This window comes from Pteropus medius, unplaced genomic scaffold, assembly GCF_902729225.1.
Source record: "Pteropus medius unplaced genomic scaffold, Ma_sr-lr_union100, whole genome shotgun sequence".
Lineage (NCBI taxonomy): Eukaryota > Metazoa > Chordata > Mammalia > Chiroptera > Pteropodidae > Pteropus > Pteropus medius.
In genome coordinates, this window is record NW_024354875.1 from 31914432 (window position 1) to 31986520 (window position 72089).

General features: G+C 37.9%; 1 protein-coding gene across 1 annotated transcript; it reads left to right on the top strand.

Annotated features, from left to right (window-relative positions):
* The first annotated feature begins 13766 nt into the window (after positions 1-13766).
* CYBRD1 (cytochrome b reductase 1) lies at positions 13767-41748 on the top strand. The gene is made up of 4 exons (XM_039855266.1): positions 13767-14068; positions 26958-27166; positions 37709-37863; positions 38415-41748. Exons 1-4 carry the CDS (start codon positions 13876-13878, stop codon positions 38704-38706), a joined length of 849 nt encoding a protein of 282 aa, XP_039711200.1. The 5' UTR covers positions 13767-13875; the 3' UTR covers positions 38707-41748.
* The last annotated feature ends 30341 nt before the right edge of the window (positions 41749-72089 follow it).

A 72089-nucleotide genomic window follows, 5' to 3' on the forward strand; every position in this document is an offset into this window, starting at 1 on the left:
TCTTAATAAGGTAAATATAAGCTAGAATTTTTCCATAAAAGATTTCACTAAATACAAAACATGAACAAAAAAGTATTTAAGGGAACACAAAAATGAATGATCTCTACCCAGCTTTCGCACTTATAGGAATTTATTCAAAAGAAATACTTATGAACGTGTGTAAAGTGGGGCTTGATCAGAGAAGGAGAACCACTATGAGTGATATAGAGGGAGTTGTATAGAGATTAGAGTGTACACAGTGGTGGGAAGTAGTTGTGCAGTTTATTTGAGTCTGTGGCCTTTTGCCTGGTGCTAGGCCTAAAGTCAGCAAGGCAGCAGTTAGAAAGATTTGTGTGAAGTGGGAGAGTGTGGGGACAAACTGGAACCCACAGGATGAGCTGAAACTAGTTGTATCTGCCTCTCACTGCTTCCAAACACCCAACTTTGATGATCTGGAAGACTTCAATGATCAAGAAGATCTAGCACATTTCACCACAGAGCCACACATGCACCTGGGCCAAGATTTGGAAAGGTCAAAAGAGGAGATCCAGTAGGAACTGGATCTGTTAGGCCCAGAAACCCTCCCATGAAGAACCAGCTGGAATCACTACAGGCCTGGCCACTGGCCCCTCTGACAAGATGAACCAGCAGATCCATGACAATATGCATGAGCTGCAACATTGTCAGACCCTATACCAGTCTTCCAAGTATGAGCATGACTGCTGCTTTGTTTCCACCTTCAAAATCTCATGCAAAAAAAAAAAAAAATTGTGGCTCTCATTAACTCAGAAACATGCAGGGAAGGGGGTCTGGGAAATGTAAGTCCAGCTTACTTAAATTGACACAATACAAAGTCACCAAGGAATGCCAAAAATTAACTAGAGATTTCATTGCAGTGTTATTTATAATGATAAAGACTAGGATACGACCTAACTGTCCAACGATACATAAATGATTAAAAATGTATGGTATATCCACACATTAAAATATACTATATTACAAAAGATGTAAGAATGTTTATGTCCATGAACCTATGTTCACAGCACAAATATTATTGTACCTGGTTGTGTAAATACAAAGATTTGATTGAGACATTGTGGTAGGCAGACTAACAACCTCTCCAAAATATCCACATCCTAATCTCCGGAACTTGTGAATATGTTACCTTCAATAGCAATGGAGAATTAAGTTTGCTGACAGAGTTAAGGTTGATAATCAGCTGACTTTAAAATGGGGAGATGATTATGGATTATACAGGTGAGACATTTAAGGATACTTAAAAGCGGAAGAGGGAGGCAAAAGAAGAGAGTTAGAGAAAGATATGATGAAAGAAAGGCACAGAGAGATGCACTGTTTCTTGAAGATGGAGGAGGGGGCCATGAGACGAGGCATGTGGGTGGCCTGTAGAAGCTAGAAAAGGAAGGGAAATGAATTCTCCCCTAGAACCTCCAGAAAGAAATGCAGTGCTGCAGCTCCTTGATTTTAGCTGAGCAAGACCAATGTCAGACTTCTTTCCCACAGAACTATAAGATAATAAATTTGTGTTTGCTTAGTGACTAAGTGTGTGGTAATTTGGTACAGCAGCTATCGGAAATGAATACCAGCACGATAATATAATGTGAGAATCCAAAGGGTAATGCCAGAGATATCAAAGTGTATGACCTAGAATATATTATGTACTCTACAACCCACAAGGAAGACATAAAAAAAGTTTGTGGAAATGGAGATAGACTATTCTGTGATGAGGTCTTCTTTGGGCAGAGCTGTGCAGAGTTTGCTGCATACTTTTCCAGGGAGAAAGGATAGCAGGTAACTGCCCCTTCACTTCAACCTAATTAGAGGGTCTTGAAGAGCTTGATTTATGCCGCCCCCCCACCTTGAATTTGGGTCCACAAAGGACTGAGTCTACAAAGGACTGCTGCTCAGAAAACCTAAAGGGCAAAGAGGGATGAGCTGGTAATCTGCTTTGGTTTCAGAGGATAAAGAGCCACAGCTGCACTAGTATCAGTCTGTCCTCCCAGGCTTTGTCAAGACAGAGTGAATAGGTCATTTCTGTAGGATGTGGGTCATGCCTCAGGGAAGAGGAGGCAGATGATAAAGCTTCAAAAAAAAAAAAAGTCTGAATGAAAACTGAATGAGATGAGGGGGTAAGAGTAGCCAAGGAATGGACTGCATTGCAATAACATGGGAATTACAGCTAGAGAGGCTCAACAGAGGACCCCCTAAAGAATCCAGGAAAGCACCCATGACAGATTCAGCTCTCCATGTCTGCCAGCTTCTCGTCAAGTAAGAACTTTCCTCTCCTTGATTCTTCTGATCCCCCATGATTAGAAAGGAAAGAGAAGTTAACCATTTTTCTCCTTAGAAGTCAGGCATCAACTAATCTCAGGTCCACAACTATGAAGGGTAAAGTATTACCTTTGAATGAAGGTTGAAGTATTGATTCTTATATAGGTTTAAACATTTCTAAATACCAAATTGAGACTGTGGATTTGCCATTTAAAGTGATCATAGGACACTGTATTATCTGAAAGGAACCAGAAAAGTCATGGTACCTCTTGGAAATTTTATTTAGGGGCAGGGAAAATACCCTCCCGCAGAATAACTTCTAAAGGTAACCCTTCTGAAGGATACAAAACAAAACGTATTTTAGTTCTACATACTGGTCGTGCTCATTCAATGTACATTTGTAATGAATGGAAATTGTCAGGTAATGGAGATTTTATTTTGAGGAAATGTACATATCACATGTACAAACACACACATCAGAAAGTGTCTGGGAGGATATATGGCAAAATGATAGTAGTTATCAATGAAAGGTGGGATTATAGGTAAATGTTTTATTTGTTGATTATCTGTATTTCCCAGGTTATTTTTTTTTCAAACTAAACAAATGCTACTCATGTAATATTTAAAAATCAAAAATACCTAAAGCAAGCAAGAAAAAAATCACCCAGGTTTATACAATAATGATCCTACCTATTTTATCATCTGGATTCCTAAGACTTGTCCCATATCACATTCTGTTGGAAAGCCTGAGCCCAAAAGAATGGGTGTAACTTACTGGAGACCTGGCCCAGATTTCTCACTCTCTAGCCTCTAGTCTGTCTCTGTATGGAGGGTGCTATCTGGTGACCTGCTGAATGGGAGCTTGACTCCACTGAATATTTGTGCTGCTTGGGACTGCCTTGGGTTCCATCCTGAGAGACTGACCTCTTCTCCAGGTATTTGGCAGGAATCTGGAGATTAACATATTAACTTTACTCTTTTGCTGAAGCCTGCATTCCCTTAATCCCCACCACTAGGATGTAACCTTTAAGAGGGCACTGGTCTTTGTTTTGTTCACTCTTGAGTCCCAAGAGCCTAAAAGAATGCTTTGCAGATAATATACTCTCAATACAATGAACTAATTTCATCTGTACAACATAACAATTCTTTGTTTTTAAACTCTAGGACAAGGAAATCTATCCTTTCTCCCTCAAGTTCCACCCTTATCTCGTCCCTAAGGAGAGGAATGTTGATTGGTTAGTCAGAAACTCAGATAATGATTGGGCTGGGTTTTCCAGGGAGAGAGCTTTCAAAGAAGTTAAGAGCTCAGCAAAAGGTCAGTTCTTGAGGAAATCCTATTGATTTGAGATACAGAGCCTTGGAAACATACAGACCCCTGTCCTTGGCACTAGCTAAGCATCTGAAAGGGCCACAGTTGGCCAGGCTATAGTTGTTAGATGGTGATTGTCGGGTTCCTCGCGATTGCTAGGCTCCTTGAGGTGGTGATTTTGCCCTCGAATAGAGCTTCTCAAACTTTAATGTGCTTACTAATCCCCTAGAAACATTAAAATGCAGATTCTGATTCAGTAGAACTACAGTGGAGCCTGAAGTTCTGCATTTCTAACAAGCTGGTCGAAGGACCACACTGAGTAGCAAGGACCTAGAGCAGTTGACTCCCTCTTCTTTACACATACAGGAGTCACTTTTGCCTCATTCTTGTGGAGCAAAAGTAGTTTTTGAAAGTGGTAAGCTATTTAAACATTCAGTGCCTCTATTGAATCACTGCTTTGATAAAAGTAATATTACGACTACAATTCTTTTCTTCCAGAGGAAATGAGCCTTCTAAATGTCTCAATAGCTTATCTACATAAGGCGTGTCTCTCAACCCTATGTGGTAACTTATTGTGGTAATCATTTTACAATAAATACATGTATCAAAGCATTATATCGTACACCTAAAACTAATGCGATATATAACAATTATATCTCAATTTAAAAAATAAAAACAAGTTCAAATTCTACATGTTCGAAATAAGGCGGAGAAATCGAAAAATAAAAAAGGATTAGTTCTTTACTAAATAATTTGAAGATTCTTTATTATAGTATCCATACCCACTACTGGCCTTCTCAATCTACTAATAGCTCAATTTCATTGGCTCATGCCCATTTCATGCAGAGCTTAAACTCTTGAAATTCTCTACTCTCCCAAAATTCTGGGGGTCCCAAGGAAGTGTCTCACTTGTACCTGCACACAAATCTCACCTGCCAGACACTTGACAGCCACGAGTCTTCCACTGGACTGCCTGCCACTGGTGCCCATAGCCTTCACCTCACCAAAGCCGCCTGAACAACAGTATGGAGCTATCCATGTGGCCTGCTAAGTGCCCTGGGATGACAGCGCTTACTCACTTTTCATTACACACTGCAGGCATGCAGAAAAGTTTTTAAGCAAAATAATTACTGTATTGTGATGAAGTGACCTTTTTCACATTTATATTTCCCCTCTATCGATCTGAAAATGCATAGGTTGCATTTGACTGGCCAAAATATGACCAAAAATCTAACTCAGAAATGTTCAACTCTCTATATGTTAAGCAACCACCTGGAACAGAGCGATTTGGAAAAAATCATCTGTCCCTTCTGCAGATGCTTGATATTGAAATCTTAATCTACTTAAATATCTCATATTTCCATCAGGGTAAGCAGAATCCAAACCCAGGAGGAGCTGCAATGTTATTTCTGTTCCCAGCATAGCTGGGGTGAGCACATTGCATATGTAAAGCAAGAAATATGATATGGGATTAAAGGACTCCTTTTTTCTCTCTTTGTACTGTTTTTACCATTCTTCTTTTTTTCCCCCTCAACATTACTTCATTATTGTTATATATATATATATATATATTTTTTGCTATATCAAATTAACTGTTATTTGGCCAAAAAAACTTACCATTCATTTTCCAGTTATTTTCTTAATTATTTTAATATAGACCTGAGAACTGTATGTCTGTTCAGAGTGACGATAAACATGATTATATTTGCAAAGGACTCATGAATCTATTTTAGTTGCTTTTTCTGATTTGTAACTACTTAATCGGACTAGAATAAGTCATCAGGCAGAAGGATCATGTGGCTACCAAATTCTGGACTGCAGCAACAGTGTGTGCCAAGAGAGGTCAAAAGATAGGAGACCCTGTTTGGGGAAGGCATCCTAGGAACTTGTTTGGGAAACAAGGATTTTTGAGGAATGCACTAATCATTCTGCCCCTAGACTGAGAGTCCAGCCTGATCTACCCTACATATCCTAGACTTGAGCTGCAACATCCAACTGGATTTCTAGCCTTCAGCCAGCCCTGCTTACTTCAGACTGGACAACCACACAACCCAAATTGTCATGAGCCAATTCCTTAACTTACCCTGGTGTTCTCCTGACTAATAGGGATTTTGTTCAATGAAGTGTTTTTTGCATACTGACAAAGACTCTGTTTGAAGTCTGAAGACAAAGGGAGATTCTATCAGCAACCAAGGACCTGTCAGTTCAGTCCTGAATGGGCTTTTCCTTCAATTGTAACCCCAAATTTTACATATGCCTTCCTATCTCTAGATTTTACTTGTGCCACTAAATGTGTAAATGTGTATAGACAGAATTTTACCACCCCCTAGATTCTCTAATTGTTTAATATATCCTACAATGTCTAATATATCACTTCCTTGAAGCTATTCATCCATTTATCTTTACATCTCAACAATCTGGACATAGGCCAACATATACTTATGCTCAGTATTTAATGGTGAAATTTAAATAAGTGCAAAAAAACTTTAAAACTGTATACCTTTTTAAAAAGAGGTAAGAGAGCATGGCATTGGGGGGACATAATAAATTAGTTCAGGATGGTGGCAGCAGAGACTGATGGAAGAAAGTGGAGAGAGATGAGGCTGGGGTGATAAGCAAAGATTTGATCAGAATGGCCTTGCATGTCATGTCAAGGAAGTTTTCTTTAAACCTGGTGCCATTGAAAGACTTAATTGGGAATGTGCTCAGCTTTGTATTTTTGGGTTATCTTTAAAAAAAAAATTTTTTTTCTTTACAGTTAATATACAATATATCAATTTCAGATATAGGACAGTGATTAGAAATTTATGTAACTTACGAAGTGATCATCCTAATAAGTCTAAGATTATCTTTTGATGTATGCAGGAAATACATTGCCCGAGGGAAGTAAAAGCAAGAAAACCAATTGGATGGTTGTTTGCTGATCTAGGCTTGATATGAAAGTTGCTGGAACCAAAGTAGCAGCGGTAAAGATGGAGAGAAACGAATGGATTTGTAAGGGGGTAGAATGGACCCATTAACTGAATGTAGGGGCTAATAAGAGGGATACAAATGACAAATTGGTATCCCTCTCCCCAGTGGTTTCTGAAAAAACATGGAAAATAGACCCTCATAGTGTACAAATTTGATGTGCTGTGGAAAAGAGTAATTTAAGGTTAGAAGGGCATTAGTAATCAGTATGTGTGCTAAAAAGTAACATCGAAAAAAGATTGAGAAGAGAAATGTGCTTAGTATGGAGTTGCTTTTCCTTTTTTTCTCATCGCAGTAGGATTGCAGTCAGAAGAAAAGCAGCTTGAGAATCTCAAAAAGATACAGGAACAGAAAGAGTTCCCCTGCTCAAACCAAGATGTATTCAAAAAAGAGCTGAGAATATTGTTGATGACTTTAAGTAACCCAAATAATTCCCTAAGTCTCAAGACACTAAAATATAGTCAGACATTGTGGAATCTCAGTCTTCTCATGCTCAGTTATCTAAATTAAAAAAAAAAAAATGTGATACAATAGTATACATTTTTCATTATTAATGCATTAAGATCTAGCTGCAGGTCTACTAACTGCTGTTACTCTGGAGTACCGCGCATAAATGGTAAGTCCATAGATCTGCAACAACGCTTAATGGACATGAAAATATCAAATATCAGTGATTTCTACTGGTGACAAAGTCACAGCCACTGCAATACTAGTGGGGTTTGCATTTATCATTAAAGAAACTGCTAAATTTCAGTTATAAGTTAATGAAAATAAAGGTGCAATTTTTCTCCCATTCAGGTCTACCCAAAGACACCAAGTTAAGAACCCTGACCTAGTCTGAAGCTGTTCCTATAACAGTTTGGCAAACTGCAGCCCACTTTTTTGGCCCCCGTGGATTGTCCGATTCCACAGCAAGCTAATGGCAGATTGAAGGCCTAAAAGAAAGTGTATTCCCTTATTCCAAACTGCTTCCTGTTGATTGGAATCTTGAGGATCTAGGCTTGGAGGTGACATGTAAATGACAGAAACCAAGCTAAGTTACTTTGGAACAAGAGTAAAATTTGGATGTACACCATTTGGTTTTCTCTTTAAAAAGAGCTTTACTTGCTAACAGAAATTATAATCAGGGCTTCTTCAGATCCAGCAAGGTCTGTCTAAACTGTTTGCAGATAAAGTTTATATAGCCAAATAGTTAGCCAACTAAGAGAGCCTCTCTGATTTACTTTCAGAGTTCTTTTTTTTTTTTTTTTTGGAAATGCATGATTCCTTCATGCTTCAATAAGATATTGAGATTTATGAGCCAAAATTCTGGAAATATATTTCTGAGACACTCTGTGAACGCCCTTTAAAAAAATGCATCAGTGACAGGGAGAACTGTAATTAGTGCACTTACTTCTATTATTACAAAGCCAAATAAAGAAGCATCCAATAAAAGTTCTCCAAAGGTAAAACGATGTTTTTAGCTACTTGTTAATAATAGTATAAACCACTTCTTCACATACTATAATGTCTAACCCAAATCCAATGTACATAACAAATTTGATTTATGTGGAAGAAAGCTTGGTTATAAGAAAAGTGTTCCAGACCATTCCTTCCCTTGCTAATTCTCTAACTTGGTTTAAGGCTCTCTAATCTAAACTTCTAGTCAGTCAGTCAGTCAGTCAGTCAGTCAGTCAGTCAGTCATTCATTCATTCAGTGAGTCCACAAATGTTTTCTAAAGGCCTTTTCTCTGTCATCAATTGTAGTAACTATGTTTTCTTTTCAGTATTCTCAATGCTCTGGCATTTTAGGGCCTGTGGACTAGAAAATTGCCCCTCTCAGAGTTAGTTAATTCCTAAAGATAACAATTTGCCTGCCAGAATGCTTTTGGTACGCAGACCATCCAATTCTGAGTCCATTCTCTCACCTGTGTCCTTTTATGAGACTTCCAGGACACCATCCCCTGCCTCAGTCACTAAAGGGCCAGGTACCAGGAAACTGGGGACCACCTCTATAACCCAGAGCCCACCGAAATTATCCAAACTATCCAATCATAAGTTTGTTCCATTTGTTTACTTTGCTTCTCCCATTCCTTTTCTCAAAAAACACAATAAAGTCTCCTGTCCACAGTTCCCTCTCGCCCTGCCGGCTCATCTTGCTTTGGAGCTTCCCTGTGTGGCCGTGCATGGTGTGTCATGCCTCCTGTTTCTAGGGGATGGTGAATATTAAAAAGTAACTTCTTTCTTCATGGCAAGCATTTCTGTGTCTGTGTGTCATCCTATACCTACTAGAAACAAATCCCAGCACATTTTTAGAACACAGACCCTGGAAGAACAGCACCAAATAAAACAGACCAAATCCTTGTCTTGAAGGAGCTTATATTTTAATCGAGAATCTTAACCTAAAAATGAAAAGCCAAACTGAGAGGCGATAAATGTTTATTTGAGATCACAGAATTGCAATTCTAGAGCACAGATTCTGGCAGAAACCCAAATTGTGACCCAATTACAGGGTGAAGGCAAGGGGTTTTTACAAGAAAAGAAGGAGAAATAAACAAGTAGAAGAAAGGAATTTCCATTGGTGCTAACAAACTGATTTATTCTTTAGCTATACATGGCTGATTACCGATTTTATCTTTAGAAAGAGTATACACAGTCATAAGTCCTTGTGGTTGGGTTGTCCGCCTTCCTGTTAGTTTTACAAACAGTTGTTTGTAAGGCAATGTTGGTTTGGCCCCTTCCAAAGTTTATTTTGCCCAGTTCAAGCATTCTAAAAATTCAAGGAGCAAGATGTGCAAGCAGTTCTTCTGGAATGGCTACTCTGGCTCTATCTTAAAATGGCTCCACTTGTGTCAACTTTTCACAAGAGTTTATAAGTTTGCATAGGGAGGAGGGCTCTAAAATAAATAGAACCTAGGTGCAACCAAGCCCCATTCTTTTCTTCCTTGCTTGTTTATTTCCTGATACCTATGGACAAGGATAGTAGATGAGAATTAGGGAATCATGGAACTTAATCCTTTTTCTCTTCTGCCTGGATGAAGACCAGACTCTTTGCCTGATCTAGACCCTACCTAGTTTGAGTTAGAAGAGTTATCAACCTCTTTCCTAAGTGCTTCCTGCCTCATCAGTTATCCCCAAACCAAATTCAAACAAGATGATGATGGAAGCAATTTTAAAAATTAAATGAAGGGTCAGGTAGATCTTACAAAGCAGCGTAGTGTGGAAGGAATGAAAGTAATGCCTTGTTCTGACTATTCTCACCCCCAACCCCTCCACACTTTATGTAGCATGGGGAAGAGTTAGGCGTTTGCTTGGGCACCTCTGAAGGTGCTCTCTTCACTTGCCATGTTCTCCTCAGACATATTCCTCTTCTATCTGTGTCTGCTTCCCAGATGGTGTGCTCTTTTGCTCCCTCAGGAAGAGTTACTTCCTGCCTCCTCCCAAACTGGACTTTCTCAGGCTGTGGCCAGATATGAATGAAATCTTTCCTTGCTTCCGTCCTGCCCTCTTGGGGTGGGTGGGCTCAGAAGAGAAATACTTCAACAGAGCAGACGTTTGGTTTTCTCCCCCAAAACAACACAGTCTAGCCTCACATGAGAGACGTGTATTCCTCCCGTTAACATCGGCTTGACTGTGTTCATTTCAAGACTGTAACCCTCACTTTATGTCACTAAGTAGCATTTGCCCACTGCCTAGGCTTGGCTTACATCATGAGTTACAGTGTCAGCTGTGAGTCGTTTTATATTAGTCATCCAGGACATCTTTCTGATCCTCAAATTTCCTGTCTAGTAGACAGGAAAGATTAAATGAAGAGTCAGGTAGATCTTACAAAGCAGCATAATGTGGAAGGAACAAAAGTAACAGGAAGATGTGTGATTTTATTCCTCCTGCTTGTGATTTTCTCACTTCATAAATTCCTCCTTCCATAATGTGTCCTAAGAAGGCGCAGACAATTAGGTGGAACTAGGGAAACAGTAGTATTAGGTGAGAGTAGTTTTCTACTTGTCTCTGTCAGGGCCCTGCTGGTTCGCACAAAGCATGTAATGGAAGAGAGTTTAATAAAGAGACTATTTACAGAAGTGCAAACAGACTTAAGAGAACCCAATAAGGAATAGCAAAGACCCAGGACAAGAAAGAGCAGGCAGCCACTACTACATGTAGACCTGTAGAAGGAAGGGGGCATGGTGTTACTGAACCCAGGGAGAGCAGTAGCTCTGGAAGAAGTGACACTTGAAAGTTGTCATGGCAAAAGGGACTCAACCAGTACAAAAACCATGACATGGCAAGGGGCCACACTGGTCGACCTCTCTTTCTTCCTGCTCTCTGATCTCATTCCAGCACCATTCATTGGCCAAAACTAATTGGAATTCAGTTGGCAAGAAGCCTGCCAGGGTGCAAGGCAAGGCAAAGAGATGGAGAGAATGGAGGAGCAACCTATACACAGTCAACATTTGAAAGTTTAAAAAACGGTCCACTTATCCCACAAAGCAAACCACTATATACAACTTATTATACTTTACATTAGAATACTGAACTTCTGTATGCACCAAAAGAAATGCAGTATTACCTCATGGAAGTTCAATAGATAGATGGCAATAGATACTGGGCAATAGATGATGAGTGGGGTCTGGATTTTCCTTCTCCACACCTTCACACCCTATCTGATCCTCAAATTTCCTGTCTAGTAGACAGGAAATTCTTAGTCTATATCAGGAACAATAAAAATCTATGTCAACATGTACACATTTCTAGAATCATAGATTTTGAGGAAGGCTATATTGTTCAATGCCCCACACCCATCCCCCATCCTTCCACACACACATCAGGAATTCCGTAGCTAGCATTGCTGATAGGTTAGTCTGAGAAAGTCTGAGAAAGTACTTTGATGACAAATTGTTTACCATCTCCTGAAGGGAACTTTTTAAATTAAACTACTCTGTTAAAAAAAATCGTTAACATTACAATATTTAGTGAAAATTTTCTTATTTCAAGTGACACGTTTTATCAAAGTTAAATCCTAAAAGGACAACTTAAAGGTTGAAATTCTCTCAGTTGAGCTTGTAATTTCAAGATGATTCAACATCATCCATACCATTTGGCCATGTTTTTATTCTCCTGAGATGGTTTGTTAAATGGGGTCTGGAATCCCGGAGATTCTCATTTGCTGCTGCAGTGGAGCAAAATCAACACAAGAGTGGAGTGAAGGTGTTGGGTCAAGGGAGTGAAGTTAACTGAGGACAAAGACTAGATACTTTCAGAGAAAAGAATAGGAACACAATGGCATTGTTGTTAAAAATTACTAGTTAAAGGTCTCAAAAAAACAGCATAAAATCAAACTGAATATTTGCAGTAGTCAGGAACCAAAAATGTCTGAAAAAAATCAAACTAGAAGGTTCAGTGATAGTTTCTTTTTATTCCTACGGATCTACTCTTACCTTTTTCCCCTCTGCTGTGTGCCCTGGGAGACTGGCCTATTGGACTACATCAGATGCCCTCTGGCTTCTTAAGTTAAGCCATTCGGACTGGGCAGGAGATTGGAAGGGAGGAGAGTAATGCTGCAATATTCTTCCCACCTCTCCTTCTCCCCATGGGGGTCCCTGCAGACTGGCTGTATCCCTCAAGTTAAGGCCATGGCCCCAGTCAGACTATCCTCTCTACACAGTTCTTTTTATCTCTCTGGATTTCAGTAACCTTCCCCCCTTCAGGCCTGGGTGCTACAAAACCCTTGTGGTTTCCTACATCCCTATAAATACTTTGTAAATAGTCTTGTTCATTATTAAATCGCCCAATTGGAACGTGCCATCAATTTCCTGCTGGTACCCTAACTGACACACTCAGTTCCATTAATCTCCCAACAAACATTTATAGCGTAACCACTATATGCCAAGGAGAATAAATGATATATTAGACAGCTAATACCCTCACGGGGGCAGTCCGGGGAGTGGAGATAGCCACAGGAACAGATGGTTATATCACATGTTGATAAGTGATGCCGACAAGCATTGGATAGAGAGGTGAGTGGAGGTATAAAATGGAGGCATAGGCAGGCTCAGGGGAGGTTTCTGGGTGGAAATGGGGTTGGACAAATTTAGAGACAGGGATGTGGTAGGGAGTGGTCAGGACCTGACAGAGAAGTTTACAGTCACGGGCATCCGGGCCAGTCCGGTTGTGCTAAAGGATCAGAGTGGAGGACTAGGCTGGCTCAGACCGCAGAAAACCTTGTAATGCAGCAAGGGTCCTTTTTCATGTGCTTACTCTCCCTCTCTTTTCTCTCCACTGAGGGAAAAATAATGATACCGGTGAAGCCTACAGTCTCTCACTCTTAATCCTGCCCACTATCCTAAAGTAGGCTTGACGTTCCTACTTTCTTGGCCCCAAACCCTTCTTTTTTTGGAAAATCACTCCCATACACTTCCTGCATATTCAGGCCTTTCAAAATGGTTAACTAGACAATATGTAAACTAGTCCTTGGAGATGAGCAGCAGGAGCGGGCTAGAAATGAACGTTCCCAAATGTATCCTAGAAGTCCTAACAGCCAGTTCCCCGTTTTATTTAATAGCAATAGATCATACCGATGCTTTTTTGACCAGTAGAGAATGGGTGATAATAATGTTGAGAAAGAGGGCAGCGAGTGAGCTTCACTTCATCAAGGCGGGGCTTTGGTCCAAATTGGTTTGGGCAGGTAGGCACTTTTAAGACCCATCTTTATCACATTACATTGGCAAGTCCAGAGTTCAGGAGGCCTCTGTCTTCCCTCTCTAAAGCGCAAACTGCAAGTAGTTTCCTTGCTAGGTAGGGCGAAGCCCGAACCATCTCACAGGTTTTTCCTTGGAACACTCTTGGCATCAAAGATAGCCAGTCCTCTAGGACTGGGGCTCATTGGCTTCGTTAATCGAAGTCACGTACACAATCTCACCCAACTAACCCTTCTTTTCTGTTAATTTGGAGTGCGCGACACTGCCTTATGTAGCCTCCCCACAAATAAGAGACACGAGAAGAGTTAAAAAAAAAAAGTGGTGGGTATGGAATCCTCTGCTGTGGCTCTGAACGATTAACTGGATCCGTTGCTCGCGCCCTCTGCAAACCGGGATGCCGGGCCAGGCGTGGCCACAGCGCAGCTAGAGCCCTAGGGCTGCCACTAGATCCCTGATTCAGGGCGGGTTTCGGAGCGAGGGCCAGCTGCCCACCCCGTCTGGACATCCTCGGCAGGCCGGGAGAAAGCCCCTCCTCCCGGGCGGAGACAGCTCCAAGAAGTAGACGCCCGCGACCCGCTGTGAGGGCAGTACCCAGAGGCAGCCACCGCCTCCCCGAGTTCCTGCGGCTGCTGCGACGCGGAGTATAGAGCGCTGATGGCCATGGACGGCTACAGGGGATTTCTGGGGCTGCTGGTGTCGGCGCTGCTCGTCGGCTTCCTATCCGTGATCTTCGTCCTCGTCTGGGTCCTCCACTACCGGGGGGGACTCGCCTGGGACGGGAGCTTGCTCGAGTTTAACTGGCACCCTGTGCTCGTGGTCACCGGCTTCGTTTTCATCCAGGGCATCGGTACTGGGCACTTCTTGGGAGGCGGCGGGGCGCGGGGCTGGGGGTCCCCGACTGAGTCTCCACGGAGGGGGACCGACGTGGGCGAGCGGAATGGGTGAGGGCGGGGCGCGGGGGTGCGGAGGAACAGGGTGCGGAGCTCGCCCCGGGGCCGCAGCGGCAGGACGGAGGCGGGTGGGCTCCGGCCCGGCCGGGGACCTGCGGGGCGGGGCTGTGGCTGATGTGGGCGAGCGCGGGAGTGGCGGCGCTGGGGCCGGGCGCGCGCGGCCGGGGCTTAGCGGCGAGCTGCGTTGCGCGGGGACGCTGGGCGCCGCGGCGCCAGAACGAGCTGGCCGGGGCGGTCCGGCCCCACCTGGTTAACTCTTTGCAGCAAGTGGCTGGGACGCACTTGAGACATTGCAGCGACATCGGAAATGGGAGCCCATGAGAGATGCCGTGGGGCCCGGCCCGGGGCAGCTCACACGCCGGGGCTAGATCGCTCCCTGAGGACGGAGCCTGCGCTATCAGGGGCGCGCAGACGCTCTTTAGGCGAGGCCTTTCGCCGTTATTTGCTTCTAGACTGCTTCTTAGAAGAGCAAGGCACGGGGCGGGGAATGGAGAGGCGAGACTTTGCCTCTTGTAACTTGCTCAGTCCGGAGTGAAGGGGCTGGTAAGCCGTAGACCCGGGGAGTGAAGCATCCGCTCTGGTTTCACTCCTACTAGAGCGTTAAACTCAGTCGAGCCGCGTAATCTGCCAGGACTCAGAAGGGTGTTTCCCGGCCCTGCTTGGTCATGCATGGACAGTATTGAACGCAACTTGTTTTTGTGGCTGCCGTTGGCCAAGTTCCCCTTCCCGGCTTCCTCTTGGCTCTGGGCGCTGGACACTAACTCTGGATGAGAGATGCCCGCAGGGGTGAGGGACTGCTTGGCTTCGCCCAGGACGCCCTAGGGGTTTGTGGCGTTCCAGTTTAGCTAGTGGTGAGCCAGCTCAGGGCCTGCGTTCTCTTGGATGAGGCTGACATGGAAGGAGTGCTGGGTCAATGGCAGTTTATTTATTTTTGGACGTATAATTGACATATAACATTACATTAGTTTTAAGTGTATAAATAACAATGATTTGATATATGTACATATAGTGAAATGATCACCACGGTAAATCTAATTAACGTCCATTATCACACATAGTTATGATTTCTTTACTTGTAATGAGAACTTTTAAGATCTAATCTTAGCAACTTTCAAATTCATAATACGTCGTTAACTTTAGCCACCATGCTGTACATCACATCCCAGGATTTATTTATTTTAGAACTGGAAGTTTGTACTTTTGACCCCCTTTACCCATTCTGCTTGCCGACCCCCCTCTCCACCCTCTTCTGGCGACCAACAACAAATGTCAGTTTTATTCTCGTGTTTTTCCCCTAACAATATCGGAGCTGTTTCCTTCGCTGCTTTTTTTTTTTTTTTTTTTTTGCCAGAGAAACCTCTAGCTAGTGGTGCAAGTGCCATTTATTTATAACCATTTTCCAAAAAATACTTTCCAGAGAAAGTATTTTGATAAAGGTAGAAACATACTGGGGTTATAAGGAGCGGAAAGGGTTTGGAAAGAGGTGCCCACTGTCTAAAACCTCTAGCTTTGCCTCTGTACAGGCTGCCTTTTCTCCACCAATATTTAACTCTCCATAAACAAGTTAACAAAAGAGCTCTCACCTCATTCCTAAAGAAAAGATTTTTGTTTCTGTTTAAAACTCATGCTGCAGCACTTGACAGGTGTGGCTGGCATTCTCCCACTTTAGGGTGCAATGGCAGACTTTGCTAATGCCCAGCCATGGGCCGCAGGCTTCCCTGGTGTGAGATTGGCACTGGGGTGTGAGTGATTTCATTGTATAAGTCCCAGTTATTTCGCCACTAAACTAAAATTAGCAAGACATATTCAAGTTCCACAGCTGCTGTCATCAGAAGCACTCTTTCCTTCATGGTGGAGCCCTTAAGTTTGTCCAGAGCTGTCAACACCTTCTGTTTGCTCAAAGTAGTAGGAACAGTTTCTTCACCTCTTCTAACGAAATCTTCAGAGCAGCTCTTAATACCAAGAAACTTTCCAGAGCTTCTGGAATATCTTCTCATAATTGAGGGTGAGGGAAACACAGGTGATATTATTTGTTTCCTGACTTAACAAAGAAGAGACAAAGTCAAAACAATAGCTATCACTTATTGAGTATTTTCTGTGTGCCCTAAGTGCACTAAGTGCATTATTTCATATGTATATTTGTATATTTGTATATATATATACACACACACACACACAAATATACATATATATTTGTATAAGAGTAAACTGAGGCATAGAGCAGTTAAGTTACTTACCCACAGAAGCAGTGTCTTTTCAGTGGCCTTATTTTCAAGGCTGATTTATCTGTTTTTATGGGACTGTGCTTATTTTCTGCAAAACATTCTTTTTAGAGAAGCAAAATCTTCATCTAAAATATACTTTGAAACTCTTCATTCATATTAGAGTTCATTACAGTTTTCCTAAAAGGATTTCTAAATTTTCTAAAACTTGGACTTTCTTAATTTTTATACTCACTTTTGGGCAAAAATGTATGAATGGATATTTCGAAAAATTTCATCTGCTGCTTTTATATAAACTCTTTTTAAAAAAAATCTTAGTTACTGTATTTGTATTAGTTTTGGAATGTTTGCCCTGTCAACATTACCCATCCTTGTTCACATATTTGGATTCCAGATTTGCAAAACACTTTAACCACATAATACATCTAATTGACATGAACATAAACTTTTTCATACATATAAGTACATGCATAGTACTCCTGAGTTCTTACAAATCATGGCCCACCTGCACCCCCTCACATCCAACAGTAGGAAGGCTCCAGTGGAAGGACTAGGCATAAATAGTTGACTTTATAAGCCAGGAGGGAAACACATGTTACAGACTAGCTTTGTTATAACAGATTTTTTTACTATGTGTCATTACTTCAGGGAGAAAATTTTTAGGCTATGCTTTTTCAGATCTTTAATAATGAACATTACGTAATTGAGTTCATTGGTGATACACAAATATTTAGAGATGTGGAAGAGAAATATAAAGTATTTACAGTTATTATTCTAAGCATAAAATGCTTTACAAATGCAATATACAAACAGTAAACAATGTTTGAAGCTATGTGAAAACAAGTATGAATCCTTTGAAATACATTTAAGAAGTAAGCTCTGAAAAAGTAAGGCTAACAGAAGTTACAAAATAAGTGTTTCTATTCACACACACTCTTTCCAAGAATATTTTGGAAAATGTATGTAGTCTAAAATAAAGTATGACAGACTGAAATAAAATTTTAAACAGGTAGGAAATTTAGTGAACATGAATGAGAAAGAGTTTCAAAGAGAATTTTAGAAGAGGCTTTGTGCTTCTCTGAAAGGAATGTTTCCCATGAAATAGGTATACTGCCAGGAAATCAGAGAAACAAACCTTAAAATGGGCCACAGAAAGCTGAAACAAATGAACGCTCTCAGAGTGGCAGCTGACCTTTTAAAAGGTTCAACAAGGTGGAATGTGTTCTTTAGTAAACAGTAGAAAATTCAAGTTTATAAATTTAATGAAAAGAAGTCTCAGCAATTCTATACTCCTTACTTTTTCACATGTAGAACTCTTTTTCCTGTATAAACTGAAGGAAGAGAAATTGAATAGTATCATGATCTCAAGTTGGTTTTGAGAGAGAATGTAACTACATTTAAGTAACATTTAAAAGACTAACAAAAAGAAATTAAGACTAGTTCTTATAAGGCAATTGGAGTATCCTATTAATGTATCTAAAAGTGACCAAATTCCAAGACCATTTAAATATATTTGAAAGTGCTCTTGGGTAAAATCTGGCAAAGAAGATAATTGAGAAAGTGCCCCAAATACCTGCTCCAAAACCAACCTGGGCACACCATTGATAATAAAACCTCTCAATTTTAGGGAAACAAGGATTTTTACAAAGTGCAAAGAAACAATCCAAGGCAACTCAAAACATGTTTTTGTTGTTGTTGTTGTTGTTATAAATAAATGCATGCAGATTTCTTTATGACATAACTGATAAAAATGTTTTAGACATGATTGTTTGGCTCACTGTTGTATCCCCAGCACCTAGAATAACACCTAGAACTAGTATATGGTAGGCTGATAAGTAGTCATTGAGTGAATGAGTGATTATTTCTCTACTATCGTTAAATTGTTACTTACAAAATGCAATTAGTAGCATTTAATGATAATAGTAGCATTTAAGGTAAAAGTGCCCTTCCTTCCCCTCAGTGATTCTCCTTTGGAGCCAGTTTGGAAGCACTGGTTTGTTTACAACCTCAGGGAAGAATGGGCATCATAGGACATATCGGATGTGCATCTTTATTCTAAAGGCCTCAAGCTCATTAGAATGTTACTGTCAAAGTACATTCTGTGCCTCCTCTGCCTACCTGAGGATATCACTTCATCAATTCTCCCCCTTTCCTTCTGCACCATTGGATTATTTCCAACATGTTACAATTTCTATCATCTTAAAAACAACCACACTCATGACCCTGTACTCCTCCTATTCTCCCACGAACCCACCCTAATCAGGCTTTCGCTCTACTGCTCCGCCAAAATCTCTTTTAATGTAGTAACCAATGGCCTTCACATTGCTAAATCCTATGGTCAGTTCTCAGTCTTTGTCTTGCTTGACCAGAAGGCAGCATCTGGCGTAACTAACCCTTTACTTCTGCTTGGGACACTTTCTTCATTTTGCTCCCAAGACACTCGACTCTCTTGACCCCTTTACCCTCACCGGCTACTCTTTTCAGTGTCCTTTGCTGGTTCATCCTCATCTCCCTGATAGCATAAGGTTAGAGTGTCCAAGCCTCAGTCTTCTGACCACTTCTCCTTTCTTGATACACCCACTCTCTTGGTGACCTCATACAGTCTCGTGGCTTTAAACACTATCTATCTATTCACTGAAACCTCCTATATTTTTATCTTCAGCCTGGACCTTTCCCCTGAACTCCAGACCCAAATATTCATCTGGCTACTCAGACTGTACTTGGATGTCAAGTAGACATCCAAATCTCAACTCTCAATCTTCCTTATGTCCTCAAAACCACTCTCCCCATAGTTTTCCCCATCTTAGTAAATGGCAACTTCATCCTGCTAGATGTTCATGACAAAGCTGTACAGTCATCCTTGATTCCTCTTTTTCTTCCATAATTCTTAGCCAATCCATCAGAAAATAGTATAGACTCTACATTTAAACTAAAGCATTATCCAAATTCTGACCACAGTCCATGTAACTGTCCACATAGTTAATCCATAAGTTAATCTCTTGCCAGGTGACAGCTTAGCCACCCAGAGATGAGATTTGCATTAGTGGGATCAAGACATAAGGTCCTCATTCCCCACAGAGTCAATATCTCTTTTAATACTCTAAGGCCTGGTTTCCAGTGCCTCTGCAAGGGATATATAGTGAGTTCAATAGTGACTCTTCAAAGTCCAAATTCTGATCTTATGGACCTGTGACTGTGACCTTAGTGTCTTTGCAGATGTGGTTAAGGATCTCAAGATGAGATCATCCTAGGGTTAGGGTAGGCCCTAAATCCAGTGAAGGAGATTTGAGACACAGACACACAGAGGGAAAGGCCATGGGAAGATGGAGGCAGATGCTGAGACAATGTGTCTACAAGCCAAGGAATACCAAGAATTGCTAGCAGCCACCAGAAGCTAGGAGAGAGGTATGGAATAGATTCTCCCTTAGAGCCTCTAGGGGAGGGCCCAGTCCTGCCAACGCCTTGATTTTGGACTTCTGGCCTCCAGAACTGCTAGGGAATACAGTCTGTTGTTTTAAGCTTCTCAGTTATTGGTAATTTGATATGGTAGCCCTAGGAAATAAATATAGGATATAACAGCTAACACTGCACTCCAAAGTATGACATTCCCATCAGGTATTTATAATTTTTTCATTATTCCTCCAAGTCAGATATAATTTACCAGTCAGAGGTCATTTTTGTTGTAAGCAATGTTTGCTTAATAAGATTTGGGACAAACCACTTTATCTGCTTATGAAGACAGTTAACCATAGGTCAGATCCTTATGTAGCAAGGTGAAGGTATATGCCTTGTTGGAGGGGTGGGAACTGCAGGGAATTGGAGCGTGCCTTCTCTGGCAAGATAGGAAACCTCTACTTAGCTCCAGTGGATTGCGGCTCTATGGAGATGCCAGCCAAAGGTTGCTAGAACTTCTTATTTTCCAGGGGAATCCAGATTTTTAAAAACTAATTCAAACTAAAACAAGCCACAAAAGCAAAACATCGTGCCGATCAAACAAAACACATCTATGGACCAAATCTAGTCCAAGCCTTCCAATTTACAAGTGACTTCTGCTATAGTTTTGTCTTGATTTTGTGGGATTTTGAAATTTTCCCTTAAAAAGTAGAACGATCTTCCTTTTTAAGAAAGACTAGAAATATTTGTTGTAACTTTTTTCTTCCTATAGAAGCTTTCTTAAAAGGTCGAATCAAGTTTTGAAATGGCTGTATAAACTTGGGCTATACTTTTCTAAGTTCATTTATTCATTCGTTTCCTTCATATATTGTTTTATTTATTTAATTAACATACATTTATGAAGCTGAAAGTGTGGGAAAATATGCCAGACACTGTGTAGCCCTGTCTGTAATCTGTTCCCTTTTGAATTTGTTAGAGCCAAGTTTTGATTTTCTTTTGGAAAAACCGAACCCTAAATATTTAGAGCTGGCTGGGACTTTAGGTCCAACTCCTAATTTTAAAGATTGAATGTCTGGCCAAGGTCAGGCAACCAGGTGATATCAGAGCCGGTACTATTTCTAATCTGCCATAAAATTTCAATATGAAATAGTGAATATTTCTGATGTTTTATACAAAAAAAATATAGCTGATGTTTCTAAAAATACAAAATTTCTGGATATTCGTAAATGTCTAGCCAATTAATTGAAAATGCAATTGCACTTTTTTACATATTTCTGGTACCAAGTCGCTGCCTTTGTGAGGGTTTCAGACCCTTCAAAGAGATGTTTCAAATGCCAAGATGCTAAAACAAATCTTCTAAATCATCCAAATCACTTCCTTCGTTTTGATTCTCCAAAGGTTTTTGTTTTCATGCTATTCATGCTATAAAGTAGGCTTTTTCAAAGTTCAGATTTTCTTTGATAGCCATTGCAGGAATCTTTTCGAGACATTTATTTAAAGAGGGTTCTCTGCTTTTACATTTAAACTTGAGGTCCTTTGGATAAAGTCTGGTAGACTCTTGGGTGCACAGAGAAATGAGTTGTAAAGCTTGATAATCCTGCTCTGAGCAGTCTACTGAGAAGGGTAAAATAATACTTTATTCAAAGAGCTAAGAAAAGTGTAATGAGCATACCATATTTAAGTAGAATTTATGACTTTTAAAATTCCAGCGTATTTCAAACTCAATAACTTACTCTTATTTTATTTTTGGATTCACTTAATGCCTACCTAAAGCTGTTTAAGTGGGTCTAAGTGCAAAATACTTTTTACTTATTTGAAAAGGCTGTTTGGTCTTATGTGAGCTAACACTTGGGTCAGCAATACACATTGTCTTGAGTTTTTGATTATTGCATTTTAAAAGAGGATCTGCTTATTTGCTGAACAATGCAGAATGAATTAGTGTGCTTTATTAGGATTTATTTATTCAACTCATACTGAATTCCTACTATGCACCAGGGTCTGTGCTAAATGCTGGGATGCAATGGTGAACATGATAGACATGATCTTACCTTCATGAATCACAAGATTTAAACATAAAAGAACTAAAGTCAAATTGTTTTCTATGTTTGGGGACATTTCTCCCCCTCCAAGTGGTCCTCTCCCATACACTTGGAGAAATACTAAATATGCATTTCCTACTATAAGACAAAGTAGTGTATATAGATAGATAGATGATGATAGATAGATAGATAGATAGATAGATAGATAGATAGATAGCTTTATAATGGTATGTTGATGGAAAGCCCGTGTCAAACTAGAGACGGCATCTTAGAGAATATATATTTTCACAGATTCTTGAGTTGATTTTGCATCTAAGAGCTGAGAAATTTTCTAATAATTCAAATTCAAGTTTGCATTTTCCTCTTCATTGTCCAAAGACTAATTATACACAGGTATTGATTTCTTTTCCATTTCCTTCTCTGTTTCTTTTTAAGTTTATTACAATAGCATGCCCCACAATAATTTTTCTTTTAAAAAGATTTTAAATGTGTTTCTCACATATACAAACAGTCACTTTATGATAGCAATACACATAATAAATTGCGTGAGATATTCAACACTCTATTATAAAATAGGCTTTGTGTTAGATGATTTGTCCAACTGTAAGTTAATGTAAGTGTTCTGAGTATGTTTAAGATAGGTTAAGCTCTGATGTTCAGTAGGTTAGGTCTATTGATTTTTAACTTAATGATATTTTTGATTTATGATGGGTTTATTGAGACATAACCCCATTGTAAGTTGAAGAGCATCTGTATGTATTCATGTTTCCCTTCATTTTCTGGGGAAAACAGAAAACTCTTGTTTCAGTCACAAGTTGCTAGCTGTTTGATAGCATTTCCTCCCCTCATGGGCTTCTGAGACCTTTTTCTTCCTTCCCACTGAACCTCAGGAATGGTGTCTAGGTAAGTGCCAAGCCAAAGAAGCAAGAAATATTTAAATTCCACTCTCCAGGCAGTTTTTATAAGTATTGAGAATAGCTTCTTGCTTAAGAATGTGGTTTGATTTGTTAAGGTTACTCTTTTCTCCTAAAGTCCACCATATTTTGGTTATTTATACAGTTTTTTAAAAGCATGTAAACACCTTATGCAAATGCAACATTTTGCAATGATCTTTTATTTATCCAGAGATCATTTTGAAGCATATTCAATTATCCAGCAGAGCTTCTCTGTAGCCAGGATAGATGCTGAAACTCCATTCCTCACTCATGAGAGCTCATCAGATTGCTACAAGCTGCCTATTTAGTCATTGAAGCTAGTTTGCTATGGGTTTGCAAGCTTACAAACATTTTGTTTTATCTTCAAAACTATTATGAAATCTTTCAACCATACAGAAAATAAACAGATCGCTATGTACTTCACTACCCAGATTGAGCTAATGTAAAGATTTTGCCAACATAAAAATTTATAAGCAAGAACTTAGAGATGGTAGGAATAAAAGATAAGGCAGGATAGTGGAGGGAAGAGATTGGAGGTATAAACCCTAAACTAAAAGAAGAGATAGAAAAACTCTAAAGTAGACCCAGGGACTAAAATTCCTTAACTGTCCAGGCCCATTTGGATCAAAAGCAAGCACCTCTCCTCCTTCAGAAGCCCCTAAGGGCTGTTTCTTACAGTAATAGGACAATATGTTTTATCGATTACCCCAAATCATAAATAAAAGGTGCTCCAGTCATGCTACTGCTAGAGAAGGACAGCTGGTGTGCAACCAATTTGAAAAACATTTGAGTAAACATAAAAGGTTTAAAAATCAAGGTTTAACACACAAAGGGGGTAGATTTCAGTTTTATGGAATATTTAACACATTTCTCTCTGATGCTCGTAGGATTGAGAAGAGTTAAAAAGTCTTCACTAGAAAAATGGTTGTCTTTGAATCTGTGATAACTTTTTTAAAGGCAAACTTTTTACTAAAGAACCACATACATGCAGAAAAGTACCTAAATCACAAGTACATGAACACACTCATGTATCCAGATAATGAAACAACATTCCAGGTACCCGAGATTACCTCCAGTAACACTTGTAATTCCTCTCAGTCATGAAAACTAATAACTACTCCTGACTTCTAACATCAGAGATTAGTTTTGATTTTGGAAAATTTTGATATAATATATGCAGATTGGTTAGAGAAAGCTATTGTAATTTACTATTCATAATCTGCTTTTCAAGCAAACACATCCTGAGTATTTCCTTTTCCTAGGTAGATTTTCAAATTCTCTTATCACCCAGGGTGGTGCTTGCATGATATGATGATGATGATGATGACGACAATGATGATGATAGTGATGATGACAACAGCAGTATTAATTTTAAAACACTAATTGAGATTGAACAGGCTACTTAAACTTTCTGTGCCTCAGCTTCCTCCTCTGTACAATTGTAATAATAATCATACCTTCCTCATAAAGTTGAGATAAGAATTAAAATGTAAACATTTTAAAGCATTTAGAATGGTGCCTACTACCTAGCAAGGACTCAGTGTGTGTGTGTGTGTGTGTGTGTGTGTGTGCGCGCGCGCATGTATAATAAAAGAGGTTCAACCAGGATGTGGGAATATGTGTCATTTATATATTGCACATTGTTTTTATTTTACTACTGCCTAATTACACAGATTGCAAAAGGCTCCACTGTGAAGATAAAAGGTCACTAATTCAATGAGTAAAGAAGCCTTTACTTTCCCTGAAAGCTAGAGAAGCATATAGGGTGTGCCACTGAATCATCAAGCCAGAAAAAGCATGAGGAAGGGAAGCCACAGTATTTGAGTAGACACCAATTTGATTTCCAAACTTTGATCAGTCTGAAGAAAGTACTTCACATTTATTTATTTAAAAATACTTAAAGGTCACACACACAAAAATAAATAAAGCTATGAAATTAAATAAGTTCAGTGGATTATATGCACATCAACTTCCTGTTGGTGATATTGTCCTATAGTTCTGTAAGATGTTACCATTGGAGGAAACTGGGTGGAAAGCATAGAGGATCTCTCTGTATCATTTCTTACAACTGCATGTAAATCTAACGTTATTTCAAAAGAAGAGTAAAAAGAAATACTTATAGATCTACACAGTTTGATCCCAGGGCTGTCCTGGGCTCAGAGGATACAAGGAGAAACAGCAAGACTTACTTCCTGCCCTCAGAGAGGATAAAGTAGAGATGAGAAGAGGCTGAGCTAACTTTTAAAAGTATACCTTTTAAGGTGTTGCATTAAATGGTTAAAAAATATTCATTGAATATAGAATTAATTATCCAAAAAGTCTCCATGTCCTCAAGGAAATGTAATCAATCAACATTTATAAGATTCCCATATATGCACTAAAATTAGTAAGTAACAATCCTTCAGAGTTCAGATTAGATAAAAAGAATACTGTCCTAATGGTGAGGGCCGTCAAATGTTAGAATGGAACTACAGAATAGGAAGATTGGCATCTTATGCTAAAAACTTTAAAGGGGCTAACTGTACATCTGTCTTCATAGGTTTAGATGTGTTTCTGCCTAAAACGGACTAGATAATTAATTTCTTACATTTTTATGATCCTATGAAGTTTTTTCATATATTTTCATATATTTAAATTGTATACAAAAGTTATCTTCTCATATACTTAAATCATAAATGTCTTTTGTGGGAAGAAGATTTTATTTTTCTTGCTGGAATTAAGAAGTACACCTGCACACTGCTGATAGAGTGGAATTCATCTTCCAAGGAAGCATCTTTGAACTTTTTCAATCTCTTGTACATCTCCAGATATCTAAATTTTCTCTGACCTGGACTGGAGGGGTGGGGTGAGGGTGGGTAGGGGCAAGACATTGTCTTAACAACAAAAATTAACTCTGGTTAAGGTGACCATACAATCTATTTTTTTAAACCAGGACACTTAAAAAAAAAAGTCATTTCAAAAATCTTTTTGTTGAAGTTTAATCCACATGCAGAAAAGTGTACATGTAAATATAGAGCCTGATGAGTCTAGGGATGCAACCAGCACCCAGACTGAGAAAGAGCACAGCAGCAGGAGCCTAGAAACCCCTTGTGCATTGCCTTCCAGTTGCTATGCCCCTTCCTCACAAGGGCAACCACTCTCCTGACTTTTTGCCTGTTTTTATACTTCATATAAATTGAATCATACGGTATATATTTATGTCTTCTTTCTTGGGATTGACATCATAGGTCGATCCATATTGTTGAGTGAAGTTCTAGTTATAGATCATTTATTCTCTTTGCCGCATATTAGTACATGGTAGGAATGTATCACAATTTATTCATTCTATTGATGATGGGCATTTGGGAGAGTGTCCCCGTTTTGGCCACTATAGATAGTGCTGCTAATAATATTGTAGTATATGTCTTTTGGTGAATGTATGTATTTCTTTGGGGTATATGCCCAGGAATGGAATTGCTGGACTATAAGGTATGCATAAGTTTAGCTTAAGTAGATACTGCTAGTTTCCCAAAGTATGCATTCTCACTTAAACTCCCATTAGCAGAACATGAGAGTTTTGATTGCTTCACATCCTCTCAATATTCATTAGCCATTCAGATATGTGGTAGAGGTATTCTCATTTGATTTTAATTTGCCTTTTCCTCTTGACTAGTGAAGTTGACATTTTTCTTATGCTTATTAGCTACTTGGATATACTCTTTTGTTTATTTAAAACTTTCTGCATATTTTTATAATCCTTAGTCTGCCTTTTTCTTATGAAACTAAAATATTTATATAAAGAAACCAGATTATAAGATTAAGAATTTAGTTATGGATGTATGAATTTTGAGATATTTGGGAGGCATCTATATGGAGATGTCAAGAGGCCATTAGCTTACGTGGGTCTGGAGTTCGGAAGAAAGTTCTGGGCTGGAGATATAAATTTTAGAGTCCCTGCCATGTAAGTAGCATGTCAATGAAAGAGTGAAAGAGATCACCCACGGAGAGTGTAGAAGAAGAATAAGGTTTGTTCACAAGTTGGGAGTAAGGAGTATGCCAGCAAAAGAGCCCAAGAAGGAACCATTGAGAGACAGGGAAGAGGGGAGAAGCAGAAGCCAAGAGAAAGGATTTCATGGGAGTGTTCACTGCGTTAAACTGTGTATCTTGTGATGGTTAAAAAAAAAAAACTACATTCTGTTTCTTTTTGTCTCTCTCTAGCCATCATTGTATACAGACTGCCATGGACCTGGAAGTGCAGCAAGCTCCTGATGAAATCCATCCATGCAGGGTTAAATACCGTTGCTGCCATTCTTGCAATTATTTCTCTGGTGGCTGCTTTTGATTTCCACAACACCTTGCAAATCCGCAATATGTACAGTCTGCATAGCTGGGTTGGACTAATAGTCGTTATACTCTACTTCTTACAGGTCAGTGTCTTATATATTTATGAACAAGATGTAAAAAACAATTCAGATACTGTAGATGTTTTCTATATGTTAATAGTCCGTTGGAAATTATCTTCCCATTCCACTACTCCTTGTTTCACTTGTTTACATTTTAAGTATTTTCCCCTGAGGGGGCATGGGAACTGCAGCATTCATAGTCTACAAACTTGAATGTGAGATTTTAAATATGGGCATACGTATGTAGGGAAATTGCTATTGCATAACATCTAAACTGCCATTGTTGTTAAGGTTTATGTGCTGAATAAACTAGCATAGATGAGAGCTGTACATTTCTTCCACACATTCTGTCACTTCTATTTTCTAGGTTTAACTTTACCAGTGAAGAGATGAATTAATATCTGTTTCTTTGTTAGATTTTGAAGGCTCAGTGTTTATTTTTCCTCTTTCTTCACTTACTAAAAACACATACTTTTGAGAGCCTGTATTTAAACTTAAGTTAATGGAGTGTGATAGGAATTTGGCTTTTCTAGGTCACTAAAGTAAGGATGAATTTTAAAAGTCTTTTAGGCGTTAACCACTTTGTTGAAAAATCTTTGTAAACTTTGTTGATGTACTTTCTTTCTTTAGTTAGTATAGTATATATTCAGGTACCTTATTGAGACATCATTGTGAATTTTATTTTTCTGGAGATGTAGGAGAAGTGAGAAACTGGAGTGAAATCACAAAATTACAAGGCATATCTTAAAATAGATGAATGTATGACCTCTCAAAAAAAGGACTTATCGGACATTTATTTGTCATTTTTCTTCTTAAAGAAAAGCCTTTTGAATGTTAATTGAACAAAAGTTAATATCTATATGGACACTAATTATTATTTAAGTTTTCATTACAATGCCTGGAGGTAAAGACTGGGTGCCAGACAGGAGAGAAGCATAGGGGAAACCCTGCATCAAACATCATCTTCTTGATCAAGAAGGAACAAGGCAAAAATCTCGAAGTGGATGGCTAAGCCTAGCCACTGCCTCACATCTGGGAGGCAGCTTCCTCTGCAGATACAAGCTGGTGGATCCTCTCCCCTTAGAGAGTAGGATGGCATCAACATGCTGTCAGTTGCTTGGGGACACTCTTAACTTACTGGTATCTCTTTAGGACCTTTCTCGGCTGGCTGTTCTGCTTCCAGTGGTCCATTCCTCTGGCTTTGCTCCGCTTCCTTTATGCCACCTCAGAATGCAGACTTCTAGAGCCTGAGAACTATGTGAAGCATTCTACTCATCTCACATAGTCCTTTAAGTGAGATAGCCCTTACAGATGCTGAGGACGCACAGGTTACACTGCTAATGGTAGAGCTGGGACTCAGGCCTCGATCTGGCCAAGTCCTGGGCCCTCCCTACAAAGCATTTAGTTCCATTGTTTCCACAATGTCCCCACAATTAGCCTGTGTTTGAGTATCCTCAGTGAAGGACCATGTCTCTGAGGACTAGAATAGAAACCATCTAAAATCTTTGTAGCTACTCTATAAGAGGGTTCTGTGCTTCTGAGTCCAATAGTTAAAATGGACTAAATAAATGCCTTTACGGAATTAGTTATATGCCAAGGCGTTCTTTGAACATCTGGAAAGATGCACTAGACTGTTAACACTGTTGATCTCTAGGTAGTTGGATTCCAGTTGATTATTTTTCTTTTTACTTTCTGTATCTTCTAAACACACGCATTTCTTGGATGATGGTGATGATGATGATGATGATGATGATGATGATTATAAGAATGTGGTTTTAAAGCTAATTTTTAAATTTTTTATTTTAATTATTTTGTATTAGTTTCATGTATACAGTACAATGGTTAGACATTTATATAATTTATAAAGTGATCCCCCCGATTACTCTGGCACCCATCTGGCACTACACACAGCCATTGCAATGATTTTGACTATATTCCCTATGCTGTTTTCTACATCCCCACGGCTGTTTTGTAGCTACTAATTTGTACTTCTTCATTCTTTCCCCCTTTTCACTCAGCCACAAAAAGCTTTCTATACTAGATATGCCTTTTTTATTATTACATTAATCCTTTTAAGGCGGATTTTCTAAAAAACAATTAATACTCTATATCTTAATATTTAAAATTTGGAAATATCTAGGAATTAGCAAAAAAGAGAATACTTAACTTTACAATAATGAGCCTTAGCCAAAATGGTTCTCAGAGGAATATAGGCTTAAATACTTTGAGAGGAAAGAAAACTTAAAATACATAAACTTAGTAATCTCGCATTTGGGGGGAGTGGAAATAAAATACTGTCACATAAGGAATTCTAAAAAGGATATTTAGTGTAGCATTGTATGGGCAGGAATGTCCAAATAAGGGGATGCTTAAATAATTTATGGCTATTATACAACTCTTACAGAGACTATAGCTCTATCTCTGACCAACAGTGAAATCTATGCTATGTATTTCAGTAGAAAAATATTGGAGAGTAATGTGTATAGTAAAATGTCATTTGGAGGATAAAAGGAAAGAAAGAAAGGAAAAAAGCACATATGTGTAGATACGGAAGGTATGGGGGTGGGTGGGATTGGTTGGAGGAATTATTAAATTTTAAAATATATCTTTTTTGACTTGAACATGTGGCTCTTTCATTTTAAATGTAAGTGAGTCACATATGATACATAAAAATCATGTATACAGACCTTTGTTAAACTAAATGGGCAAACAGCATCCCCTCATCACAAACATGTCATGTTTGGTGCCTTCTGTTGTTTCTTTCAGGAACCAGGTGAATGGTTTCCTATTCCTATCCTGGGAAAGATGACTACATTCTAACTTTGTTTTCTTTGTTGCACAAAAGCTGTTTTGACATTATTTTCATTGCTTCTCCACAGAAGTGACAGAACAGATCACCTGGCTGTGCTCAGGAAAAAATTAAAGAACATTTCCTTTCTCAATGGAAAGAAACCAATTCTAAACATGCTTTCTTCACTTTTGATAGAAGCTAAGCTCTGTCCTTATGATTTATAAAGATTCCTGCCTCCATATTCCTAGTTGCAAAAATACACGAGCCACATACTTTACATACTTTTCAGATTTCTTAGATTAAGAGTAGAAGGGAAAAGTGGTTTCTCTTTTTTTTTTTTTCCTTGTTTTTTTTTTTTTTTCCTTTTTGGCTTCTCTTTCTGAGTCAACAAGGCCTGTTCTCTCTTAAATGGAGTTTCTTCAAACTGCCACTAGTGCCTGTAGAAAAGGAAGTCCCACTGGGAGCAAGTGTAACAGCCTACTTGTGGCTTGCTTACATAACCACAACTGCTATGCACATCAATTGCAAAGTATAATTGCATGCAGGGCATTCATCTTGAGTTTGTGAGGTTAGTTTGCCCTCCCCCCTCAGTACAACTCAAGAAACAAACCTACCACAGAATAGGGGGAGCATGGGAGAGATTGTCAAGATCAGATCCTCTCACCTTAGTGCTCCTGGGGTTTGGTTTAGCCACTATGTGTAAAATTAGAATTTACCTGCCAAACGAAGTCAGTTTGTTTCAGTAAATAAAGAAAGGAGAGTGGGGGGAGGCAAACAGCAAAACAAGACAAGCAAAAACGATTGAAAGGTCTTCACACTTCCTCATACGTATCTATGCATTGTAAAGCATTTCAAGTATAGAATTCTTTTCTACTTGTGAGATTTAGCCTCTTGGGCATTTTTAAAAAATAACAAACTGTGTATATATGGAAGCTATGAATTATAATAAAATTAATTCCCATGATTCCACCATCTAACCTTATTTGGAAAACAGGACTATACCTACCTTGATCCCACATCTCTCTACCTATCCCAGCCCCTAGAGGTAACCATCTTCCTGAAAGCTTTTTCTCATTCCCTGTTTCTTTGTAATTTTACCAAATACTGTGAATCCCTAAACAAGATATTGTTTAGGTTTGCTTTAACTTTTAAAAAAGTCTTATAATATATATATTCTATTGCAACATTTTTTTCATTGTACCGATTCAACTGTATTGCTTCCTCTAGCTGTATTGCTTCCTCTAGTTCATTCATTTTTTACTTTAGTATTCCATTGTATAAATATACCACATATTTACTTATCCATTCTGCTTTTAGGCATTTGGGCTATTTCAGTTATTTTCTGTTACAAACAATGCGGCATTGGACATTCATATGCACTTCTCTTGGTTCTCATATGCAAAAGTTTCTCTGGGCATATACCTAGGAATGAAATTATATACTCATCTTAAAAAAAAAAAAATGCTAAATTGTTTTCCAAAGTAATTGACACCAATTATGTTCCTGCCAGCAGCGTATAAGAGTTCCCATGTAGCACATCCTTGCCTACATGCATCTTCTTCAGACTTTTCAATTATTGCCAAACTAGTTGGTATAAAATATTTTCTTGTGGTTTTGTTTATCTCTCTGATTATTCATGTTTCTCTTCTAAGAAACACCTGTTTCTGTCTTTTGTCCATTTAAAAAATGAGTTTTTCTTTTCCTTAAAGATTTGAAGTTCTGTGTTAAATTCTTTTTCATTTTTATATATTGCATATATCTTCCAGGTTGAAGCCTGTATTTTTCTCTTTTGTGAGTATTTTTACAAATTCTCAATTTTAATAACATAAATTAATCTTATTTTCTTTTAAGGTTATTATATTTTGTTTTGAGATCAATACAAAGCAGATTCTCAGGTTTTGCTCCAGACCTGCTGAATCAGCAACTCTGGAGTGGGGCCCAGAGATTTGTGCTTTCACAGGCCCTCCAGGTGATTCAGATGCATGCTATTGTTTGAGAACCATTGGCGTAAAAAAAGCCAATGATTCTCAAAGCGTATCTTCTTCTCTTTTGTGCATGTATCTGAATCACCTGGAGGGCCTATGAAAACACAAATTGCTGGGTGCCACCACAGAGTTGCTGATTCAGCAGGTCTGGAGCAAAACCTGAGAAACTGCTTCCTTTTGACCTCTGGGTTGGGACGGATTTCATAAACAGGACCTGGAGTCAGTGTGACCTCAGTTTAAATAGGGTTTATCCATTTATAGCTGGTGACCTTGGACAAATCACCACATTTTTCTGGACTTAGTTTGCTCACCTATAAATTAAGTTTTTTGATACATCCTTCACAACACATAAGAATCAAAGCTATATAATACATGGAAAGGCTCAGCTTAGACTTAGGATATTGAAATAATGCAGGTCAGCTGTTGTTATTAGAAGTGTAAATCTTGTGGTAGGCTCCTTTATGACCCAAAGATGGCATTTTTCATTTCTACTATAAATTGTAAACACCTTCATGGTTGAGAACATGCATTTTATGTCAGTGAAGTTTTATTAACAAATCAATCCATTTCTTAAACAGGTAATTTATGTGTTGGATACCTTGCTAGGCTGCAAGGGATACATAGTTTCACAAGACAAGCATGGGCCCAAAGAGACATGCTCCCTGTCTTCATGAAGCTTACCGGGGAAGATACAGGAGAAGACTGGTCACTGAGTGTTTGGTAGCCACGGTGGGCATGGAGTGTTCTGGGAGAGCTCTCATATGGTAGAGGGAATAAAAAAAGTCAGACCAAGATTTGAAGCCATGAGCTTGCTGGTGAAATGGGAGAAAGTATTCTAGGCGGATGAAATAGTATGTAGATAAAAGTTCTCAATATTTGAGGAGCAAGAAGGAGATCAGGCTGCCCAGAATGTGGTGTGGAAGATGAACTGGAGGCTGGACAGGAGTAACGCAGGACGCGGCGAATTCCCCCAAGTGGGGACTTGAATTCTACTTTGAGAGAGAAGAGGGTCCTTGACTGCTCACAGGAAAGAATTCAAGTGCACACCAGAGTTAGAGACAAAAAGAAAGTGCACACCAGAGTTAGAGAAGGAATAATGCTCCACAGACAGCATGATCTCCTCTGAAAGACGGGGAATGATAGACAGGGAATAGGAGGGACTCCAGGTGTTCAGGAATTCAGTTGATATGTCATCCTTAGTTTCTCTGAATTACTGTTTAAAGGCTTTGTTTATCTGTTTTCCTTTTATGCTTTGGGTATTCAGCGTGAAAGATATGGGTATGCAGCAGTTAAAGGCATGCTAGAAATCTCAGCCTTTGTTCTATAGGTTCCCCATGGTCTGGCCATAGGTGATAAATGGTTGGGTTTATTTTGTTTAAGGTAGGATTTAAAGACTGTTTTCCTTTCATGGTGTGGGTAAATGGTTTGTTAGTAATCCCTGCAGGAATCTCCTTTGTTCTGTAAGTTTCTAGTGGTCTGGCAGCACATGTAGGCTCTGCATACAATTTGATTCAGTATTTAGTTCTCCTACCTCTTCTCTATATCAAGAGTAAATATAGGGAGATTAGCTCGAAGGTGTTTACAGAGGTTCAGATGAGAAATACTGGAGTAGCAGTAGCAGTGGGGAAAGTGGATAGTTTCTAAAGATATTTAGGAGATAGAATTAATGAGATTTGGAAAGTCAGTGATATACAGGATGAGAGGAAGGGTCATTTGTAGGCTTGAGAGAGAAAACATTAAAGGGGGAGAAGAGGGATCGAGGACTGTCAGATGCTACTGAAAAGCCACGGAAAATAAGGTCTCAAAACTGCCCATTGGATTTAGTAATCTGGAAGTCACTCATGACTCTACAGAGCTGTTTCCCTGTGAGGCGGAAGCCAGATTTCAATAGATTGAAGAAGGAGTGGAAGGTGAGAAAATAGACAACTTAATCAAGAGGTTTGGGTAAGAAGGGGAAGAGAGAGGTGTAATTGGACAGGAATGCAGTAAAAGCAGGTGTTTGGGTGCTTTCTTTTCTTTTTCTTTTTTTACTTCTTTTCTTTGTTAAATGAAAATGAGAATTTGGGGCATGTTAAAATGCTCACTGGATGGCACCAGTAGAGAAGGAAAGGTTGTGATTACTGGAAAGATGCAATAATCTATAATTAGGTTTTTAGGAAGCAGGTTGCAGAGCACGGCTGGAAAATTGAACACCAGTTCTATTATAATTGAAGAAAGGAAGGAGTTGTTGGCTTGGGATGATTTTTTGGTTTGGTGGGAGAAAATTGAGACTCTTCTATGAAGTTGCCTATTTTTTTCATGAGTTGGTAGTAAAATCATCTGCCAATAGTGAGGAGGGAAACACAGGACAGCCATAAGTTTGAGGCTGGGGGAGCCTGAAGGAGCAGTTGACAAATCAGATAATAGAAGGATTATTGAGCAACACTGAAGTACTCATAACAGTGAGCATCATAATAATGAATTTATAGTGATGCTAGTTTCCTTAACTGTGTGATTTGCTCCAGTAGTACCTCATAGATCAGGGATAGACCTGAAGATGGCTGAGCCAGGGTTGGGGTATTGCCTTGTTCATGTGATGAAAGACAGTGCAGAAAGTGGATGTGGGTTATTGACAGGAGACTTAGTGTCCAATTTGAATGTCTGGCATCCCTCTTTCTAAAAAACTGTGGACAAAGTCTAGTTGGTACTCATTAGAAGTTTTTTTTATCTCTGGAAGAAAAGTGCTGTTATGTCTAAAGAACGCAACATGGAAATGACCTAAGACTGAACTTCTCAAAGTGTGGTGCTTGCAACAGCAGCATTTGCATCACTAGGGAAATTAGAAATACAGATTCTCAGGTTCCAATCTAGACCCACTGAATCAAACTCTGGGGATAGACCCCAGCAATATGTGCTTTAAATGAAGGAATGAGTGAATATACAAAATAGAAGAAAGGTGAAGCGGAGCTAGAAGGAGCCTCCTTATAATCTGTAAATCACTTGATCATTCATTAAATCTACTTCTACGCTTAAAAAAAAAAAAAAGCAGACCATTCCTAATACAAAAGCTTGTTAAGCACTTATTTTCTGATCTCATTAATGATTTTTGCAAACAAAAGCTTTTGTTATGTCTAAAAGTTTACACATATCTTTAAAAAAAAAATCTGTTTTAGAAAGTGAGATAAAACTGGCATAGCAAAATACACTTTTATCTTTAAAGGACAGTAATAATTAACTAAGAAAAGCCCAGATATTTAAGACAGTAACTTTAAAAGCAAATCTCTATTATCTGTTTCTAATTATAAAAGTAATATATATTAATTTTAAAATTTATAAAATACAGAAAATATAAAGAAAAAACAAAAATCACTGATAAGACCATAATCTAGAGATATCATATTTTAGTTTATTTCCTTTACCCTTTTATTATGCCTATATATGTATGCATATATATTTAATTTTAAGCGTAATTAGTATCATACTACATTTTCACTTTCACATCTAGATACCTTTTCATGCGATTTTTTCTTTAGCTCTGCTAAGGACTACATCATGGTGAAGAACAGCTTTCTGTAGATGACTGTTCCTAAACATGGGAACACTTTGCACATAGTTGGCACATAGTAAGTATCTGTAGACTTAAGGTGATGGACGATTCCACTGTTTTCTCTTTTAGGGATTTTCCAGAGTGCAGTTAACCCATATCTTTGACATAATGTGAGTGAATCAAAAGCAGTGGTCTTCAAACATCAACATGCATGAGAATCACCTTAGCATTTTGTTAAAATGCAGATTCCTGGGCCCTACTTCCAGAAATTCTGGTTTAGCAGATCTGGATGTGGCCCAGGGTTATCTTTAAATAAACACCTGAAGTGTTTCTGATGCATGTTTTCTATGAACAACACTTCAAGAACCACTGACTTAAAGGCACAAAAGGATTTTGTAATTTTCGGTCCACTGTGTTTAAGTTACTATATCTACATGTCTGATGGTAAGGCTAAGATGGTTAAAAGGAAATAAAGAATGAATACTACAAATTATAAGTTGGCCTAATTTGGAACATTTTAAAGTTAAGCATTCTATAATTGTTTTCCTTTCCTTTTAAAAGTAATTTTCTTTTGTTGAAAAAGAAGTTTTAGTGGTGAAAGTAAGATTTAAGGAAGTTAAATTGCCCTGGGGTCCTATAAGCAAATTTCAGATGTTCCACTTGCTTAGATCATTGAATCCTTGGATTACAAGAGACACACTTAATAAATAGGTACCTGAAACAAAAGTTTCCATTAAATTCAATAATACATTGGCCACTAAGTTATCTTTATTTTCTTAAGGGAAAGAGAATACTTAATGGACAGGGGGTATGGGGCAACAAAATAAAACTTGATAAATGCTGAAAGAAATTAAAAAACAAAACAACAGTAAAATTCTTAGGAATGAAAAGAGGAAGGAGAACAGGAAAATGGAAAAAAATTATATATCTGTGGGCAAGTCACAGACAAGATATAATGACTTACCGCAGAAATATATTCATGCTAAATCCTTGGTAGTCACTTACCTGAGCCACATTTTTGCAGAGAAAGCACAGCCTGTGTGTCAGGAAATATGCCCTTTGATACTAGTAGAATCACCAAAGTTCACTGAAGGAGTATTAGGAACATTATGAGCTACCAAGGGGGGACCCTCTGTACCATTTCTAATATATTTGGGCATTTGTGGTATTAAGTGGGCAATACAATATGCAAACCGGCCTATCAAATTCACTTTTGATTACTCTCCATTCATTGCCTTTGCCTATCAGCTGATTCTAGGCGTGCTTTAGGCTCTCAGACCCCGCCATGTTTCTGATAAGTCCCATTAGCCCTTTGATCTCAACCAGGAAAGATGAACAGTGATGTTACCCATTATCCTCTCTTCTCTTAGGGTGGTGGAACCTAAATAAGTACCTGAAAAAAAATGCTCCTTTAAACTCAATAACTCAGCTCAGTAACTCACTAAGTCATCTTTATTTTCTTGAGGAGAAGGGACTATTTAACCGGCAAGGGTTGTGGGACAACAAAATGAGAATATGAATCTTTCAGTTCACATAGGAATCTTTCTGGCTTCTCTGCAGAGAAGTATTCTACTAGGGATTGAATTATCAAGGAAATGGAGGTAACTTTTCTGCAGAACTCATTTCTTCCTCATAAAACAAAATTGTCAACTTTTTTCCACATAGTTTTTCAGGCTGACCTGACTGAATGTGTCCCATTGTATTCGGTTTTAGTGACTTAAAAATCTTTTACGTCTCTTCCCACTTGGCAACCTTAAGGAAACTGTTTTTGTTTTTGTTTTTTATGTTAGTACTAAACTGTTCACTGCATCCTTTTTAGTGATAGCAAAAAAACTGGAAACAGGATCCTCCATAAATAGACAATTGAATACTTAAAATGGAATACTAACTATTGAAAAGAATAAATTAGATAGGCATGTGTTGATATGAAAAAGATCTCCAAGCTCTACTATTAAGGGAAAAGATGCAACATGCAGAACAGGTATGTATAGTAAGATCCCATTTATACTTAAAACTCTCTTTCCTTATACACACACAGCCACGTTTATATGGGCTTAGAAATTTCCCGGAAGGGTATTTGAGAAAGAGATGAGAGGTGTTATCTTTGAGTAGTGGAACTGGAGTGAGGAAACTTACTTTTCATTTTATGCCCTTGGTTCTATATGAAATGTTTTCTCATTTGCACGTATTTCTTTTAAAATAATCATTTTTAAATTATCGTAGTTAAAACTTAAATGATAAACTTTGTACTTTTTGATATTTAGCTTGTCCTAGGTTTTTTCGTCTTTCTGCTTCCTTTGGCTCCACCGTCTCTCCGAGCATTCCTCATGCCCATACATGTTTATTCCGGACTTTTCATCTTTGGAACAGTGATTGCAACAGTACTTACGGGAGTGACTGAGAAACTGATATTTTCCCTGTAAGTTACATAGTTTTCCTAACTGTAATATTTAAGCTATAAAATGTTAAATACTTGTTCATTGGAATATGGTGATAAAAATATAACAAAATTTTTTAAATGTTAAAAATGAAAAACTTTAAATATTCTTTAAAAATTATTATATTATACATGTACTATAACATTACTAAATGCTTGGAGAAGGACTAAAAGTCCAACAAATTGTACTACTCTTCAAACAACTATTGAAGTTTTGCATGCCCTTCTAATCTTTTTGATGTGCATGTTTTATTAATTGTAATTCTGGTGTATATACATTTTTGTATCATCCTTGTTTTCAATTTTTAAGTGATCTAGGTGTTCCAGATGCTATATTATTTTCATACTAATGATTTTTAACAATTTTGTACTATCTCATTGGGTGAATTATAACATGAATTTCTGTCTGATATCAAGCTTTAAAGGAATTTACATTGAAGCTGTACCAGTGTGCATTTTGAGAAGATAAATTCAAGATTGTTTGGCATGACCTTATATGTAACTGGACACTCTTCTTTTTTTTTTTTTTAAAGCTCTACCTACAGTACATTACCACCGGAAGGTGTTTTCACGAATACCCTCGGCCTTCTGGTTCTGGTGTTTGGAGCTCTCATTTTTTGGATAGTCACCAGGCCACAATGGAAGCGTCCTCAGGAAACAAATTCTATCCTTCAGCCAAACAGAAGCAATCCAGAGGGAGTGGAAGGCTCCATGGCAATAAACTTTGGCAACGTGGATAAATCAGATTCAGACTTAAACAATGAAGCTGCAGCAAGGAAAAGAAACATCACCGTTGATGAAGCTGGTCAGAGATCCACCATGTAAAATGCTGTAGAAGTGGAGCCATGTAACTTCACTTTTAAAAACTAACTTTACGGTTTAGCTTCTCCTATTTAGCCATATAAGATAATTGAGCTCCACAGAGTCAATATTTGTTTTAATCATAAGGTGGAATTTCTTGAAAGAGTTTGTACTGATCGAGGCCTATAAATTTACCTGATTTGGAAAGGAGATGATGGTTGATGTAAATGAGAGCAACTATAAATTGTGATTATGTTACCTCTTGATGAGCACCAAAGCATTTAGCATAGTGCCTTGCATAGAACAAATGTTCAAAATGTGCTTATTGGTTGGTAAATTTGATAAACTGGCAGCCCTGGAAGTTTTTCTAAAACTCAGCTTAATCTCAAGGCTTCTCTGGAGTCTGGTGTACCTTATGATCCAAATTCCAAACCTAATTAGAAAGAGAATACGCCTGAGTTGTTAAGCAGCATAAACTGTTTTACAGACCTTGGAGAGCACTTTTTCTCAAGTTTCTGTTTTTACCGTTTAAAAGGTACTTGCGTTGCCCTTAGTATGTGCCAGACACGATTCTAAGCACTTTATGAATATTAGCTAATCCAATCCCCAGACAAACCTTAGGAGGTAGGTATTATTATTATTATCCCCAGATAAGAGCTGTGAAGTTTGCAGAGGTTAATAACTTGCCCCAGCTCACAAGTGGGGGAACCGAGATTCAAAACCTGGCAGTCTGGCTCCTCAGTCCATAATTCTAACCACTTCACTATGCTTTTTTTTTCTGCTTTACACTAATTTGCACCACTTTGACCACCCCTGAATAAATTTCAGTTGCTGGAGTGCAGTAGAGTTGTTAAAGTTTACCTTCTGCCTCTCTTTCCCAAGGCAAATTCCTCAAACAGCCAAGGAAAAGGGCCCACCCCTGCCTGGGAATAGAGTATATTACGGGCACCCATCCACTGCCAGCAAGCCATGGCCTACCTTGATGCCTCTTTGTTCTTAAAATTGTGTCTTGGTGACAAAGAAAGCTGTGGGCAAGAACATCTGTGGCTTTCAAGATTAATCAAGATTACGATTTCAAGATTACGAGTTTTATTCTTCAGGATCTTAGCTGCTGAACAATTCTGGGTTTGAGGATAGAAGAGAATTGCCTCATGGTGGGCCCTTCCTAGGGGCAGTAGCTAGGGTCCTTCCAGATCTGGGTGGAATTTTAGGAGATATCTTGAGCTTTGGATTCTCAGTAGTGAATTGAGACTCAGAGGTGACAACTTTCATGCATAGAGACCTCTGTTAGGCTCTGACTTAAATTAAAATCCGGAATAGCGCCTATGCTGAAATGATGCTTTTCATTTGGGAGTTGATTTTTGGTTTCCCTGCAATTTTTAACTGGAGCATTTGAATATGGATAAAAACCTTACAGTTTACACTAAAATGCACTTGACATTTTTGGTGCTTATTGGATTTCCTTTTTGGATACCTGGTAATCACTTCCATAGATTAACTATGAAATACACTCCATCACATCCCTTAAGCTTCATGTTTAATCATTCAACATTCCATCGCCAAACACTGTTTTCTTCTTATATAATTCTATTTCCAAAATTGGTAATAATGTTAGAAGTACTGCTAGTGCTTGGCTCAGTGCCTAGCACATAGGAGGCACAATTAAATTTAATATGAGTAGAGCATGCTACATACAATTTTGATGCTAAGTAGGAGGAATTGTATTGTCACACACAAACATATTTTGATAAATGAATGTTTCATTACATGGAGGTGCACAAAATTTCAGGAGTTTTTTTGGGGGAGGGGTCAGTGACAACCTCAAGAATTGAAGCTGCCATTCCATTTTATATAGGCCAAGATAGAAGTTATTAATGAAAAGTTAATTATGGATTTGGTGCTGGAATATTCTGCTCCATTGCAAAGTAATTGAGCACCTCCTCCTCTCGGCGCTTTATTTTATCTTTCTTGGGGCTAATGTGGGGGTAATCTTACAGATATTATAAGAACTTCTTTTCTTTCTTTCTCAGCCTTTATGAAAACAATGCATAGTAAAATATATCTAGAAAAGCTTTCTGTTTGAGGCTCTTCTTTTAATGGGCTTTTAATTCTAATGATAATTGTACCCTTATCTTTCAAAAGCTGATATTTCCTACCCAAAGCATCTTCCCCAGAAATATCTCATTAAAAAGCTCACAGGAAGAATAGAGAAGAAGAAAGCCTTAGGTATCAATTCCAAAACAGTGATTGAAATCTCCACAAGTAATTATAGCTTATATCACCTGCAGAGATAGTCTGGCTTGGCTTACCCCATAGTCTAATTTTAGAAAAGAAATAGCTTTATTTTAACACTCATCTACAGCAACACTGAAGCTTTTCTCTCGAAGGGTTTATTGAGAAACTGAAATGAATATACTTTTTGATATAATGTTATCAAAAGTGTACAGCTTCCTGTGCTCCTTGTGTTAAACTGAATCTCCCCTTCAGAGTGCTTTCTTTTCTTTCCTTGTGTAGTTTCACTTAAGCCTCGATGATTGTAAACAGCATCTCAGACCTTACAATCAAATGACAAAGAAGGCAATTGCACTTTTTAAGAGATAATGACAAGTGGTTTCTGTTTTCTAAAGGACCAAAAAAAGAGGATGTCTTGTTTCTAATTAAGCTCTTTTCCCTGCTGAGTTGGAAATTTCAGTGTAATACTGGTTGACCACAACTGCCAAATCTAAAAGCTCAAAGAAGTAGAGCTTTATGCTAATTTTATTGCAATATGAATTTTTATCTTGATGCGCTCTTTTTTAGATAATTCCATCAGAAAACTGTAACTTCTATGTCTTACAGCTACACACAGGAAAGTATAGAAGAAAGAAAACTATTATTCTTTATCACCTACTAAGTACCTGAAAACTTTTATTGGAAAATATTTCTATGTTCGAATCTGTATTTTTACCTTAGCACGTTTATGGAAAAATATTAAATTGCCTGATATTTTATAATTTTGTAGAAAAATACACATCTATTTTTTCTCGATTTGTTTTTATATAGTAATAAAAGTTATTTTGGAAGCTATTTGTGTGTGTTATCAATTTGTTTAGGCTAGAAGGTGTTCTGAAAGTCTCTTTCCCATGGAAATTCTGTTTTAAGTTTCTTTATCAAAAATGCTGTCAGATTTCTCTCTAAAGTATAATCGGAGTACTGTACCTTTTATATTGCTAGAAGGATTAGAGGACTGTTTCAGAACTGTCATGATGTTCTCCACACAGGATCTGAACTGGAGCCATACTCTGTAGTGCAGAAGGCAGCCATAGACGTAGGCAACCCAAGCAGGTGCAGTTTAAGTCAGAAGAGCATGGAAGAAGAATCTAGTAAAAGTGCTGTTTATTACAGAACTCTGTGTTAATAGTAGCTTGTCCTTGAGAAAGTACATAATTCGTAATGGGCAAACTGTTGAGGTTTTTCATCCAAGTAAGAAAAAGGATTATTAGCATCTAAATAGTACCAGTATTCATCCAATCTTAATTCAACTGCTCATTTAGGCTTTTTGCAACTACTTTATGTCTCCTAGGAAATGTTAATGGTATTTTATGTTGTGTACCTTCAATAATACCATAATACGATATGTCCTTTTCTTCCATAGAGCTTTATAATACTGTATGTGATTTGAATTTTTATGATACATTATATATTGTCACTGATTTATATAATTAACCTCAGGAGTGCTGTATTTCATTTCAGATTGATCTTAATTGGCAAGTACTTTTGACACTTTATAAATGTATGGCTCAAGTATATTACCATATAATTTTACATATATTAGCTCATTTAATTAAATTTGCAGTCGTACTAGTGCCCAGTATGCCCTGGATCCTTCGAGGCAGCTCCGTTTTACTGACTACATATTACCTACATCTCAGCCACAGCCAATTGCATGAGGGTGGGAGAGAACGTGTCGCACGTGTATAGCCTTACCATAGCTGTCCAACACACTATGAAATGGCCTGGCATGAAAAGAGAATGTCTTCCAACTTCACTTCAGATTGAAGAATGAGGATTTCCGAGGAATTTGGTTCTTCCCTTTCTAGGAACTTGAACTGAGAAATACTTCAAGAATGTGTTAATGAGAACAGAGGCTAAATGAATGCCTAGCAACAGGAGCCATGAGGGAGAGTCTAGACCAGGGATCAAGCAATTATCTCTAAAGAGCCAAATAGGTTTCATAGACCACACGGCTTCTGTTGCAACTACTCAATGATGCCTTTGTAGCTAAAAAAGGCCACAGACAATAGTAAATGAACAAGTATGACTGTGTTCCAATAAAGCTTTACTTACGAAAGCAGTGTCAAGCCAGATTTAGCTCACAGGCCAAAGTTTGCCAATCCCTGGGCTAGACCATGAGTCAGGGTCATGATAATTCATGGCAGGCTGAAATAATGAGAAATCAAGAACTATGTGGTAAAGAAAAAATACTGATGGTAGAGAGGAAGAATTAGTAGTTGCTGCTAGGAAGCACAAGTAGGCAGTGTAGCAGTCTTGCAAAGGGTGGCCAACTCAAATTAACGGTGGGTGCTAGAATGAAAATCCGTGCAATCCTGTTGAGGATTCCTCAGGGATGCTTTGGTTACAGTTCTGGTCCCTTGGGGACTGCTCTTCAAGAATCTTGGAAAATCTGTCTCCTTTTTAGCCCTAAATAAAATTCAACAAGTTAAATACCATTAGTCTCACTTTACAAATAAGAGAACTTAGGTTCAGAGAGGTTAAGTGTTTGCACAAGTTGCCCAGCTGGTAAGTAGCAGTCAAAATAGACACTCAAATCAACATTTCAGTGCACTTTGCAACTTATTGCCTAACGAACAAAGCTCTGCGATCTAAAAGCGAAAATTGCTTTTGTAAGATAAACAACTATCTATTCATTTATAAATTTTAGACATATTTAATAAGGCATACAACTTGTGCTTTAAATGAAATTTTTGGTACCATATCTCTCCTGGAATGGATAATCTCCAAAGATGACTACCATCAACACCCCTTCTCCCTGCATGCTCATGGTGTTCTTCATACCAGGAGGTGAAGTCTAGTCCCTCTTTCCTTGAATTTGGGCCAGCCTTTTGGCTTCCTCTAAACTTTGGAATGTAAAAGTGAAATTCTGAGGGTCTGCCCACACCTTAAGAGAACTCACAATTTACGTTTCCTCCTCTTGGAGCCCAGCCATCATGCTGTTGAGGAAGTCTAGACTAGACTACCTGAAGGCCAACTGAAGAGATACTGTGAAGGATGAGAATTCTTCTTGAATGTTCCAGCCCCAACTGAGGCAAGATGCATGAGAGATTCCAAGCAGATCAGCAGAACTATCCGGCTGAGCTCCAGTCAACTCACAGAACCATGAGAAATAATAAATTGTTATTTTAACTCACTGGTTTTTTTTTGGAGCGGGGGAGGGTGAGGTTCATGCAGCAGTGGGTGTGGTACACCATTCTTATTTTAAAAATCAAAATGAGTGTAGACTAAATCTAAATAGGAAATATTTTCCAGAGTATGTTCTGCAGGGTTTATTACATTTTCCCTAGAGGTTTATTTTGTTTTGTTGAAAAAAGAAGTTTGAGAAACACAAAAGTTAAACAAAGTTAAACAGCTTTCTTTAATGTAGGACTTTGCAGACCTTTTCCCCAATATCTTATTGTGAATCTTTTTAAGTATACGAAAAGCTGAAAAATTACAAAGTGAACATGCATACGCCCACCACCTAGAGTTGATAATTAATGATTTGCTATATTTTCTGTGTCATGTTTCTATCTATTCATCTTTTTATTCATCTAATACTCTTTCTTAAATTTTTGATATATTTCAAAATATTGCAAACATCAGTAAATTGGTGTGGGTAGACATTCTTAGTATGTTCACTATTATAAAGAAAAAGCATTCAATATGTAATCATTAAATGTGTCATACATGATCTTCATCAGGTTGAGGAATTTTAATTTGCTGAGTTTTTTAAAGCCCTAAATAAAATTGTTAAATTGTGCAAATAATTTTTCTGTATCTACTGAAATAATCATGTTGTTTTTCCCTTTAATTCTATTAACATGGTGAATACATTGATTAATTTATGAATATTGAACCAACTTTGCACTCTCGGGGTACACTCCCCTAGGTCATGGTGCATTATCTTTTTTAAATACTGCTAATTTTGTTAAGGGTTTTTGTCTCTATGCCCATAAGAGATACTGGTTCGAAATTTTCCTTTTCTCTAACAGTTTTGTCAGTTTTTACCATCAAGATAAAGCTAGACTCACAAAAATTAGATGGGGAGTATTCCCTCCCCTATTTTCTGAACAAATTTGTGTATTATTGTTATTATTTCTTCTTTAAATGTTTGATAAAATTTGAAAATGGAACCATCTGGACTTGGATTTTTCTCTATGTGAAAGTTTTTGATAATGTTTTTGATACTAAACCTAATTTCTTTAAAAGATATAGGGTTGTTCAGATGATCTGTTTCATCTTGTGTCACTTTTGGAAAACTGTATTTTTCAAGGAATTTGTCTCTTTCAATTGAGCAACTGAGTGGCTTTAGAGACCAGGGCTTTCTCTCAGCAAAAAACAAAACAAACAAAAAAAAGACAAAAAAAGAAAACTTATCCAGTGCCACTCCCTTCTTCCAAATAATGACTCTAATTTTTTTTGTTTTTGTTTTTAATTGCTTTCCAGTGTCTTCAGGTAGTTTTTTATTTTTATTTTTATTTTTTTTTAAATTAAGTTTTTTGGGGTAACATTGGTTAATGCAATTATATAATTTTCAGGTGTACATTATAGTTTGACATCTATATATTCTATTGTATGTTTACCACCCAAAGTCCAGTTTCCTTCTGCTACCATATATTTCATCCCCTTTACCCACTTCATCCTCCCTCTGCCCCCCTATATTTGATCCCCTTTACCTCATCTACCTTCCCCCCTCCCCCCTTCTACTCTCTGGTGACCACTAGTCTATTGCCTGTGTCTATGAGTCTCTGTTTGTTTGTCCTGTTAATTTGTTGCTTTTAGGTTTATATCCCACACATAAGTGATATCATGTGATTTTCAACATTTTCTGTCTGGCTTATTTCACCTAGCATGATTATCTCGAGGTCCATCCATATTGTTGCAAATGGCAATATTTCATCTCTTCTTATGGCTGAGTAATATTCCATTGTATATATGTACCACAGCTTCTTTCGCCAATCATCTATTGTAGGACACTTCAGTTGCTTCCATGTCCTGGCCATTGTGAATAATGCTGCTATGAACATCGGTGTGCAAATATCTTTTCGGATATGGGTTTTCAAGTCTTTGGGGTAAATACCCAGTAGAGGAATTGCTGGATCATATGGTAGATCAATTCTTAGTTTTTTGAGGAACCTCCATACTGTTTTCCATAGTGGCTGTACCAGTTCAGTCTCACCAGCTTTGTATGAGGGGTTCTTTTTCTCCACATTCTCTCTAACACTTGTTATTACTTGTCCTGTTGATTATAGCCATTCTAACAGGTGTGAGATGGTATGTCATTGTGGTTTTGATTTGCATTTTCCTAATAGCTAGTGATGTTGAGCATCTTTTCATATATTTGTTGGCCATTTGTATGTCCTCTAGGGAGAAGTGTCTGTTCAGGTCCTCTGCCCATTTTTTGATTGGATCGTTTGTTTTATTTGTTGTTATTGAGTCGTATAAGTTCTTTGTATATTTTGGGTATTAGGCCCTTATTGAAGGCATTGCTTGCACATATATTTTCCCATTTGGATGGTTGTCTCTTTACCTTGTTGACGATTTCTCTTGCTGAGCAGAAGCTTTTAAGTTTGATGCAGTCTCATTCATTTATTTTAGCTTTTACTTCCCTTGCCTTTGAGGTCAAATTCATAAAATCTTCTTTAAGTCCAAGGTCCTTGAGTTTCATTCCTATGTTTTCTTCTATGCATTTTATTGTTTCAGGTCTTATACTTAGGTCCTTAATCCATTTTGAGTTACTTTTGGTGTGTAGTGATAGACAACGGTCTAGTTTCATTTTTTTGCAGGTGGCTTTCCAGTTATCCCAGCACCAATTATTGAAGAGACTTTCTTTTCTCCACTGTATGTTTTTGGCCTTTTTGTTGAAAATTATTTTCCCATATATATGAGTTTACTTTTGGACTCTCAATTCTGTTCCACCGGTCAGTGCGTCTGTTTTGCTGCCAATACCATGCTGTTTTGATTACTGTTGCTTTGTAGTATAATTTGAAGTCAGGCAGAGTGATACCTCCAGCCTCGTTCTTTTTTCTCAGGATGGCTTTGGCAATTTGGTGTCTTTTGTGCTTCCATACAAATCTGATGATTTTTTGTTCTATTTCTTTAAAAAATTCCGATGGGATTTTGATGGGGATTGCATTAAATCTGTATAATGCTTTAGGTAATATGGTCATTTTAACTATGTTGATTCTTCCAATCCAAGAACATGGAATATCTTTCCTTTTCTTTGTATCTTCTTTGATTTCTTTTAATAGGGTCTTGTAGTTTTCATTATATAGGTTCTTCACATGTTTCATTAAATTTATTCCTAGATACTTTATTCTTTTTGTTGCAATTGCAAAAGGAATTATTTTTTCCACTTCTTTTTCTGACACTTCACTATTAGAGTGTAGGAACATTATGGATTTTTAAACGTCGATTTTGTATCCAGAGACTTTACTGTATTTGCTTATTGTTTCTAGTAGTGTTCTTGTGGAGTCTTTAGGGTTTTCTATATAGAGAATTATGTCATCCTCAAATAGTGACAGTTTTACTTCTTTGCTTCTTATTTGGATGCTTTTTATATCTTTCTCTTGTCTGATTGCACTTCCTAGGACCTCCAATTTATATTGAATAACAGGGACAATAGTGGACAGCCTTGCCTTGTTCTTGATCTTAGAGGGAAGGTTTTTAATTTTTCACTGTTAAGTATAATGTTGACTGAGGGTTTGTCATAGATGGCCTTTATTATGTTAAGGTATTTTGCTTCTATGCCGATTTTGTTAAGTGTTTTGATCATAAATGGATGCTGCATCTTGTCAAAGGATATTCTGCATTAAGGATATGATCATGTGATTCTTATTCTTTATTTTGTTTTTATAGTGTATCACATTAATCAATTTTCATATGTTAAACCATCCTTGTGCCCCTGGGATGAAGCCCACCTGATCAGTTAGATAATCCTTTTAATATGTTGCTGTATTCGGTTCGCTTTTATCTTATTTAGGATTTTTGCATCTGTGTTCATGAGAGATATTAGTCTGTAGTTTTCTTTTTTTGTGTTATCTTCACCAGTTTTGGTATCAGAGTAATATTGGTCTCATAAAATGAGTTGGGAAGGATTGCCTCCTCTTCGATTTTTTGGAAGAGTTTGAGGAGAATAGGTATTAAATCTTCTTTGAATGTTTGGTAGAATTCACTGGTGAAACCATCTGATCCTGGACTTTTACTTTTTGGTAAGTTTTTGATAGTTGTTTCAATTTCCATACTACTGACTGGGCTATTTAGATTTTCCAGATCTTCTTGATTCAGTCTAGGAAGATTGTATTTTTCTAAGTATTGGTCTGTTTCTTCTTGGTTATTAAATTTTGTATTTTTTTTATGGTATTCTTGCATGATCTTTTGTATTTCTGTGATGTCAGTCATAATTTTCCCTCTTTCATCTCTGATTTTATTTGGGTCCTTTCTCTTTTTGCTTTAGTGAGTCTAGCCATGGGTTTGTCAATTTTATTAACCTTCTCAAAGAACCAGCTCTTTGTTGCATTTATTTTTTCTATCATTTTTTTGTTTTCAATTTCATTTGTTTCTGCTCTACTTCTTATTATTTCATTCCTTTTGCTGACTTTAAGCCTCATTTGTTCTTCCTTTTCTAGTTTTTTAAGATGGAGCGTTAGGTGGTTTATTCTTGTTTTTGGAGATTGGCCTGTAATGATATAAATTTTCCTCTCATGACCACTTTTGCCATGTCCCAAAAGTTTTGATATGTTGTACTATCATTATCATTCATTTCTGTGTATCTCTTGATCTCTCTTTTTATTTCTTCCCTGAGTCAGTTATTCTTCAGTAGCATGTTGTTTAATCTCCATGTATTTGTGGTTCTTCCTGATTTCTTTTTGCAGTTGATCTCTAGTTTCAAAGCATTATGATCAGAGAATATGGTTGGTACGATTTCAACCCTCTTATATTTGTTGAGGCTATCTTTGTGTCCCAGTATGTGGTCAGTTCTTGAGAATGTTCCAAAGCAGGTGTTTTGCAGTGGAAGGCTCTGTATATGTCAATTATGTCCAGTTGGTCTAATGTGTCATTTAAGGATGTTATTTCCTTAATGATTTTCTGTTTGGATGATCTGTCCATATCTGACAGTGAGGTATTTAGGTCCCTTACTATGATAGTGTTTTGGTCTGTTTCTCCCTTTAGTTCTGTTAGTAATTGCTTTACATATTTCAGGGCTCCCTGATTGGGAGCATAGATATTAAGAAGTGTTATGTCTTCTTGATGCATGATTCCCTTTATTGTTATGAAGTGTCCCTCAGTATCTTTCTTTACCTTTTTTATTTTGAAGTCTATTTCATCCGATATTAGTACTGCTACTCTTGCTTTTCTCTGAATGCCATTTGCTTGAAATATCATTTTCCACACTTTCACTTTGAGTCTATATTTGTCTTTGGAGCTAAGATGTGTCTCTTGGAGGCAGCATATGGTTGGGTTTTGTTTTTTGAACCATTCTGAAACTCTTGTGCCTTTTTATTAGTGAGTTCAGTCCATTTATATTTAGGGTGATTATTGAAATATGAAGTCTTCTTATAGCCATTTTATCTTTTGCTTTCTCTCCATTGTGTTTCTGTTTTCATTGCTTCCTCTCCTTGTGTTTCTGTTTTCTTTATTTTGGTTGGCTTTTGTGGGTTTTGCCTCTGATTCTTCTTGTTTTATGTTATATATTTCAGTTCTGAATCTTTGGTGTGTAGTTACCATTACGAATGTGAAAAGGATAGTTCTATATATACAGTAGTCCATTTTCTTCTGCGCGTGCCTTACCTCCATTCCTCTTTGTGAATTTGGATCTTTGAACCCTCCCCTTTCAAATCATTGTTATCTCAGTTAGTCCCTATGTATGCTGAACGTTCATTACTACCTTGCTATAGCAATTCTCTTCTTTTTATTTAAGCTTATAATGCCCTGTTCTTAGTAAGGATTGCACTCCTATGCTTCTCTTTGCCTGATAGTCATTTTACTCCTAATTATGTGTATTTTTTAAAATTTTGTTTTAGGTGAGCTGACCCCTTTCAGTATTTCTTTTAGTGCAGGTCTCATAGCAGAGAAGTTCCTCAATTTTTGTGTGTCTTGAAAGGTCTTAATTTCTCCTTCATATCTAAAGGAGAGCCTAACTGGATATATTATTCTAGGCTGGTAGTTCTTTTCACTTAATAGTTTAAATATTTGATTCCATTCCTTTTTGGTTTGTAAGGTTCTGTGCTGAGAACTCTGATGATAATCTAATGGATTTTCCTTTATAGGGTTTTCCTTTAAAAGTTACCATTTTCTTCTCTCTGGCTGCCCTGAGAATTCTATCTTTGTCATTGATTTTTGATAACTTTAATACAATGTGTCTTGGTGAAGGCCTTTTTGGGTTGAGATAATTGGGTGTTCCATTAACTTCTTGAATTCCAAGCTCCAGCTTCTTCCTTAGATTTGGGAAATTCTCATCCACTATTTATGTGAAAATGCTTTCTAGTCCCTGCTCCTTTTCCTCTCCTTCAATAATGCCCATTATTATGTTTCCTCTCTTGATGGTATCAGATAGTTCTTGTATTTCTCTTTCATTATTTTTCATTCTTTGGTTTCTGTCTTCTCCTTTTTGATTTATTTCTAGATTTCTGTCTTCGATATCACTGATCCTTTTCTCCATTTGGTCGACTCTATTTCTCAAGCTTGCTATTTCATTTTTCAGCTCTTGCAGTGTTTTGTTGTTGTTGTTGTTGTTTATCTCCAGAAGATCTATTCTGTTCATTTTGAAGGTTTCAATCTCCTTGCTCTGCTCATCTAGTTGTTTTTTCAATTCTTGAAATTGTTGATATGACTTGTTTCGGAACTCACTGAGTTTTTCCAGAAATACCATCCTGAATTCTCTGTCATTTAAGTCATATATTTCTATGTCTGTAAGCTTATTTTCTGGAAATTTTTCTATTTCTTTCTGAGGTGCCTTGTTACCTTGGTTGTTCATGGTGTTTAATGGACTATTTCTCTGCCTGGGCATTAATGGAAGTGTATTCTGCTGTTTTTCCAGAAAGATTTATTATATAAAGGCCTCTCTTTAGCCTATTGCAAAGAAGGTGCTTTTCTTTTGGTTTCCAGTAGGTGACATCTAAGCCTCTTGGATCCCTGCTTTATATAAAGCTTAAATGCCTTTTTTATTTTCTTGTAGATGTTTAATCATGCTTGCTACCCTCAGTTTCAGTCTCTGTCAGTGTCAGCGACAGTCTCGGCAGCGTTTGCTCAGATTCCTCTGGGGCTCTGTGGTGTTCTGTCTCAGAGGGTATGGGGGGCAGGGCCCTCTGGGTTGGGAGTTGAGGGCTGCGGTTCAGTCTTGCTTTTACAACCAGGGCCGGTAAAACGCAACTGTTGTTTCTCTGTGGTACCATCTCGCTTCTCTGCTTTCTGCCTTGATGACTGGGCCCTGCTGATGGCTGCTTGAAACTCACAACCCTCCCAGGCAGGGCTGTTCAAGGAACTTGCTACTCCTTCTCCCCTCCACCTCCCCCTACAGGGAGCTCCGGCAGCTGCAAGAGGCAGCTTCTTTGTTTCTCCCAGTCCACCACCCAACACCCAGGGCTCTGACCTGTGGTAGCTCTTATGCACAGATCCCACACTAAGACATGCTGGTGTTTAGTTTGGGTGTTTTCGTTCAGTTTTATATGTTCAGCTTATTGTTGTTTCAAGGGCAGAGAACTGAGAATGTCTCTCACTTCGCCATGTTTCCCAGAATCCTCAGTAGTCTTTTAAAAATACTTTTCTCTAGAATTATTAGTTGTTATTTGTGGAAGGGTTTGTCCAATAGAAGATACTCTTCCATTACCAGAACTTCGCAACACTTCTAAATGCTAATATGTCATGTGAATCTCCAAGACATACAATATAATGTTTTACTAACTTATTTTGACCAGAGTTTCCCCCGCCCCCCAATAGAACAGCTGCAGAATAACTGCTTTGCCTTAGAAAAGCTGATCAAATGACAGCTTTAGTCAAGGTGCCCTTACAACTTCTCTCCAAATACAGACCTTACTTATTATCCACTAAGATGTACCGCTCACCTAATTAGATGCTGTAGAAAACATACTTGCTTTAGACACCTTGCAATTAAAGGTGAGAGTTTGACCTTCATTATAAAGTAAGAATTGTAAGAGAATATTGAATAATTGTGATCTCCACTTAAAAATGTCTGAGTGTCTAGGTTCATGTCACTGGACAAGAGAAAATTCTGAATAAGAGATCGTAATCTGGCAGGCTGACACTTAAAGAAGGAAATACAGACAAAACAAATATATATATATATATATATATATATATATATATATACATAATGCCTCATGTATCTATCTATATATATATAATATAATATTGTTATATAGCCCATTAACTACACATGATATATATATATAGATAGATAAAATGAAATACATGAGGCATTATGTATATATATATATATATTTGTTTTGTCTGTATTTCCTTCTTTCCAAAAATACCTTTGCATTCTCATGATGCATAATGCCTCATGTATCTATCTATCTATCTATCTATCTATCTATCTATCTATCTATCTATCTATAGATAGATATCTATCTATAGATAGATAGATAGATACATGAGGCATTATGCATCATGAGAATGCAAAGGTATTTTTTACATGGACTCTGAAAAGAATCAATTACCGACCAAATTCAGTACTTTGTTTCAAGTACTGAGCAATCGATCCATTTATATTTTCTCAACTTTCTATTTTTACATTTTTAACAGTAGAATAATTGAAAAATAGCATAATAAACACATACACCCTCTAAAAGATTAAAAAATTATTTGCATTTTGCATTTTTCACATTTGCTTTTTCTCTCTTTCTCTCTCCAACCTCTCCTCCAGTTTTTAAGGTAAGTTGCAGACATAAGTCTTCATTCATAGACATTTCAGTATGCATCTCCTAGGAATAAATTAATTGCATAATGTCATCTAATATTCATTTGAGAAAAGCATATAGATCTTGTCCCAGATGATGTTTTGGGGATAAATTAATTTCCTATTCAGTACAGAAATCATATCCTCTTTCAGAAAAGATGGTAAAATAAAAGAGGGAAGCAGAGGGAAAAAAAGTAGGAAAAATCTTATGAAGCTAATATTGTTTACTAGCCCATTAACTACACATGATATTTAAAATACTATGTGTAGTATAGGATGCTCTACTATTCTAGTATACTATACTGTATTGCTATAGCAAATTAACCATTCTAAGTAGTAGTTCTCTGTTAGGTTTAGGATCAATCTCTGCCCATCTCTGCCCTAAATAGCTTATACTTATCATTGTAAGAAATATCCAAACCTGTAAAGAATTTTTATTAGAGTTTATTTGAACCAAACTGATGACAGGTACCATAATACAAGATCTCAAATGCTCTGGAGAATGACAGTTTTGTAGCTTCTTTTATGCATTTGAAATTAAGGTGAGAATGTAAGGAAGATTACGTGGAGGTGGAAGAAAGCAAGGCAGGGATCAGATTACAAAATAGTTAACAAGATTATGTGTTCTCTAGAGGGTTAATACTCCCTTCGAGGGGTATTACTTCTAGTATTTCAAAGGTGTGTTAACCTAGATGCACAAGAACGATGCACAGGTTTCGCTTAAAACCTTTCACTAAAGAAGTAACAGGCCCAGGGTGTGACTACCCACCATGACCTGCCCACCTAGGAATTTATGATCAGATCACCCTGGGAGGTTACTTTCCAAAAAACCCTTTTTTTCACCCACATACCCAAATATCACCTCACCTTCTCAGCCTTACTAAATACAGCATCCCCTCTAAAACTCGAATCAAGCATAACCTAGAAAAAAACCCTCTGATTCCTACTTTTTCTCCTTTGCCCCTGCTTTCATCACCCCTTTGTCTGGGTAGAGTGTTTCTCTTCAGATCACTTAAAGAATGGAGTTCCTGCCACTAGTCCTTCTTATCAGACTGCATCTGCTGCTCACTGGCTCTCCCTCCCTGATTTCTGTATGGGTTGGAGAGTAGGGATTTGCATGCCCAGGCATATAGTAGGGCCAGATAGATATTTGTCAAATGTTTATGGAAGCAGACTGTAATAGCAAGAGAGAAACTAACATAGGACAGCAGAACTCATGAGTGGCTGGACAACAGACATTGTGGGATTTGGCCTTAGGCTGAATCAAATCTTCCTCACTGGCAGTTTTTCTCAGTCTCTTCCATCCATAGTTTTTCAGTGCTTTAACCCTACTACTTTTATCTCATTGAAAACCATTCACATTAATGTGTGTGGCAAGATGGGAACTGGAGAGGGCACCTCAAGCCAAAAAAAGTGTCTTGGAACCACTTGGAGAGCTTGATACGTGCCCTTGGAACTTGGGGAACACAGCAGACTAGTGTCTGCCTCCACCTATCACGGTCCAGGAGTGTAACCTTGGACAAGTCACTTGATCTCTCTATTCTCTACAAAAACAAGCCCTTTTTATTCACTCACCAATTATTTACTGTGGCTCTCCTATGTGCATAGGCACTGTTCATAGGCACATGTTAGAATGCTAAGTCTACCTTTATAGACTTGCACCCAATTTAATTTATACCATTTCCTTCCTTTAGCACAGAATTGTCCAGAATTCTCAATGCTTAGGAGATTGTAATCTAGGTATTGAAGGCTCCAAAAACAAAAAAAAAAGTTAGTGGGCTATGTAAAGGTGACAACAGAGGCAAGACCAGGGTAAGAGATAAACTAAGTAAAGAGTTATAGGTGGACCAGAATGAAATGCACTTGACTCAGACAGCTTGAAGGAAGGGAGCAAAGGGGAGAAACCCTGAGCAAAAGCAGTGAGGAAAATAAAGCCCGTCGTGGTAAATTCCCAAGCATAATAGGGGAAATGCCTTATTCTTCCCAATGTACAATTCGCTATTCTTTTCAAGCAACAACAATATGAACAGAACAATGTTTATGTGTTTGCTATTATGGCAAGAGAGAGAGAGAAAGAGAGAGAGATTCAGCTAAATATCTTTGTCCTTGAGGATTTAATACTGTACATAATGGTTAAGGTCATGGGTTTTGACAAACATGGGGAACATGAGCCAAAATCAGTGAGACTGATGTTTTGTTCCAGAAAAACTACACAGATTAACCATGACCATAAAGAACATGATAGTGTCAGGAAGAAATTTTAAACTTCTCAGAAGATATTTAGATATCTTGTCAGGCAGAACATTTTGTTTTGATTTCGGTATATCACAATTTGATTGTTTTTCCTCATTGCACAACAATGTGCTTACCAAGAAAACCAAAGGGCTATTGGTAANAGTTGGAAATTGCTCATGTAAGGACACGCACTCACATTCAAAATGCAAACACACACAGACATGAAAAAATGTCATCAAGAAAAAGAAACATGAGGTATTCAATAAGGAAAATTGATCATTAATCAGGAATTGAACTATGAGATTGAAAATATCTTTGGGCAAAAGTTGATGAGCATGTTGCCTCTTTGGGAAAAGCCAAGGAGACCAATATCATGTTATTTTAAAGAGCTCCCTTGTGCTCAGTTATCTTAGCTAAAATATGGGGCTATTAGGTCCAAGTGCATTGTCTGTCAACCTAGAGAGCGGTTGATAGGAATATAGAACCTAGTTGGATGCTCTGAAGTCAGCACTGAGATATATCTGCTAATATGACAATTTGATTCATTAAATGAACACCAACAGCAAAATAAACTCATGTTTCATTACGCGAAAAATCATAAAATTCCTTGATTCATAACCCTCATGGCTGATGGACTCTTACTTCTGTTAAGAAGCTAGGGAAGCACAATTGAGATCACATTAATGTTTACTCTTAGGAATCCAGAAATGCACCATTTGAGGATTTCTGCAGCTATTATTCTATCCTAACATTACTGGAGTATTTTGTGTGTGTAAAGGCCTTCTAGAAAACTTCTGCCTTTGCTTCTCCTTCACACATCTACCTTTCTGCTTTTTTACGTGTAATGTTGTAGCGTTACAATGCTTTACAGATTGTGCATTATATATTACATAACTAAATAGGTAAAGTACATTTTATGGTCCCATGCCTCCTCATTTACTAATTGTAAGAGCTTTGGCAAGTCAGTCTCTCTGAATTACAGCTTCTACAGCTGTAAAATGGAGCTAAGAATAACTTTTATTGGTGGTTTTAAAACAGGTCTTCAAATTTTTTGGCCTCCGCCCCTCGCCCTCAAAGACAGGTCCCAATTCCCTCAGCTTAGTGACCCACCCACATCTAGGGAATAGAATGTGGCAGAAATCATGCCGTATGACTCCTGAGACTAGGTTCCCCTTGGCTCTCCCTTTGGAATGCTTGCTATCGAAACCCAACCACTTCACCAAATGGTGAAAATGCCAAGCTGTCACACGGAAAGGTCACATGTAAGTATTCCCTCAATGGTACCAGATAACCTCCCAGCTGACAGCCAACACCAGCCACCAGAAATGTGAGCGAGTTTTCAGCCCCCAATCTTTGAGCCACCTCAGCTGACACTGAGTGAAGCGGAGAGAAACTGTCTTTTTCAAGTTCTTCCAAAATTATAGATTAATGAGCAAATAGATGTTCATTACCGTTTTAAGCCATTAAGTTTTTAGATGTTTTGTTATACAGCAATGGGTAACTGGAACAAATTTTGGTATGATAATACAATTGAAAATACAGGTAGCAATGACTTCAGGTCTGGATGGCAGGCAGAATTTGGAAGGTATGCAAGAACTGTTTGTTAAAGCCTCATGATTCTTGAAGAAGTTATTGGTTAGGGCTGACAGCAAAGTGAGGAAAATGTTATTGAGAGCTGTCATATAGTGGTAAAAGGTTTAACAACACTGTCATCTGTGGTAACATGGAAAATAGAAAAAAACACCCAAATAAATGAATGCCATATCTAAGGAGATTTTCAATAAGACTGTGGAAGATGATGTCTGGTTTCTTTCTCTAACTACAGTAAAATGCAAGAGAAGAGAGATAAGCTAAGAAAGAACTTTTACGTATATAGGAGCCAGGAATTGCTGAGTATGAAAATAACAATTTCTCCTTCCTCACCTCTCCATATGGGAAATGAAATGGCTTCCATGTGGAAATCAAATCCAGAGTGCTGTCGGGAAAACACAGTCCGAAGGGGGAGCCAGGGATGTGACTATAAAACGCTGAAGACCTCAGAACATTTTAAGGTGTTGCTTCATAGATCATTGCAAGCAGACCAAAGACCTACAAATTGTAAAGGTGTTTTCAGACAGCAGCTTTGGAAAGGTTGAGGTAGAGAAAGGGAAAAGGAGATTTATGGGTGTGGCTTTTGCCTAATAAAGTTGGTTATAAATTTATTCATAAGAAGCCTACAATATTTTTTAAAGAATTATAATCAGTTTGGACTGAAAGGGGCATTCAGGCCATTGGATCCTCAGATTTCTAAGGGCAGAAAGCAGTCTAAGATGGGCTACTTTTAGTGGAGAAGAAAGAATGGCTCAAAGGGTAGAACCAGGAGCTCAGTGGGTGGAGCCAAAGATTCTGGTGAACAACTCTCAGGAAGTAGACTGAGTCCTAATCAAGGTACTGGCAACACATGCTCAGTTAGATTTCAGAACTGCTATGTACCAGTGACTGCCACGTGCCTCCCGTTTGTCCCTTTTTTTTAACAAAAATGTTCATAGCCGTTATGTTGTGCCTGTTCCATTGCTGTATATTCGGTGTGGTGGGCAGATGGCTTGTCTCTGGATTCACAGGCCTTCAGATTTAAATGATCTACATCTCGGGAACAGTACCAAAGGAGCCTCTGCCCCTCCAGAACCCGATTTACATGTTGGGATCATGGACCTCAAGCCCGAGCATGATGCTACAGTGGGTATAATGTCTTAAGGGATCTAGGGAAGAGGGCAGTGAGGGGGTCGGGGGGGATGTAAATAATTTATGTCCAGTGGGAGAATTGTTATGGTCTTAAAACATGTCCACAAATTCTTGGATATTCTGCCCAACAAAAAGTGGACCTTAATTCCCCTTGAATTGTGGCTGGCCTCAGTGACTTACTTCTAACAAATAGAACTTGGCAACAGTGATACTATGTAGCTCTCAGATAAGAACAGAAGAGGAGACAGCTTTTGCCTTGTTTTCTTCTCTCTTGGAAGATTCGCCTTTAGAACCCAGCCACCATTTTGGGAGGAAGCTAAGCAGCCACGTGGCCAGTTCCAGCTAAGGTTCCGGCTCACTGCCAGTATCAACCAGAAGCCTGTGAGCAAGTGAATTTTCAGATGGCCCCAGCCACCAGTCTCAAGTCACCCCAGATGATACCACAGGGAGCAAAGACAAATTCATAAGAAAAACAAATGCAGTTATTGTTTTAAGGTACCAAGTTTTGGGGTGGTTTGTTATGTGGCAACCACCCAGATGTTGATATGCAAATGTCTACTAGAAATATCCACATATCTAAACAAAACCTTGTAACAGTTACAACATTTTACACATTATAAATTACGATTACTTTATGGTCCCCAGCTTTATCATTAACTAACTCGGGAATTTTAGCAAGTCACTCTCCTCAGCTTCAGTTTCTGCAACTGTAAGACAGAGATGAAAACACATCTTAAAAAAAAAAAATCACTTATGAAGATTACATAGCAACAAGGAAAATGACATATCGTAGGTTATAAGATTATATACAAATGGTTACAAGTGTAAAAATATGCAGATGAGAAGATAGATTAGATTAGTGGGCTTAAAAGTAATTTTTCCTTCCATTTAACAAATTTCTGTAAGACTATTTCCTTTAGTAATAAAAAATAATGTGTTTTTAAAAATCCCATTGTGCATTTCCAGCTGAAACCCAGTGAGTGAGTTGGTGGCTGTTTCTTCTCATTGACCTCCCTGCTGGTTAAATCAGGTAAAGTGGCTTGGAAAAGGAACAGGGACAAAACTCCCCATTGCTTGGAGCTTGGGGATCAATTGAGGATTGACTCCAGAACCCAGATTTTCTGCCTCCCCAACCAGCGCACCATTCCCTCATACTGTATGTAGCCTCTCAACACTTGTTAGTTTTCAGTTGGGCTGAGCATTAACACCAATGCCACATTAAATGCCCATTATTTAAATGAGGAGTAGTCCCAGCTATCTGAGTTTAGAGGCCATGTAATCCTATGGGCAGGGGAGTCAGTCAAAAGGCATGGGTTGGAAATCTGTCTCTACCACATATTATCTAGGGTCTTTGCAGATGTAAATAAGGATCTTGAGAGGATACCAGACTGAATTACACAGGTAGGCCCTGAATCCAATGACGAGTGCCCTTATAAGAGAGGAAGACACAGACAGAGAGCAAAAGGCCATATGAAGACGGAAGCAGAGGCTGGAGTTATGTAACCACAAACCAAGGAATGTCTGGAGCCATCGGAAGCTAGAAAAGGCAAGGAACAGATTGTCCCATGGAGCTCCAGAGGGAGTGCAACCCTATGGACACCTTGATTTTAGGCTTCTAGCTCTCAAAACTATGAGAGAATGCATTTCTGTTGTTTCAGGCTACCGAGTTTACAGTAATTTGTTATGGCAGTCACAGGAAACTAATGCGGTGGATGAATCTCACAATCATTAAATGAAAAAATTCAAGTTACAGAAAAACATTTTAATAAAAAGTTAAAAACACAAAAACTGACACTTTATATTGAACTTTATATTGCTTATGGATACATAGTTATCATGGACACATAGAAAGTATTAAGAAACAAATGGGAATGATAAATGTATGGGAGCGGAAACTATGAAGTGATGGGAAGGTAGGGGACACAATGGGAGTACACAGAGGTTTCACCTGTATTGATAATATTGTTTCTTAGAGCTGAGTAATAGGGTCGAGCATGATCAATATCATATTTTTATAACATTATGTGTGACTTAAGTATTTCATAATAATTAAATTTAAAATAACATTTAAGAAAACAAGAAAATAGATAAGAAGGAACGTTGGTAGCACTTTGAAATGGAGAACTTCTGTCTTGGATAAGGCATGACCTTTGAAATGTCAGCCCAAACAACATGATTTGATGCATATGTATCTCCTGATCCTTAATAAGCAGATGAAAATCACTTTGTTAATATTCAGTGTTCTGATGTCGGTTATAAATAATTTCAATAGTAACCTTTTTCATTGGAAAAACACCTGTACAGTACCAACTCTGATTACTCCCTGTGGATATTGCTTAGCTAAAAATTAATATATCATACTTTCTAGAATGACAGACTGTGGGCTGGAATAAGAGAAAACAGTAATTTATAAGATGGAGTAATTACTGGAGAATCCAGGTACTATTTACTGACTTTCTTCTTTGTTCTCAAGCCAACAAAATTATTCAGTCCACCTTTCCAGAGTCCTTTATTAGCCTTAATCTTAGGTTGTCTATCAAAAACAATACTGTTGTGGATTAATAAACACCACAAACCCATAATAAACCGCTCAGGCCCTTGGTCTTCCGAGGTAATAAGTGAGCTCAGCTGAAGCATTATCAAAGTGTGACTGACTGACTGACTGGGCGGTGGAGCACGTGCTCCCTTGGCGAGGCTGAGGCCACCTCCCTGACTGCGCTATCTGGAATACCCACGAGGTGGCAGCAAACCCACGGCTAACAATCAGTGGCTTCCAAGGGCAACCGCCATTGACTTCTTCATTACAACTAACATAAACGATAATTTGAGCTCTGGCATGAGCAGCTTCACATTCTTTTCTTTCTTTCTTTCTTTCTTTTTTTTTTTTATTTCAGTACACTTAGTGAAATACTTTATTATTTTAAAAACATGCCTATTTCCCAAAGTGCAATAGGCATGTGAATAATTTTAAGTAATAAGACATACATTTATACGATAAAGGTACAGTGGAAGTCAATATCTATAATATTCAGAGAAAGTCTTTCAAACAATTTGCATTTTATGAAGGGCAGAATCATTTGACAGTAGGTAAGTTACAGTTGGTTCTAAGTATGTTGAGATTCAATAAGGACATAGAACCATAAACTAGAAAAATGCCTTTTCTAAGTGAACATAAATGTGGAACACTAGAAACAATGCGGTGACAGAAAGAACACTGGCTTTGCCACTGGCTTTGGCATTTGGCATTTGGAACACAGATTTGAGCCTTTTCCCTGAGGAAATGTGGGGTCTGGGATATCTCTCTATGCAACGGACTTAATACTTTTGCTACTGACAATGGAAGAAATCATCTAGATGCTCAAAAACGTCTGTTGAATATTGTTAAATAAAATGATGGTGAGAACTTTAAAAACCATACTTTAATGAATAACACAAAATATGTAACCATGGGTTTCATAACCAAAACAGATAATGCGGTAATAGTTTTCAGAAATGAAGTAACTATAAATATTCCTCCCCCCATACTAAGCAGTGGTTCTCAACTCTGAGAAGCTTTTTAAAATTCCAGGTGCCCAGAGTTTTGGGGGTGGAAACTAGCTATTGTTTTTGTGTTGTTTGGTTTGTTTAAGCCTTTTAGGTGGTAATAACAAGCAGCCAGGATTGACAACCACTGCTCTAGTGCAAAAATGAGTTAGTGTTGTTATTGAATATTGGTCATAATTGAATCAGAGAAGAAATCAGTTTCTAGTTGAGAAGAATTAAATACTACTTAAGACCCAAAATACAGGGCTGAGTCATGCTCACTTTTCTTTGTTATGATACTTATCCTTTTTTTTCTCTTTCTACAAAAGAAATATTGCTTGAAGCAGAAAATGTGAAAAGCACAATGAAAATAAAACAAAGAAAAGCACTCTAAATCTGTAACCGCTGTGAACACATTGGGGCATGTCCTTGCAGTTTTTTTTTTCTTGTGTATATAGGTGTATTTTAAAAATGAAAATGGAATCAAACCATGTTTTGTAGCCAGCTTTGTTCACGCATTGTTACAATGTGGGCATCTTCCCATGCCAATAAGCTTTCTTCTGTGACGGTTTTTAATGGCTACCTTGCAGCAATTAGATGCACCATAATTTCTCTTATTGTTGAACATTAGATTGTATTATAAGAATATTACTCTGAATTCTTGTAACACGTTTTGGGGGTTTTGTTCGGTTGGTTGGTTGGTTGGTTATATTTGCACAAAGCTCTGATAATTTCTTTGAGTAATTACATCGCCTTACATATTCACTCCCGATCAGTTTGGACAGGGTTTTAAATGAATCAACGAACAGAAGGATGAGCTTCTTGAAAGTGCTGACACCAATGACCTACCTCCAAATTCCAGAAGTGCCTCCAGAACAGCTGGATCTCTTAGCCAATGGTGTTAAGTAGGGAAGCTCAAAATTAGTAAAATATTCACTAGGTCAGTGGTTCTCAAAGTTTAATGTGCAATACAAATCACCTGTCAAATGCAGATCTTGTTGTAATGCAAATGTGGGGTGGGGCCTGAGATTCTGCATTTCTAACAGGCTCTCAGGTGATGCTGACACTTCTGGTCAGTGGACCACACTTGAGAAGCACGGAGCAGGATTACATCCCTTTAGACTAAGTAGGCCTATGTCCCATCTTAGGGCTTCTCGATAGCATAAAATACAATGACTTCCACAAGTAAAGGGGCAGGGTTAAACGAATATCTACTTTCAATAATGTATTTATTCAAGCCAGTCCATTTAACCTTGCTTTTGAAAAAAAAAGTTTTGCTGTTTATTTTTAGTGTTCTCTCTAATTTTCAGGTGACTGTAGGCAGCTTCTATTTCAATATTAGTAATTATATAAAAGAGAAAATTCAAGGTTTTATAGCTGAGACAAAAGATGTATCACAAATCCCAAAAGTGAATGAAGCAGGATACCCTTTCACCCATTCCTTAGAGGAATCTTTCCACTTTCATGGGTGGTTTATCTTGTAAATCTGAAGTGTAAAGAACATGCTTAGTAATTGGTGGGGTTTCCCAGAAAACATAACTTTTTTTGACCAGAAAAAAACTAAATAAACAAATATAGTTTTCGTTTGAACAAGGTAAGGTAACTCACCATCTACTTTGAATATTGACAACTCATAGCATTTAAACGACTTTTATTACAAAAGAACAATGCCTGTTCAATGTAGGAAAATGGGACAAGTTAAAAGGCATTTTAAAAATTAACCGTAGATCCCATCACCCAGAGATAACCATCGGTTTTTTTAAACTAATTTTTCAATTATAGTTGATATACAATATTACATTCGTTTTGGGTGTACAACATAACAATTAGACATTTATATAACTTATGAAGTGATCACCCCAATAAGTCTAGTACCCATCTGACACTATACACAGTTATTACAATATTGTTGACTATACTCCCTATGTTGTATTTTACTTCCCCGTGACTGTTTTTATAACCGGCAATTTATACTTCTTAATCCCTTTCACCTTATTTGCCCATCCCCCGAAGCACAATTAATCTCTTGCAAGCATCTCCAAGTACTTCAGCAAGTTAGGAAAATCCTTATTTCCTCTCTGGTTCATAAAATCTGCATCCAGACACAATCTTGTCTAATTTTTCTGTTCCTTATCCAAAGGAGTAGGCATAGTAAATCTGAGGCACTCTTAAAAACTATTTCTTCCTCACATCCTTCATCAGTCATATTAAATATATTTTATTTGGGGAAAATTATTATTAAGTCATCTAAAATTTTATATTAATTTTCATAGTGAAATTATTCCGCTTGTTTTCACAAGTGGAAATATGACTGTTTAATGATTTCTGTTTTTTTCCAATTATCACTTTAGCATCCCTTCCTTAGTGAGTCAGCAGCCCACACTATGACAAGCTAATTAAACACATTAACCCCTACATGTCAGCTCACATACTGTGTTCAGTCAGTTAAAATGCCATAGGGCGCTGCAGAATAACTACTAGAACCATGGTTTGATCAGTGCTACAGACTTTACGATAGGTCCGTACACGGACTTTTATATGCACTTTATTATGTCCACCATAGCAGCTCTGTGAAACATCAATTTTATCTGCTTTACAGTGACAAAACTGAGGTTCCAAGATATAAAGTGATTGGCTAAAAATTTCATGTTCAGGGAGTAGCGGAACAGAGAAAATGGTACCTTTTTTGATTTTCTACTCCTGACCAGCTTTTGTTCTTAATTTTCTTATTAAACTCTTCAGAATAAAAAAGGCCTTAATTTAAAAATATAAGATAAAAATATACAGATGTTTATGTTTCTTGCTGTCCTATAGTAAACTCATTTATCTCTGAGCACAACATAAAAATATAAGATAAATATGGGCACTCTGCACTATCTTTTTAGTTTTTCTGTAAATCTAAAACTGTTCTGAAAAGTTATTTAAATGTAAAAAAAGAAAATCTTATGAAATTACACACATTGTGTCAAAATATCTTTTATATAAATAGTTCTTTCCTAATTTCCATTTCTGCCTTCATTGCTTTATAATCCTGTGAAGTCCTATAACCAAAGATCTCTGGACCTCTTGATATGAAAGACTAGATTGCTGAGATATTCCAGCCAAGAGACTACATCCTGCATAATCCAGAGCCTTTCAGTATAATGAAGCATCTTTTCCATCATGGCCAAAGACACATTTCCCCTCTTAGTGTCTAATTCTTTCAGTCCCAGAAATGTGCTGGCATCCATAATTTAATTTGACCCCTCCAGAAGAAGAGCATTCCTAAGGATGATTGCCTTAGAATACTGGGTGTACTTCAGGTTCCCATTCAACAAGCATGTATCCCCTCCCCGTCCAAGAGCCCACAACATGGCCTCAGTCTTCTCTGGAATTTCACAACAACAATTAGCTGGCACTCACCTCTTCTGGTAGCACTGGAGCCCAAGGTCACTTCTCTTTTACAAGTAACACGATGTAAGTGTTTAGCAACCCCTTCTTATTAAAGAAGACTCCATCTTCTCCCACTATTTTTCTTTCCATCTTTTGTCTTCCAAGGATGGCTGTGCCAGACACGTTCTGGGGCCCTTGGGAAATTGAATTTGGAGGAAAGACTGAGGACAAGAAGCGCTCAGGTTAGTGCCAATAGAGAAAACTTTTCAGAACCCCTGATTTTTATCTGGCGGATGGCCTTCCAGAATCTCTAGTTTCCTGTGTAGGTAGGTGTGGTCTTATGACTAAGTTCTGGCCAATGAGATGTGAGCCAAAATAATGTGGGTGACTTCTGGGTTATGCCTTTAAGAGGAAGAGGTTTGTCTTCCCTTCTTTCCCTTTCTGCGAGCAGGAATATTGGGAATGAACTTTCTTGGTCACGAAGATGAGGAAAACACCCAAAAAATAATAGAGCAAAGAGAGGGGAAAAAAAAGAGGCCTCGATTATTTGCAAAGGAAAGCCACTGTGCTTTCACATGAGAGAGAAATTATCCTCTAACTTGTTAAAGCTATTGAATATCATTTCTTTCTGGCTTAAGTGGATCCCCTTCCAATGTCAATATCCGTGTCAGCCCTTGGAGTACCTTTTAAGCTCTGGGCCCTCCCAGCACCCTCTGTCCCACTCTAACTAACTAGGCCAGGTTTAGGATACTGCAAGGTACAATTTGTTCTGTACTTTCTCTACTCTCTCTCTCCTGTGGTTCTTAGATATGTTCTCGTGAAAAGCATAACACAATGTTCTTTCTCTCATTCTGTTCTCTGCTCTAAGCTTTCAGTCAGTCAATCAATCTCCTTCACTCTCTCAAAGGCTCTGCTATTAAGCTCACCACCTTTGTGCTGTTGGCATCTATTAAGGCTGCAATTCTGTGGTTCTGCTGCTCATTCCCAACTGACTTACTGCACAGTAGAACGGAGTAATTTACTGCCTTCAGAAAACTCTCTCTCCACTTACACAGGAAAAGAACAGGCTCTCTCACATAAAACCACCAGGAAGATGACTTTCTCAAGGAAAACAAACAAGTCTCACTCTCTTATCTCATGACACAGCCACTCTTGGAAGAACTAATTAGATGTCATCTGGATCTAAAGACTGAAATCAGCCCCACCTCATCCCTGCAGGATAGCTAACTGTTGTAGGGGTAGAGGATGGGGGGTAAGTGGGTGGAGGGTCATTCACTCAAGCCAAAGAAAATTATATCTTGAAAATTGAAACACAACAATCGGTAGTCCAAGGAAGCTGTTGGCACCAGAAAGATGCTGCAAAAATTACAGTAACCTCTTTACAGAGAGGCAGACCATGGCATTGGGAGCAAGCTATATTTGGAGAATTAGGCTTGTTGTTGGTATTAGGGAGGGCTGCCAACAGATAGCAGGACTCCAAGCATCAGGCAGAAGTTTAAGGACAGGAATTTGGGCCCTAGAGTAGTGATTCTCAGCTGGAAAAGATTTTGTCTCTCCAGGGGACATGTGGCAATGTCTGGAGAGATTTTTAGTTGTTATAATTCTTGGATGCTAATGGCATCTAATGAGTAGAGGCCAGAGATACTGTTAAACATTTTCAATGCATAGAGCAGCTCCTACACACAGATATGCAAATAAAAAATTGTCCGGCACAAAATGTCAACAGTGCCAATGTTGAAAAACCCGGCCATAGAGGGACTAACATTAACCAGACAGGGCTGCTATCTCAGGGTATACCAAGGGGCCCAAGCAGTCTTTCAGGACACAGGCTCAAGAATAGGAAAGTAAGACCTGGCTCTGATTACCAAAGCTGGGCTGCAGGTCACAGGAGCAGGACTGAATCCTTTTTATCAGAACCGAGGCACAATGTCACAGCCAGACTAGGAGCAAAGTAAATGAATCCCAAATCCCCAAGGCATCCCTCAGGAACAGCTTAAACCCCTCTAGAAAACTGGGAGCATTGTTCTATAGCAAAAGTCTTAACCTGATTTTATAAAACTTTTGGAAGCAAGGGGAGATCCAAGTACATAGATAAGGGATCTTGACCTTTCTCAAATTATATGCAAAATTATGTGGTTTTGCATTTTCCTAGGGTAAGGTTCCAAAATTTCTCTTGGGATCTAAATGTACACATCAGACTCCCCCAAAAAGGTCAAAAACCATTGTTGATGGCCTAGGATATCAGGTTGAACCTGCCAGAGGGGAACACAAGCTCTCAAGTAAAGAAAGAGAAAGGATATAAAAGTAAAGATAATATAGCTAGCAATACATTTACTGAGTCCCAGGCACTGTTTTGTTGCCTAACTTGGATGAATTCATTTAATCTTCATAACAATCTTATGAAGCAGATACTTTTTCAATCTCATTTTATAGATGAAGAAACTAAGGTTAGACTTTCTCTATGGCAATGCTTTCCAACTTTCTTCACATCATGGCACATACACACACAACAGCTATTATAGAGAAAGACTATCAGAAAGAATAAGAGAGTTTAATAAGTTTGCCATAATAAGGTCAATAGCAAAACTACAATTACAAATCTATACATTAGCAACAAATATTTAGAAAAACAATTAAAGACGTCAGTTACAATTAAAACAAATTATAAGGTACCTTGGAATGAATCCAGTAAAACGTGCAAGATCTTTATAGAGAAATCAAAAAGTTTTAGTAATATACATCAAAGGCATAGTGGGGTAAAGGGATGAGGATGTGTATGATCAGATGCAACTTGGCCAGGGGCTTCTGCAGCCCCATGTCCCTTCTCAACTATCTGCCTTGGCCTCCTCAGGCCTGAGGATTTAGAATCTCTGAAGCCCATTCAGAACATATCAGTTTGCTTACATGGCACACCAGATAGAAATTCCTGCTATTACCATTAAAGAAATTTAGTTATTAGATATAAATATTCCTATGAAGACAACACTCATGATGCCTAGCTATTTCTAAAAGCAGGCCCGGAAAGTGAAGAGACAATTATAATCATACAGGAAACTTTGCCAAGTAGAAAAAGAGGGAATAGAATCCAACTCATGATTTGATACATTTCAACGCTGATACTAAAACCAGACAAGAACTGGGAAAAGAAACTTTCGGGCCAATAAAAGATCAGTAGACAAAATATAATTGCAAATCAACACCTTAGCAACAAATATATAGAAGGTACAATTAAAAGAAAGATGCTAATTACAATGGCAACAACAAAAAACAAGGTACCTTGGAATACATCTAACAAAAGATGTGGAAGCCCTTTATGGAAAAAAATCATAAAACTTCAGAAAATGTTGAAAAATGTAAAAATGTAAAAAAATATAAACAATATTTTCCTAAAACAACCTACGGGTTTAATGGTATTCTATGCATGCATGGAACTTGACGAGCTGATTCTAAAACAAAGGAGAACAAAGAATAGCCAAAACAATCCTGGAGAAAAACAAGTGAAGTCAATGAAATTAAGATTTGTTATAAAGTCATTAATAATTAAGAACATGTTATCAGTTCAGAGATAGATCAGTGAATCAAAACAGAATCCAGAATAAGGTCCATGAATAGATGAATATACAGAAAACCTAACTATGGCATTGCAAGTGAGTTGGAGGGGGACAGACTATTTAAAAAGTATTGATTGATTAGCCATATGAGGGGAAAAGTTAAGTAAATTATTACCTCACTCTATACACAAAAACCAATTCTAGTTGGATAAAGGACCTAAAGACAAAACTTTAAAATTTTAGAAAAATATGTAGAACTAATCTTTCTAACTTAGAGGTAATAAAGGATTTCTTAACACAAAACTGGAAGCATAAATTCAACTACATTAAAATAATAAAACTGCTGTTCCTCAAAAGATATCAGAAGCCAAAAACTGGAGGAAGATACTCACTACACATATAGTGGACTCAGGGATAGTATTCAGCCATATGGGCTTCATTGAATCAATAAGGAGAAGATAAAACTGAATATAAAATGGACAAATATGAATGGCCTTGCACAGAAGAACACATCTAAGAGGTAAATAAATATATGAAAATATTATCAACCTCATTAGTTACTAGAGAAATACAACAAGTTCCTGTTTTACACCCAACAGATTGGCAAAAGTTTAAAAGTCTGACAATAGCAAGTGTTGGTGAGACTTTGTGAAAATGGTAACTATTATACACTGTTAGAGAATAATCTGCAACTCTCCAGTAAAGCTGAATTTATGCATTAACACTACCTCCTGGCAATTTTTCTTCTGGTATGGAATCAGGCTTCTAAGATGGCCCACAATGATCTCTGTTTTCATGCCCACGTGTAATTTCCTCCCCCTAAGGAGGGGATGCATCTAGTGGCTTGCTTTTAACCAATAGAATATATCAAGAATGAAGGGATTTGCCTCTGAGGTTAGGTTTCAAAAAACCGACTCTGCCTAGCTCTCGTTCTCTCTGTCTCTTCTTGCTTTTCTTGTGAGAAGCAAGTTGTTGAAGCAGGCTGTAACTATGGAGAAACCCACATGGCAAGGAATTGAGAACTCCAGCCAACAGCCAGAGAGAAACTGAGGCCTTCAGCCCAGGAGGAACTGACTCCTGCCAACAACCAAGCGAGCTTGGAAGTGGATTCTTTCCCAGGATCTGACTGCAGCACCTGCTGACACCTTGCTAACAGCCCAGTTAGAGCACAGAACCGAGGACCTGGCTAAGTCACATCTGGATTCCTAGCCCAAAAAACTCTGAGTCATAAATACATGTTGTTTTAAGCTATTAAATCTGGGGTAATTTTTTATGCTGCAATAGATAACTAATACATCTGAATATAAATCCTGGCATGGAGCTTCCCAACAGGTGAACCAAGGCATACTGGTATGCAGAGTATGGATTACAGGTGAGCCCAAGATACTGATCCTTCAGCTTCTGAGGCTGCCAAGAGCAGGCAGGTCAAAGCGGGCCTGGGAAAAACAGAGTCAAGAGCAGATTATTTCCAGCCAAGAGCAACCTCATCTGTTTACCTCAGTGTGCCATATGATATTATTGGGGGCTTTTGTGTGTCGTGATGTGAAAAAGATAAAGCATAGGATTATAAAATAATTTCTATTTCTTCTGGAGTATGTTTGGTAATTTATATTTTCTAGGACGGTGTGTTCTCAATGTTTCATCACCTGGGAACTTGCTAAAAATGCAAATTTTCAGACTCTATCTCAGATCTACTAAATCGAATATTGTATGGGTGAATCTCAATAATCTGTGTTTTTAAAGCCTTCCAGGTGATATGGATATGTGCTAAAATTTGAGGAACACTGTTCTAGGAATTTGTGCATTTTGCCAGTTTTCAAATTTATTGGCAAAGGTGTTCCAAATGTATTCTTAAACACTTTTAGCATCTAAGTCATGTCCTTTTTCATTGCTAATGTTGTTTGTATTTCCTCCTCTTTCTTGGCCAAGTTCTCTGAAGGTTTGTTGCTACTATTAGTCTTTTTTAAAGATATACCTTGTTGTTTCATAATTTTCTATTTCATTAATTTTTTTCTCTTATTATTTCCATCCTTCTACCCTCTTCAGATTTATTCTGATCTTCTATCCCTGTTAACTAAATATTTGGGAGCACTTTTAATTATATATTTGACTTAGATTTATTGGGAGGTGGATAGCACAGATGGTACCAATTCTGGCCCCAAACATATGTGATAACAAACCTGTAGTTAGATATTCTCCAAGTATTTCCTCCCATTTTAAAATTTTCTATTTAGATCTAATGATGATCGGTGGATTCCCTCCACTATCTCTCTCTCTCTCTCTCTCTCTCTCTCTCTCTCTCTCTCTCTCTCTCTCTCTCTCTCTCTCGTGCCCCACCCTCACCACCACACCCCAGTTCAACTCTCTTGAATGTACCTAGTATAAACTTTCTGGAATTCTGGCTTCATGTGGATGTTTTCCAGTCCCTCCTCTTAGTTGTTACAGACCTCATGTTTTTGTCTGTCTTCCTCAACATATGGCCTCCTAGAGTAGCCAGAAACCTCCATTGCAAACACTAGCATCTGATGGGTTTATCTCTCTGAATTTTTACTTTCTTATTCTCTATGGCAAGGATATTCCTCCTTTTCCCAATAGTCAGCCAAATATTTTAAAAGATATTTTTAAAGTATGTTTCATCCAGAATTTTTAGTTCCATACTGGACGACTATCTCTGGACATCTAGTCTTCCATATAACCAGAAACAGAAGTCATCATATTTATAACATAAACATTTTCTTTGTCTTTTCCTAATTTTTAAAGTTGAATGCTTATTTCATTTTAAGGCTTTCTTATTTTTTATATTTTAAGCTATAATTTTCCCTCTGAATACCACTTTACTTCACAATAATGATAGAGATAACAAAATTATTACTATTGCATAGGTGCAACGTAAAATGATCTTTATGTATTGTCTCATTATGTATTGCCAAATGGTCTTTATGTATTGTCACAAAACTCAAGGAGATGTATACTATTATTATTCCTCATTTTATCAATGAGGAAAATGAAGTGAAAAAAAGTGCTTTCTTTAGTATCACAAAGATAGGGAGCATGCAGGGAAGCCAGGATTCTAACCCACGTTGGCTTGAATTCAAAATGAATTCTTGCAACCAATTCAATGTATTTTATGAATTGGGGGGAAGGGGTGTGTGTGTGTAGATATTTGAGATGAGAGTAAAAAGGAAAAAAATGGCATCATTTGGTTTTAGAGTATGAGAGATCAAAGTACCTCACAACTTGAACTAAGGGAGAGAGAAAGATGCAGGTTATTAAGGGAACTATAACAGTCCAACCCAAATTCAGAGACCCCAGTGCAAACTGAGGAAGTATGGCAAGCAGTAACAGGTGTGCACCACCACCGCCTGGGTTCCCAGGCACTGATAGAAACTTGTCTTTCCCTTCCTAATTCAAATGATTAATTTTTGCTTTCTTTGCACAACTTACCAAAACAAAACATTTTTTTTTTCTCGAATGGCCACATGTGTAATGTATAGAACCATCGCTGACAAATATATTTTTGCCAAAAATAAAATGGTCTCTTCTGCTAATCCCAGATCTGGCACCAAGCCAACTGGCTTCTTGCTTTTATTATTTGCAGCAGAATCCAGGATTCAGAGTGCACAAAAGAGCCAAACAGGAATATAACTCCTGATAATATTGTCTCCACGCCTTGTGCACTTATCCTTTTTGTCTCTCCCCAGGGGAAGAGCGGTTATTCTTACTTATGCTAAATCCAGTTGTTCCCCACAGCGGCCGTGTAAATTTTGGCACCAAGTACAAGGCAGAATAAAAAGTCAAGGCAGTGGGAGGTGCTCACACGAGAGCAACAG

Excerpts from the sequence above, each read along its gene's own strand:
- CYBRD1 (XM_039855266.1), top strand. The coding sequence starts at position 13,876 with ATGGCCATGGACGGCTACAGGGGATTTCTGGGGCTGCTGGTGTCGGCG. Across the intron at positions 27,167-37,708 it reads TTATACTCTACTTCTTACAG|CTTGTCCTAGGTTTTTTCGT; the intron begins GTCAGTGTCTTA and ends TTTGATATTTAG. Across the intron at positions 37,864-38,414 it reads GAGAAACTGATATTTTCCCT|CTCTACCTACAGTACATTAC; the intron begins GTAAGTTACATA and ends TTTTTTTTAAAG.